This window comes from Muscardinus avellanarius, assembly GCF_963383645.1.
Source record: "Muscardinus avellanarius genome assembly, chromosome: 3".
Classification (NCBI taxonomy): domain Eukaryota; kingdom Metazoa; phylum Chordata; class Mammalia; order Rodentia; family Gliridae; genus Muscardinus; species Muscardinus avellanarius.
The window spans coordinates 156,038,241-156,110,329 of record NC_137788.1 but is presented as its reverse complement, the minus strand read 5'-3'; positions in this window follow the sequence as shown (position 1 = coordinate 156,110,329).

Below are 72,089 nucleotides of genomic sequence, written 5' to 3'. Positions count from 1 at the left end.
TTAGGAATTCAAGGGTATGAATCCTTGCTCAGACCCACAGCACCGCCTGCGAGGCATCATGAAGGGCCTTCTTGGTACCAGGTGATGGTTGCATTTGGGCTGGGTAGATGCTGGACCCAGGGCTACACTGCCTTCGAGCTCAGCATATGGTTCACTAGGTCTCAGAAGTTTCCTCAGTTCTTCAGGAGAAGTGGGAATGTTGGGCTGAGCTGGTTGCCAGTACAGATCTAGGGCTAGAACAAAGTACATGGACCCTTTGAGAAAGAGATCTGAGATATCAATGAGTCCTCATCTGACACAGGACATATCCAGAGTCATCATGCCAACCAGAGGTCCCCTTCCTGATTCTCTGAAGAGCAGGGGAACCTCCTCATTCATAGATGCTACCTCAGAGAGGAGCAAAGGTGGGCCCAGAAGTACTGAACTTGTATCTCAGGGAAGTTTTGTTACCAGAAAATGATGATATCTCTCTCACTCTGGAATTTGTCAAGCTCATGTATTTTTATCTTCCTACAAGACCTAGTCAGATGTATATGGGTAGGGTGGGTGACAAAAAAAAAAAAAGGCTCTGAAGGAGGCTTAGAAAAGTTGTCAAATAAAGAGGCCATTTGTTTCATGAAGCATATGAGTATTGTGTGTGTAAATGAGACATCTGCTATCTTGCAGGTATTCATAAAACAAAACTTGTGAAGATCCATCCTTTGCTTTTAAGTTCACCCTCAGAAGAGTGAAAAATGAGCCTCACTCAAATTCAAATTAGAGGTTTTAGATTTGGGAAGAAATTGGGAATTCAGTTCTATCATTAAAATTTGTTTGGGTTTAAGAAAAAATATTCTGTATCAGAAGTCCCACTAGGATTACTTTATAGACGCTACTTTTGAGCTAGGCCATTGACATACAAGTGATGCTCTTTTAAAGTTGTAACTAGGAAAAATAAAGCTGAACAGACAAGAGAATTAACCTTTCTTTCCAAGTTGGGTGGAACACGTACACAAATGCCACCAGATCTGCTTACGAAGTACCAGGTAAATAAGATGAGTTGGGGACATTAGACATTTCAGTCATACAGACATCCCCTTTTCAGCCAGGATATTCAAATATGCTTCAGATACGATGATTCTGAAGTTGACCCAAATAACTTGTTTTCTCTCAACACTAAGTAAAACCCAGACTCATTGACTCCAGACAGAGAGCAATTATCTGGGGATATTGTATTGCTATTGCCTGCAATTTAGATAAAATATGGGCATGTACATTTGCATGTACACACACACATACGCACAAACACATACACACACACATCATAAAACACTGTGTTAACATCTGCGGCTCCCCAAAAAACCAGTCTGACAACTTGCGTAAGCTTTTCACTAGCACAAAGTGAAAATATTTCCTTCTAAAACACTATTAGGACTTTAAAAAAAAAATGTTTGTTCATGTAGCAAAGAGTTGGGACCAACTTCTCCAGGGACTCGAAGAGTTTGGGTGGAGTAACTCAGACCTCTGTTGTATTTTAAATATTTAAAGCAGTTGTTGCCCAACTCCTGATACCATGTAGGAAAATAAACAGGAAAGGTTGTTTTTCTCTGTTTTGTTTGTTTCTTTTGACCTAAAAAATGTTTTTAAAGATATGATCTTTAATTAGATAAGGATTTATCTCCACTTGATTTCCTTCTGGCATCCAACCCCACTAACTGGGCCTGCTAGCCCACATGCCTGGTGTTGACACAGGTCAGCAGCATGAACCTTAAACTGCTGTAAACACTATAAAATGTGGCCTTCCTCACACTTGTAATCTGATAAGCGAGGGTCAGGAGGCATCCAGTTGCTTGGTCTCTTCTTTGGATGTCAAAGAGCCAACAGCTTTTAGTGTTTTGATAAAGTAAATAACCCAAACATATACCGTCCTGTTGCATATATTACATCACCAGAGGCCAAAGTAAACCAGGGAGGGTCCCCCTGAAAGGTGAGGGTCTCTTTGCCTGGTGTCTTATAACTGTGAGATCAAGTTTTGGAGAGAATTGTGCAAGGTTGGTGAGAACCTGAGACCAATTTTGGAGTGTTTATGTCACCTGGTGGTCTTATGAGCTAATAAGAGATCATACGTTGGCAATACCTATACTCAAGAGGAGAAATTTATCAGTAGGACTTTAATGAAGAAAGAATATGTTTTTTTCTTTCTTTTTTTTTTTGCAGTACTGGGGATTGAACACAGGAGCATCCTACTTCTGAGCTACACTCCCAGTTCAGGAGTGTATTTATTATTTTGAAACAGAGTCTCACTAAGTCGTGGAGGGCCTCTCTAAGTAGCTATGTCTGACTGTGAACCTGCAATCCCCTGTCTCAACCTTCCAAGTTGTACGATTACAAGTATGTGCCACCATGCTCAGCTAAGACTATGTTTCTTAAAGCCAAGTAAATTTCAATGATAGAACTAGTTTTGCAGCTCATCCACATGTATGTGTTATAATGATATGACATTTATGATAAGTCACACACCTGCACACACACATGCATGCATACACACATGCACATTCAATGAATGCCTGTTTTATGATGTTTTGGGGATGACTGAGGTGACCACATGTTCTTCGTGCCACTGTTTGGAATTAGGGGAGACCAGGTGGCAAGTCAAAAGCACAATAAATTATAACAAGCATTCCCTCTGTAGCTGCCATGTGGAAGATGGCTCATTCAGTGAGTAATCAACTCATGTACAGAAATGCCTTTGTAAAGGGAAATTTTATTGAAATTGATAAATTTAATTGTCTCCCAGCTCTTTTTTGTATCTTTGAGGATGGGATGGGGAAAGGGGTATGAAGCAAAGATTTCAACACTTTGGGTAAAGGGTAATAGGAGGGAGGGGGCCCTTGGATGTAGGAGATTTTCCTCTGTTCTTCTTCTCCAGGGTCTCCTCATGTTTCAATTAGTGTATGTGAGTAGGAGGAGGAAGGATCAGTCAGGAAATTTTTAGGGCTTTGGGAAATAGCTGTCTATTTCCAACCTCAAAATGCACTTAAGCCATGCGTGGTGGCTCATGCTTGTAATCCCAGCATTTGGGAGGCTGAGACAGGAGGATCGCAGTCCTCAGACAGCCTCAGCTGCTTAGTGAGGCCCTCTGCAGCTCAGTGAGAACATGTTTTAAAATAAAAATATAAAAGAAATAGGGCAGGGTTGTAGCTCAGAGGTAGAATGCCCCTGGGTTCTATCCCCAGTACTGAAAAAAAAAAATCTGCACTTATGTAAGTCATTTAAAATATGTAACCCTGGAAGATTTTAGATCACTTAATTTCACTGTCAATAGCATTTCTACCTCAAATCTGATCACACACTGAATTCCAAACTTGGTGCTGCAGGTGGTCAGAACAGTAGTGAGGACTCAGACCATGCAACTCAAAATCCAGGTTTCTCTTTCCAATCACAGATTCAAGTATAACAATGTGTAATCCATGGAGACTTTTAGGTTGAGCCTCATAGGACTTACAGAGATTTTTCACACAACATAAAAAGTGAGAAACAAACTAAAAATGTTGAGTAGTGACTCATCCAAGCAAGCCTGGTACTTCCAAATGAACTAAATATTTTGCATTCCCCCATTAACACTGTTTACTCTCTTCTGGGCTAAAACAATTTGTGACTAAGAAAAGTACAAAATTGATTTTTAGTCTAACATCTCCAGTTTGCCTTATCAATCAGAAGAGATGTGAATTTTATCTTTGTTCTAATTTTGAATAATTTCCCTTAATATTTCAGAGGTACCATGGTACAATGTCTAGCACTGACTTTCTCTTGAAACTGAGGTTTCTTTCATTATTTATAAAATTCTCTTTCATTCTTCCCCTCAACTCCAATCAATCTAGAATTTTCTTCATTGGAGCCATTTTCCCACTGGGTTTTGACAATGAAATCCCTCAAATATACAATGTGTATAATATGGGTATACTTAGCATATTTTATATCACATTCACATGCCTAGGGGATCAAATTATAATTTGCAACAATCCAGATATTCATTTCTACAAATAAATTCTTTTTTGCAGTACTGGGGATGGAACCCAGGGATATTCTACCTCCTAGCTACATCCCTATCCCTACTTTTTACTCTTTATTTTGAAACAGGGTCTCACTGAGTTGCAAAGGGCCTCACTAAGTAGCTGAGGCCAGCTTAGAACCTGTGTGATTCTCCTGTCTCAGTTTCCCAAATGCTGGGATTACAAGTGTGAGCCACCACGCCCAGTTCTACAAATAATTTAACCAACGAATGATTAGAGTCTTAGAACATGGGTAGTAATAAGGTTGGGCAGGAATTCTGAGACTTAATTAGGTCCCCTCTTCCCTGTGTGGCCTTCTGACATTGGCCCATTGCCTTTTCATACTGAAAAAGTATATTTTTGAACTATTTTCCCCCCCTAGACTTACTCATCAAATATATTTTCCCCACAGGGGAATATCCAGTACCATCTAAGTGAATAATTAACATTCAAGGTGCTAAGACCATGTCCATATGATGAAAAGTGTTTTGCAAAAGAATAAATGAGTGCATTATAATGAAAGATTTTTCCTTTACAAAAAGTCACTGAATTATACTATCTAAACAGCTCACTGTCTGATAACACATTGATAAATGGAGGAATAGACAATCACATTAAGAACATGGGAACATCATTTGCAATCTTCAAAGTCAGTATTCAGAATCAACAAGCAAGGGACTTTCTTTCAAAATTAGAAGTAATCACCCAACCGAGTGTCAGTGATGTTCTCAATTGCAACAGAAAAAGAAAAAAGAGAAAGGGATGACATGTTCTCTACTCTCAAGAGGCTTTAGTCCAAGGAAGTGTTTTTCAAATGATATTGACTGAAACCCACAGTAAGGAGCATATTTCACATTGGAATTCCAATGCTAATGCACATGTATATCTGAGAAAAAAGGTTTCAAAGAAATGTTCACAAGCTGGGTGGACTAAAGACCACCTTAGAATACAGAGCGACATTTAATAGGGGTGGAATACAAATTTGATATAATAATTAATAGAATATAGTAGAAAAGAAACCTCTAAGGAATAAGTTATAGCAGATGAACCGATAAGTTAGTTGAATGAGCCTCAGACAATTAGAAAAGAGCAAATAATTTGGACTGAATTTATAGTAAAATGCAATGGCCATGGCTATATGTGCTAAGTATTTTTTGTGTAAAAACAAAACAAAACAAAAAAAAAAAAAAAACAAAACAACGGACTGCTGAGGGGGAGTTTAGAACCATTTGTGATAGATACGGAGTTGAGTCTCACATTTTTCACTTACCAGCTTTGTGAACCAACACAAGCTTTCCAACAAATTGGAGTTACTGGTCTATATGTTGGGGAGAAGATAGCTGAGTAGCCAGGTTATGATACAAGTGTACACGTTTCTAATAATAATGCATAAAAATAACATTTCAGGGCTGGATGAGTAAAAGTGTTCAAGAAATAAATCCAGGAGCAGTAATTTGCAAGGACATATTGGTTAAATCTATGGGCCCGTAGTTTTTTGTTTTGTTTTTCTGCCCAACATCTGGCTTCAGTGTTCTATCATGATCTCTCCCACCCCCCCCTTTTTTTTTTTACCAAATTGTTAACTAGGAGGTAACCATGATGCCTCCACTTTCGTTCCTGACTGAGGAACTTAGCAAGCACTGTAGAAATGATGGTGTTAGAGGCAATGAAAACACCATGCAGAGGACTGAGCTCTTACAGCTGTGACAGGGAGCAGATAGACAAGAGCTTTGGTGTGAAGTCCTGGATTATCATTAATTCCACATAAAGAAAATGCCTCAGTGGTCATGATATACATACACAAAATTACCAAATTTTAACTATTATGTCCAAAGAAATGTTTTTCATTAAAATAGTAAGCTCAGCCAGGCGTGGTAGCGCACGCTTGTAATCCCTGTGCTTGGGAGGCTGAAACGGGAGGATCTCACAGGTTCGAAGCCAGCCTCAGCTACTTAGTGAGGTTATGAGCAACTTAATGAGACCCTGATTCAAAATAAAACATAAAATAGGGCTGGGAGTATAGCCCGGAGGTAGAAAAGCCTCTGGGTTCCACCTCCAGTACCATCCACACACACAAAAAAAATAGTAAGCTCATATGTATTGTCTTATTTGTGTTATTTACCCACATGTGGTCAGTGAAGATTATTAGAAAAATAAAGTGAACCAAGAGAAAATATGAACTAAAGAACTTTTAACATTTTAGAGAACATGCATAAAAATGTCCTAGATATATTTTAAAGAATGTTGAGTCATGTTGAAATATGGTAATATAATCTGCTTTTTAACTTCAACATAGCACAAAGGTCTTTATGGGTCATCTATGCTATACTATTTAGTGTGAGTATGCTGAGCATTTTATTGCTGATTTATTTAGCTAGTCTCCTATTTGATATTTAGACAATTATAATATTTTCACAACTCCATGCTCTTATATTCAATTGCTGTACTAAGGCACATTTATTTCTTGTGAATGTTAAGTTTGTTAGTGCTTAAATTGTTTGAGCAAGATTTAATTGAGCAAGTTTTCTAATTTTACTGGGTCAAGCACGTAGCCTGGAAAATTCAGATATGATTCTGGAACACCTGATTGATTCAGTCAACAGGAGGAAACAACTGGTCAATCCGGGGGCATGATGTTATCTTCTTTTTCGTTCTTACATGGAAAGATACATCAAATTCTTAGGATAACTTACAATCTCATAGCGTCTTATGTGACCCAGAAAGTGCTAACTGACAAAAGACCCAGGTCAACTGCAGGCTCTCATTTCTCAGATGCCACACAAGAAAGAATTTCTTGGATTAATTTTCTTACGGAAGTCTAGAGTTCTCCATTTCTCAATTAAGTCTAGTTAAGGGCTAAACCAACTGGTCCTTTTTTTTTTTTTTTTTTTCGGGTCTAAGGGATGGAACCCAGAGGCATTTGACCTCTAAGCTACACCCCCCTGCCCAATTTTTTATTCTTAATTTTGAAACAGGGTCTCACTGAGTTGCGGAGGGCCTCGCTAAGTAGCTGAGGCTGTCCACGAACCGCGATCCTCCATCTCAGCCTCCCGAATGCTGGAATTACAAGCGTATGCCACCACGCCCGGCTCCAACTGGTCCTTCTAATATCACCATTGATAAGTTATTAGATACAAATACAAAAGTCATCAAGAATAAACCAACATAATATTGCCTTTAGTAGATGAATAATGAAAATTCGCAGATGGCTTTAAAAATAAAGTCACATTTCCGAATCTTGATGGAATCATTCTTTAGCAAGAATAAACGAATAGAATTGCATGTCAGATCCACTGGTCATTGTCAACTCAACTAAATTAGTTTGCAAAGATGCTGAATTTCTTGACTCTTTTGCTGTCTGTGCCATCAGTTCTGAGATTGATTGATGGGATAAAAAGTAGTACGTGGGTATTAGGAAAGACGAAGTGAAAAGTTTTTATAATCTAGGACGGTAGATGAAAGTTTACAGATGCTCTAAAGGACAGCTCTGCATAGACCTTATCTGATTAGATGTGAATCAATACCTAGCACAGATCTGTTTATATTCACATTAAGGAAGAGAAAGGCAGGCACGGCACCAGCTGCTTAATTTGTAGCTATCATTATTTTCACATTAGCACCTGTTGAATTAGAGATATTAGCACCAGTTGATTTTTGCCTTTGTCCCGTTTCAGTGATGTGTTCTTAAATGTGAAATATGGTGATGTGCCATATTAGTGGATCGTGATGCCTGTAAATAATGAAAAGTTGTCTCTGCTGTAGGTTTTCACAAAACAATTTTTGGATCTCAGAACAACTTTAGGATGCATACACTGGGGTGAACCACTTTAAGATGAGGTGCTGATGAAAATAAGTGGTGGTGACTTACCACAGGGTGACTTATGAATCCCAGGGTCTGTCATTAGCCAGGCTGATCCTGAGTGATGCTCCTGGGTAGGACTTCACAGCCACATGAACTAATGCAAAAAGAAAGATTTTTATACAATTAATATGTGCTAATAATTATAATAAAAACATACATGAAAAAGCAAAACCCTGTGGCTATCTTAAACATTTAGAAGTTTCTTATTACATTCTTGTATTCAAATTAGAGAAAAATTTCAGAAAATTTAGCTTGGATTTTTGACTTTGATGGGGGTTTGGGGGAATTGTTTATTATTGAAATTTGAACCTAAAAATATAAAACAAGTTTAATTCATCACCAGTGATCCCAGCCAACAAATTTATTATTTGGGATGGTTATTTCTGGATAGTTTTATTTTAAATAAATAAAAATGTAAAATTTAGATAACTTTTGAGAAAAGAAACCGGGAATAATAAAGTTCACATCTTTTCTAAGTCAATTCCCTTAGCTTTGTTCCCTCATTGATAATATTAATACAACTTTAGCTCAACATGCTTCTGATCATCTCCGGCTTTGGTAGTAAGGAGAGAGGAGAAGGAGAAATTCCCTTTTCCAATAATTACATTTTCTTTCCCATTCAGGCACTATGTGAGACCGCATTAAATCTGAGACATAGAGTCAACAAAAGTCTTTTTGCTAATGAAAAATATTTTATTTTGGGTGCTATGTAAAATATTTTCAGGTAATTATAAAACCATTCCTGGTGTTAGGATGAGAAAATATGCCCTTCTCTTCCATCCATCCTTGGGTAGTTGGTGTCTCCCTGAGTTCAAGGGTTTTGCCTGCCTTGGTTCCTTTGTGTTCAATGTATCTTAGCAGCATCACAAAGCTCTGTAGCTGTGATGGAGTTGAGATAAACATCTAGGGACTTCTTAAAACCATGGGCCATCCTACATGCACTCACTTGTATGTGAAAGCTAATAGGTTTACAGAATAGTGATTACTGGAGGCCAGAATGGAAGACAGGGGAGAAGGGATGGAGACAGGATGAATGACAGGTGCCAAGTGCTGTTAGATCAAAGCAATATGTTTTAGTGCTTTACATCATCGTAGGATGACTGTACTTCACAATAACCTAGTATCTATTTAGGAATAAGCAAAGAAAGGGGTTCAAAGGCCCCAGACATAAAGAAATAATAAAGAGATAAAAATACCAATTACCCTGCATTGGTTTTTGCATATTGAATGCATGTATTAAATTATCACACTATGCCCTCTAAATATGTACAATGATTGTGTGTCAATCACAAATTAAAAGTGAGACATAAACTAAAACACTAGTGGCTGGGCCAGCCCCAGAATCCCTGACTGAGTAGGCTTGGGGATATCTGAGAGTCTGACTTTCTAAGAAGTGCTCAGGAGCTGCTGAGGTTGCAGACCCTGGAAGCACATTTTCAGAACCACACTCTGTTCCCAAGAGCCAGGTTGATTCTATTTTTCTTTCCCGTGCTTTCTTTCATCCAAATCGGTGTGTGTTAACCTTATAGTTTTAAGATTAAGCTCTAACCCAGTGAAGTTAGAGATTCCTAATCTGTATCACTTCTGATAAGGGATCTAATTGATACCAGCCATTCCTTTGAATGCCTGCATGGAAAATGCTGTATGTGATGATAAAGTACCATATTAAACCTGTTTAAGAGAAACAGGGCAGAGGCATAATAAACACTTCAAGTTTGCTGAGTGAAGGCAAAAAATCAGTTTTATCTTTTCAAGTTCCTGTATTATAGTGACTTCCACTACTCCTACCATATCTCTCTCTCTCTCTCTCTCTCTCTCTCTCTCTCTCTCTCTCTCTCTTAAATGCTTTCATTGGTGCATTGTAATCCAGTATTTGTTTTGTGAAGTAAGTTGGGGAAAGATCATATACTTCACAGGCTCTTCCCCTGGAACCATCATATCGACTTTCCATTTTTTCTAAGATGGTGATGGATTTTCTTATTCTCAAGAAGCATTCAAGGCCAGGAAGAACAGGAATCACTCTCCCAGTTAGAGAAAGAAACCATGCTCAGAGAAGGAGTTTTCTTAAGCTCAGTCAATGATGGGGTCAGAATGAACTAAGTCCTCTGCAATTCCTGAGTTGGTCCTCACTGAATGGTACCTTCACCAGGATGCTAAAGAAGTCAAATAGTTATACTCCCCTCTCTACTGACCTGGCTCAGTAATGAGCAGGAATCAGATGCCGGGGCTGTGAGAAGTCCCACAAGGACCCAGCTCTCCTTGCAGCTGCACCTGATAGTCTTAAATACTTATGGGCCCCACCTCATCCAAGGAGCCAGAACACTTTCAAACTTTCTGTCCACACTCAGATCCAGGCAGAAAACCAGAGTAGAGAAAGGAGAGAAGCTATTTTCAGAGTACCTTGTTCACCTAGGTGTCCAGCCCTTATTTCTTCTTTCTCGTTGTGTGACTACTTTTCTTGCCTGTGAGCTGAAGGTTCCCTCTTCTCTCTGGTCCTCTGTATCTTAAAGCTTAGCCTACGATCTTAAAGCCTGGGCCGCCTGATCAACAATAGAAGCTTAGAGATAGAGTGTGGCTGCTTTATTAGAAAGCAAGCCAAACCTGGCATGCTGAAGGCAACTTAATACATATTTTCAGAAGGAACAAATACTGTCCAGAAAGCAAAATTAGGTCTTTGGTTGTTTGACATCTGACAGTCCAACAGTATTTTGCGATGACCATTTGGTGAGTGCTATATAACGTATTAGGGATGTCCTGGTGAAGAGAAGAGATTTATAACTTGCTTTTATTGTAGTTTAGAAGAAAATACAGACTACTAACAAGTGTTTGCCATGCACGTGATCATATGACACTCGACAGATGAGAAGCTCTGAGCATCTTCATGCTCTGTCTTATACATCATCACAGTATATGCCCAAACTCTCTGGTCCAGCTGATTGCAATCGGGATTTTTTTGTCTTTAGTACCTAGCATTGGTTAAGAATTTACTGCTTTTCCCCACCTCCTGCTCCCTCTCACTGTCTCTCTGGTCTCCTTGGGTCCTGGGCGTGGAGTTCTCCATCCCATCTCTTGCCATATTGCCAATGCAGGGTAGTGACACCAGCCATTGCCGAATGGCTGTTGCAATAATGTAGACTTTGTGTGAGTCAGCTTTATGTAGTCGTAACAAAAATACCTGATAAGAACAACTTAGAATGCCCAGTGTGGTGGCGCACACTTGTAATCCCCGCACTTAGGAGGCTGAGACAGGAGGATCTCACAGGTTCAAAGCCAACCTCAGCTACTTAGTGAGGCCCTCAGCAACTTAATGAGACCCTGTTTCTAAATAAAATATAAAATAGGTCTGGGAGTATAGCCCAGAGATAGAAAGCCTCTGGGTTCCACCCACAGTACCACAAAAAAAAAAAAAAAAAAGAACTTAGAGGAAAAAAGATTCATTTAGTCCATGGTCAGCTGACTCCAGGGTGGAAACATCATGGCAGCAGGATGTAGCAGCAGAAAGCTGATCAGCTAATGGCAGCTGAGAAGCAGAGAGAGCCAGAGACCAGGAGAGCTAAGGGCAGGAATTGATGGCATGACCACACCCCCAGTGGCTCACCCCTTAGGTCATGTTCTCACTTCTGAGCCTTGCATCACTGGAGATCAGTCTTTCAAACATGAACTTTTGGGAGAACATTCCATTTCCAAACCATAACACCCTATCTGTAAACTAAAATTATAAATCGAAAGTTGGAAACCTGGAATGCACGGACTTCGCATTTCTGACACCTCCCAGCCATTCCTGTGAAAAAATGTGGATTTTCAGCCTTCCTCACAGTATTCTGGGACAGAGAGTGGGAGAGAGATGGAACTGTTTAAGGTCCAGTTAAAACTGTCCCTAAGTGGAGGTAAGAATTTCAAAGGCCAATTGTAGCTGTTGAGTGCTGAGGAATTGCAGGGTCTGCCTGTTCAAGTCACGGTTCTTCTCAATTTTTAAAGGAAATCTGTCAGTCTAAAAAGAGCAGTGGCAAAGAACATGCTAATTAACCTCGTCATGTTTGGTTAAGGGGCAATATTGTAGAACCTTTTTTTTCCTAAGTAAAGTCACACTCTTTGGAAATGGCTGAGTCACGAAAGTATCTAGAGGCACTTTTCTGGCGTGAATAAGAAGTCTGGCCTTCATGCAAGGTTAATTTACTCGGGATGAAACCACTGCTGGTTCAACTTCATATCACGCTGTCCAGAAAACCTTGCAGCCTGGGATCCTCCAGGCAAAGTTCATTTACATTTTTATCTGCCTATAGTCAGTTCTGAAATTCCGGTGGTCATGTTCAGACATAACTTACCAGTGGAGTTATTTCATTCAGAGTCATTTCATCTTAATTTTCAATGACATTTTGAGTCTCCGAATCTGGGCGAGGAAGACATCTCTATTTTGACACAATCATTCTGCTTGAGTAAATTTAGTGCTTAAGAAGCCAATGTGAATGTTAAAAACTATGTTTTTTTTTTTTATTTCTTCCATAGAGTTCCTCTGTGTAGACAAGAGGGCCCTTTCTCTCATTACTCTTTTTGGCAGGGTAGACTTTTATTTGCAACTTTCAATGTTTGTAAAACTGCAATGGAAAAATATGTCTTTTGCTGAGCCTGAGCTAGAAATAAAATTTTTAAGAACTTTTGGAGACATTGGTAAAGATTCCACTGAAGAGTATACCCCAAAGAAGCTACGACAACTCCAAGTGTTTACTTGTTTGGTTTGTTTTGTACTGGGGATTTATCTCAGGATCATTCTACCTCTGATCTACACCCCTCAGCCCTTTTTTAATTTTTTAGTTTGAGACAAGGTCTTGCTAAGTCGCTGAGGCAGAACTGGAACCTGCAACCCTCCTGACTCAGCCTCCTGGGATTACAGGCAGGTACCAATCTCTGTTAGGGCTGAGATGCATGGCGAAATGAGCCCCATTTGGGAAGATGACAGAACCAGGTTGAGAACCAAGCTCTGCCACTTCTTCATCATGTGGTTAACCTCTCCACTGAGAAAGGGTGATCGTAGAGTCTTCTTTCTTGCTGTGTGAGGATTAGCATCTGTGTCTGGGTCATCATCAAGGCTGGAAAAATGGCACCAATTGTTGTTGCTTCTTACTGTTGGCAAACTGGTCTGGAATTGATATGACCTGATCCACCTGGGGCTATTCTAATTTCTGTGTTATGAAAGGGGATGCCCCCTAAGACTCAGCCTTCAGGTGCTTACACAGTGCTGATTGTTCCCAGTACTGGATCACTGGGTGAAATGCATTTTCCACTTGGACAGTCAAGTGTTGCTTAGAATTCTAAACACTAGGTGATGGGCATGGTGGCCTTTAATCCAAGTACTTAGGAGGCTGAGATGGGAGGACTGCAGGTTCAAGGCCAGCTTCAGCAACTTCACGAGATCCTGTTTTAAAAAAGAGGGTGAGACTGAGGGTTTAGTGCAGGAGTAAGAATGCCCCTGGGTTAAATCCCCAGGACCACAAAGTATTCTAAATAGTGATGGTGAGAGGGAAGAAACAAACTAGAAAGCCAGACCTCACAAATCAGAAAATACTCCAGAAAGGTAAAGGCTGGATCTCTAAGACACACAATGTACTTGAACATATCGAAGTCAAACACTAAGGAGCAAGGGAGGGAGGGAAGGGGAGGGAATGGGGTGGGAATTGGGTAGGGGTTAAATCAGTGATGTGTGCATGTCTGTACACACAAGGTTTTTACTCCTGTATGATATATGAATATAATGCACCAATAAAAATTAAAAAAATTATAAAAACTAAAAAAAACCCCAAAGATGCATTTTTTTTCATTCAGTAAATATCTAATTACTTAACGTGTGCTGAATGCTGTGGGAGCTGGGTAGACAGTGGCTTTAATCCTTAGTCTCCAGCGGGCATTGTGGCGCACGCTTGTAATTCCAGCATTTGGGAGGCTGAGACCGGAAGATCGCGGTTCACGGACAGCCTTAGCTACTTGGCCCTCCGCAACTTAGTGAGACCCTGTTTCAAATAAAGAATTAAAAAACAGGTCAGGTGGTGTAGCTAGGAGGGCAAATGCCCCCGGGTTCCATCCTCAGACCCACAGTAAATAAATAAATAAATAAATAAATAAATAAATAAATAAATAAATAAATAACTTTAGTCTCCTTTTTAAAATTTCTTGTTCCCATCCTATAACTGACCTTGGTTGTCTTAGAAGCTCCCATTTCTTCTCCAGAGCTAAAAATGTGCAATATTTAATTTTTGAAATCAATTCAGTGTTCTAAAGCTAACTTTGCCCTAACACTCACTTAGCCAATTTTGTTGTGTTAAGTAACTTCCATTTCTCTCTGGCCGTGGGCAAGGAATGTTGTCCAGACTCTTGGGAACGAGTTCTGATCCTTGTAGACACCTCTACAGTCCTGTTCCACCTGATCTTCCAGGGAAGGTGTTGGCTTTTATTGCACATGTGAAAAGTGTCTCTGGTTAAGTAAAGAAATCTCCTTCCAGCACTGCTACTGCACAGCCATGAACCAGCCCCGAGATCTGGCTGTGAACATGTTCAATCCCCCACTTGGAATGAAAGGCATCTTTTTAAACTTTATAGGTAGGAATTAGCTGCTACCACTAATAAAAGTGAATGGGGGATAGTGAGAGATTTGATATGACTATTGGATATTTAGGTTTATATGCCTGCCAGTGTTCTATACACTGTGGGACTGAAACTCTAAAGAAAAGCTGGAGGGGGAAGGGGAGATTTTTAGTCAGCTTTCTGACACTCTAACAAAGACCTGACCTAAGCACCTTATAAAAAGCAGTATGGTGACACATGTTTATAAGGCTTGGGAGGCTGAAACAGGAGGACCCAGGTTCTCAGCCAGCCTCAGCTACTTAGCGAGGTCCTCTGCAACTTAGTGAGATCCTGTTTCAAAATAAAGAATTAAAAAATTGGGCTGTAGGTATAGCCCAGAGGTATAATGTCCCTGGGTTCATTTCCCAGCACCAAAAAAGAAAGAAAGGAAAAAAAAAAAAAAAAAGCAAAGTTTTATCTTGGTTCATAGTTTTGGCAGTTTTAGTCCATGATTGGTTGGTCTCCCTTGTTTGGGGACTATGGCGGGCCTTTTCCTGTGGCAAAACCATTCACTCAAAGCTGGGGTATGAGGAAGAGGAAGAGGAGATAATCGGGATCCCCAAAATCCTTTCAAGAGTCCCACAGTGACTGGAAGATCTTCTACTAGGCCTCATCTTTAAAGTTTCTACCACATCCTAGTATGAGATGGGCTGGGGACCAAGTCTTCAGCTTAGGGGCCCTTTAACACACTTATCCAAACCACAGCCAGAAGTGAGCTATTCAGGGATAGAATCTGAAGCTGAAGGCCAGGAGAGATGACAGAGGGTCGATGGTGGTGGTGATGACGATCTACCGGGCTTGGCAATGGAGGGAGCATTGTCCCTGCACAGGTTCAGTTCTCTTCTGATTCTGCTGTTCTAACCACTGTCAGGGGAAATGGGAACTCTCTCCCCATCCTCTTGTTCTTGGTGGGTTGGTTTACAAGAGTTCCAGTCATTCTTCCCAGTTCTTGTCTACTCCTGTCTGATGTTCTTCGCATATGGAGTTGGGGGTGGCTGAGAAGGTACACGGCAGGTCTAGCATCTAATGAAGCTTCTGAGTCCAACCTGGAGAAAGAAGTTCAAGTTCATAGAAGACGAGGTGGTAGAGGAGGAGCATAAGGCAAGCCGGGGAGAGAGATGGGACTGTGAGCCTGATGTGTACTTGAGAGGTTGATGGTGTGAGGAGTGAGCTCTGTGGAGGTGTTTCTTTATACGTTTTCTTTGATTGCTTGAAATCAAGCAGAGACACACAATCTTGCCTAAATCTTGGCTTAAGGCCTGGCGTATAGTTCAGTAATAGAGTAGCCTACAAAAGAAGTTTCAGGAGCTTGCTTAAGGTCATAGAATGAAAAGTGGCCGGTGCTAGGACGAGCTAATTGGTGGGTTTGATTCTCATTCTCTTTCTAGACCTATAGGTGGCTTCCAAGGAAGTAAGAGGAGGTTAAGAGAGGCAAAGATGATGGGTCTCAGAAAGAGGAGGCTAAGAGTTTCAGATCTTTACAGTGGCCAGTTGGTGAGTGATAAACTTCAAAAAAGAGGGCTTGCCAAGAAATGGGGTGGAGAAAAAGGTCACAGGTATGAAGGAAATCGAGAGACATTCTTGTTACAGTTTCAGAGATGCTGTGGCATGAAGCTGATCCTAATGGGGCCACTCTACTCTTCCAGGTTTAAAATCTGGATGCCATGTTTCCTCTGGAAGTGGGTGTTGGACAGGAATTATCCTGGACATGATGATAGCTGAAATGTCTAGACACGATGCTGGTATTTCCATACATGATGTGTATGTCTGTGGCACATTTGCCCACATGGTTCGGCCAGTATTTTTTACCACAACCTCCAGGAAGTATGAATTTAACATTTGTGTGAAAAGCACAAATGTTGCCTTTCTGGTTGGCTATAAATAGAAATGGCTACACTTCCCTCAGTGCTCCTGGTATAATGAATCTTAATCCAAACTACAGCACCCCCTCCTACCACGTACATGTAGAATTGCTAACATTCTTCCTTTTCCTCTTAGAAGGAGGATTAGTACCACCTGTCTCAGCTAACATTCATGGGATTCAGCAGGAAAAACAGTCTTAGGAGGGAAAAGCTCCTCTGAATGCAGCATTTCAGGATTATTTCTTTGGTTGCTAAACTGCTACCTTTGTATTCAGAGGTGATGAGACATTTTCTGGCAGAGAGACAGAGACATCCCAGAAAGGTGTCGAGTTCAAAGAGGGCTGATGAAAAGATTGGAGCCAAAGTCATTGGAGGAGGGTGAGCGATTGATTTCTGGGCTTGCTTACATTTTCTTCTCACTGTTACAGTAGAGGGAAGGATTGTGTTCATCACCTCTCTGCCCCACCCAGCCCCTTCTTTTATGGAAGGTATTAATCTGGGCCCTCCTTCCAACTGGATCTTGGCCAGCCAGCTGGGGCAGCTCAATGGCTTTCTCTGTAGGAGGAGAAGGGGGAACTTGCAATCCCGCCAGGTTCAAAGGGCTGTCTTTGAGCAGGGAGTCCTGGAACTTGCTCTTAGATTTGGCATTCAGAAGGGATGGCATCATGAGCTGGGCATTTAACCTTTTGCACATCTGCATTTCCCCCTTTTCTCAAATAGAGATAATGGGACCCCCTCGCAGGAGTGTTGGGAAGATTAATGAGTTAATGTTTGGTGAAGTGCTTTGAGATGCTCAGATGAAAGGTGCTACATAATAATTATAATAACACTTTGTTCTTACATAGTGCCTTTCTTCCAGGGAGCTCAAACTGCTTTACAAAAATTATTTCATTAATCCTCACAGCATCCATCTATGGCAGGCAGCAACTATTATTTCCAGTTCTCATATCAGGAATCTGGAACACAGATCCATATAATGACCTGGCCAAGGTCACACAGCAAGTCATTGAAAAAATCATCAGCTGAATTTGGATCTCATTCATTCATTTATTTGTGCACTCACCAAATATTTACCTATGATTGTATGCCAGACACTTGAGCTATCAAATTAGGGATGACATGATGGAAAATTGAATAAAATACATTCTTTGCCAATGAAGAGATGGCGTATCTTCACTCAATAAATGATTATAATAAAATATAACAATAATTCTCAAACAATGCAGCAACAGAAGCAAGCAGGCATCAAAGTAAGCAAAAAGAAGTAACTTTGGTTTTACCAAAGAGATGTCATATAAGAGAGTTCTTTTTCGTGTGTGTGTGTGTGTGTGTGTGTGTGTGTGTGTGCGTGTGTGTTTAGTTTCTGATAGCTTCATTAAATTGTTGATGCTGAATTTGAACCCACAATCTTCCCATCTCAGCCTTCCAAGTACTGAGTACCAGCATGCCCCACGATGCCTGGCTAGAGAGCTCTTTCTTGAGTGATGAGTTCACCATAGCTCAAGTAGAAAGAAAGAAAGAAGATGAGGGAACACGACTTAAATAATAGAATGAAGGGGCATGGATAATCTGAGGAGTGAGAGCCACTTGGCATGGTGGGAACAAAGAGATATTTTTTAAAAGAAAAATTTTATGCACAAGAAAACTGAGAAGCATTGGCAGTTGTTCAAGTATAAGGAATGAGGTCAGCTTTGCAGTAGCCCTTGCGTATCTGGTATTCCTTTCTGTTATCCGCAGTCAAACATGACTATGAGAAAAACAAAACAGTGAAAGGAAAACTCCAGAAAGAAGCGATTCATAAGTTAAGTTATATACCTTTCTGAGTAGTATGGTGCAACTATACATCATCCTGGCGGTCTCACAAGGTGCATAAATCATCCCTTTGCATGTAGTATCCATGCTGTGTGCCCTACCTTTAATAGCCGTCTTTGGTATTAGTTGTCATGATCTTGATATTCTTGTGTTCAAGAAATCTTTATTTTAATAAATAAGGGCGAAGTAGTGAGACTGGCAATTTGGATAGGTGAAGTATAAACCATAAGGTGCTTCCTTATATTATCTTATAAGTAGAACAAAATATTCTGAGAGAAACAGAGAAAGAGAGAGAGACTTGCTTAATTTTTAGTATAGTACATTAGCATATTGTTATATTTTTCTATTTTATTATTAGTTACTATTATTTTCTTACTGTGCCTAACTTATAAATTAACCTTTAACACAGGCATGTACAGAAAAAAGTATAGAATACACAGGGTCTAGTATTATCCTTGGTATTAGGTATGGTGGCTTGGTTTTAGTAGGTTTGGATGTAGAAGAGACCTGAATCCAGAAACCCAGGAGAAAGTCGTAGTATCACTCTTCTTCTCAGTAGTTTTATGAGCTAGAACTCCAGTGTTGTTTTGTAATTCTACACATGAAACTTCAAGAAAACAGCTCCCATAATGTGTTTTCATGGCTAGGACATTTTCTCATTTCAAGAGCATACAACTGCTTTTTTTCAAAAGAGCAAATGATCTATAACACAGCTTTTCAATGACAGTAGAGTAAGTGACTGTCACTCTTCTGCTTTGAAATCCATCAGGCAGAATGGTTAAGTCTACATCAATTACTTATTATAAGAGAAAGTCAGCTGTAGTTAGACTATTTGTTAAGTATCTCTTCAAATTAGATACAAAAGAATGATCTTCAATGCAAAAGAGTGTTCATTTCAACTTCACGTGATTAACTGTTCTGTGATTAGACATATTTATTTTTATTTCTACTCATGCTTTATGACTATCGCGTCCATTTTAAGAATGGTTCCTTGATCACTGGTATTTTTTTTTTTTGGTCAAAATCTCTTTTAAGTGTCTGACAGATAAAATAGAATAATCACTTCGCTGTATCAGAGGCTCTCAAAATGTTTTTCAGGTAAAAATGGATGTAGACCCACAGGCTACTCTTGAGATGGAAGGAGTGGGGGCATGTGGTGTCAGAATAACAGCTACGCTGTAACATACTCTCCTGTCTTGATTATTTATGGATAGCAGTCAGCTGGGAAAAGTTATGAATTCAAAATATTCTATGAAATTCAAATCCTGACACAAGGCTGGTTAAGTAATTTGGAACCCTTTTGATAGGCAATAAACATTACTTGATGTAATTACTCAGCAATTGACTCATTTAGCACAAATATATTTTTTCCTGAGAAACACTTGGTTTATAAAATGTTCCATTTGTCTTTAAAGATAATGAGTGCATCAGTCTGGGCAAGGCTATGCTGCAGTAACAAACATCTCTAGGTACTAGTGATTTTAACAGTAAAAAGTTTAATTCTGGCTTGTGCAGAGTTCACTGTAGATCTGAGTGACTCTGCAGAGCTCCATTTCTAGGGTATAGCTTTGAAATTTGCCTTCTTATCGACATATATTTTACTGATCATCGAAGCAGAGTAAGAAAGGATTTTAGTGTGGGAACTCAAAGCTTCCTAGGTCTTCCCCTCTTCTTATCTACTTACATTCCATTAGCCAAAGCCAGTCACATGGTTATGACTAATTTCAAGGTCACACAAGACAGGGAACTAGATATCAGCTTATAATACAATATCTGACACAGGCCTTTACGAACATTCATTGAAGATAATATTTCACTCCTTGGGAGAAAAATATTATATATTGCATATTACTATTTAGGAACCATGAACCCTCCTCTTCCTCCTCTTTCTCCTCCTCCTCTTTCTGTACTGGAGATGGAACCCAGGGGAATCCTACCTCTAAGCTACATTCCCAACTTTATTTTATGTTTTTATCTTGAAACAGAGTCTCACTAAGTTGCCGAGGTCCTCCTTAAGTTTCTGAGGCTGGCTTTAAATCTGCAGTCCTCCTATCTCAGCCTTTCAAGTACTGAGATTACAGACATGTGCCACCATGCCCAGTAACATGTATCTTAATATTGAATATCCAAGAAATTTGTTTTTATGGCATTCCTACAAATATCTACTGGTGCTTAAATATAAACTATATCATTGCTTAAATATAAACTATAATATAATACTGTTTATTAGCATCTCTCACCTAATATAAACATTTTAAGGGTGGAAATTGGGTCTTTTTTTTCTATATTCTTACTACGTAGAAAAAGGGCTGACACAGAACAAACATTAAAGAAATCTAGGGGAGAAATGGGTCACAGGAGGAACTCTAGATGAAGAAGGAGATTCAAATAAGGCAACCTGAGGGGATGAAAGGGGGGAAGAGGGGAATACTCTAATGCATATGATGTACTTTAACAAACATATCAAAGTCAATCACTAAGCCAAGCATGATAAGGAGAGAGGGGAAGGAAATTGGGGGGGAATTGGGTAAGGGCTAATTGGGCGGTATTGTGCATGTATGTCTCCCAGGTACTGGATTACAAGCAAATGCCACCACACCCAGTGTTTTAAAATTTCTTTTCCAAACACCTGGATAACTATAGGTGAGAAAGGTTGTTGGCATGGATGTAGAAGCAGAGGTTAAAGGGAAGAGAGAAAGGTCTCAAGATGTTATAAGCAATCAGGGGACTCCTACCCTAGCCTGAAAGGCTGTTAGATCTTGCCCAAAGAACATCTGACATTAGTAACAGCTTTGGAAGAGTCATATTTAGATTTTTTTCAATAGTTTTTTTTTTTTTTTTTTTAGAGGGTTGGGATAATGAGGCAAGTGGGAGAAGAGGAGATTAAAGAGTCAGGGTATTTAAATTGTTTTGCTGTTTAGAAAATAGAGCCTGGCATAGTGGCATATGCCTGTACTATCAGTACCTGGGAGGATGAGACAGGAGGAGCTCAGGCTTGAGGCTGGCCTCAACAATTTAGTGAGGCCTTCAGCAACTTAGTGAGACTCTGATTAAAATAATAATAATAATCCTAGGCAGGGTTGTAACTCAGAGGTTGAATGCCCCTGGATTCAATCCCTCCATGACAATAGACACATTTGTTTTTCCAAATTAGTATACATTTGAAAAGTGGTGTCTGGGTGGAAACCTCTGGATCTTGTTTAACGAACATACGTGTATTTTTTTTTTTTTTTTTTTTGGTGGGGGGCTCTGGGGATTGAACCCAGGGGCATTCTATACTCCGGCCCTACTTTATTTTAGTTTAGTTTTTTATTTTGAAAGAGTCTCACTAAGTTTCTGACAGCCTCACTAAGTTGCTGAGGCTGGCCTCAAACCTGCAAACATCCTGTCTCAGACCTCCCACATACTGGGATTATAGGTGTACCCTTGGTTGAAAATAACTGTTTTTGATGTGCTATGATCATGCACATAGCATATATTCTGCCTTTTGTTTTTCTCCATGTTAGTTCATACATTTTAAGTGTCGACATTTTTCACACACTAGCCATTCTTCATAGCTGGCTGTGATATGTTTGCCAGGGTACTACTTTAGAGGGTTGGCTTGTATGTAAATGTATAGAGTTATTGACCATTCTGATTTTAACCATTGTATACATTTATGTAATATTAAGTGTTTATGTTGGGACCCAAATTAGATATTGGCTGCAGTTTGCCCTCTTTTTCTTCCTCTTAGTTCCCAGGGGAACACAGCCCCCAAACCTTGAGATTTCTGACTCCCAGTGCTCATCTCCAAAATGATCAATCCCAAGAAGGTGATATTCATGTAATAATTTTCTGCTCATAGTTTTAACCTCTTTTGGTGCATTTCTATTATTTCCTTGTCCTTACTGGTGGTTACACCAGCTCCCAGTTTAATATCATTTGCACATTTCATTAATACGTGGCTTACTCCCTCTTCGAGATTCTTAATAAAGATGTTAAATTAGATTGTATCTGACACTGACTCCTGGGGCACGGGGATGCTTTAACGATATCCCACTCTCCTTCCGCAGTCTACAGAGCGCTTGCAGATTGCATGAGTTGCGGACTCAACCTGGGATAAAGCTTCAATTTTAATTCTGAAGCAGAAGTCAAGTCATGTGGTTTGGGATAACTTGACATTGCCAGAACATACTTGTAGTTGCTTGGAAGTCATATTTTAGCAATTAAGTGCAGGTTGCCCAGAATTATATGTCAGATTGCCAGTCTGCTGACAATTATGAGAGAGAGTCTTTCCGTCCTGCTTTATGCATCTCTGTCAAACTGAGATGGGTCTTGTTTTTTAAAATGAATCTGGGCTTTTTTCTTTCAAAGCTAGCAATCACCTTTCACCAGCTTTTAAACAGCATGCCTCTTCCGTGTTTGAAAGCGGATTTATTAAAGAAACAGTTGTACCAATACACCAAGGGAGGCAGACTTCAGAGAAACACACCAGCTGAGATCCGGACATGAAACCAACTTCAAATTTCAAGAATTTACAGCAAGCACTTCTTCCAAATTGGACCCATTTAATTTTTTTTAATAGAGAAGGTATAATACCATATGATATTCTTGGCTTGGAATTTAACTTCCATCGTATTTGGTTTAGTTAGAGAAATCTATATATTTATATCAGAGGCAAAATTTCTCCAAACAAGTTATAGAATATGTCTTAAAAATTAAGGTTTTACTACTAAGTAATCCAAAATTCCTATTAAATTAATTGACCATGGTTAGGGTCTGGGGATGGAACCCAGGGGCATTCGACCTCCGAGCTACACCCCCTGCCCTATTTTTTTAATTCTTTATTTTGAAACCAGGTCTCACTGAGTTGTGGAGGGCCTCACTAAGTAGCTGAGGCTGTCCGCGAACCATGATCCTCCAGTCTCAGCCTCCTGAATGCTGGGATTACAAGCGTGCACCACCGCGCCCGACTTTGGAGTACATTCTTTAATCATAAAACTGTGTAAGCTTCTCAATCACTCTAAAGGACCAAATATTTTTAAATCCTCACATTAGACACTTCCATTGACTTCTCTTGTTAAACCTTAAACTTCCTTAAGTTTGTAAAGTTTTCCAGCCCACTCTTGGGCATATCCATTGAAACAATTCTTTAGTTTCTAATGGCCAGAAAATGATTGGAAAAGTAAACATAAGTAGAACTTGAAAGTGGCTTCATAAATACAATATTTTTGGAATAAGAAAAATTACAAAGTGTATTTTCAGACTGGCCCTACCCAGCAACAGAGGTGGGTAATGCTCTGTACATGCGGTTGTTCATGGTCTCAAAGGACTGTTCAGACTTGTAACGATCCGTTGTGTCTTTGAGAGAGGAGTTTCCATTCAAATGACTCACTGCATTTGGGAACCTGGATTCTGAAACATGGGAGTAGAGGCATGAGAGGTCAGTGATCTCAGAATCTGCCTTCAGTTCTTGGTTTCTCCTCCTTTTCTACCTTTTGTGGGCCTCTACATCTGTATAGTTATCTAGACTTTTCCCCCTGGATCAATATAGTCTCTTATTCAACTGTCTACTAAACAATGCCATTCTTAAAACACAAGAAGCTGAAAAATATTGTTTTTTTTAATTTATTTTTATTTTTTGGTGGTACTGGGGTTCCTGGAAACCCTTCTCCGGACTACACTCCCAGACCTATTTTATATTTTTATTTGGTAACAGGGTCTCCTAAGCCAGCAAGGCTGGCATCGAACCAGCGCGATCCTCTTGTTTCCACCTCCCATGCGTGGGGATTACAAGTGTGCGCCACCACGCCCGGCTTATGGTTTGTTTTAAAAAATGTATATTTTGCCGTTGTTGGATATAATCTTGTGTAAATATGAATTAGGTTGCCAGTTATTGTGGGACACACCTGAAACCCCAGTGCTTGGGAGGCTAAAACAGGAGAACTGAAAGTTAGAATCCAGCCTCCACAGTTTAGTGAGACTCAGAAATTTAGTGAGAACTTCAAAAATTTAGCAAGACCTGTTTAAAAGATCCGGTTAGGAATATAGTTTAGAGGTAGAACGCACCTGAGTTCAATCCTCTCTACTACCCATATACCTATCTGTCTAGTTACAGTGGATGGTTATATGTTCTCTTTAGTTTTAGTTTTTTTCTTTTTGACAAGGTGTTTCATTAATTACTAAGCAGATATTGTTTAATTCTTAAATAGGATTATATCATATTAGTTTATTTAATCCTGTACATTTTTGTATCAGAAATTTAAAAATGCTCTTGGTAATTCAACATTTATGATTATCAAAGAGAACAGTGCACAAGAAGCCACAAGGGCAGACACTGGTGGCAGAGTTTGCTCCTTTGGTTTGTGCAGTGAGATAGGGCTTAACGTACGTCTGAAGCTAATTCAGCTTTGGGGATCCACACCAGCCAGTCTGTAAATGTGGCTATAGTTGCGCCAGCTTCTGTCTCCTACTGCTGTGTTTTTGGACAATTAATATACCCAAAGCCCTTTTGATTAAATTTCTAAGACAAGGCAGAAATTGCCAGCTGCATTAGAATCACCACAGAGGTCATGCGGCTCTATCACTCTTTTCAGTAATTTCATTTACGAAAACGAGAGGTACCCACTGTGCCAACTTCATTCTTTCTTTTGGAGGATCGAATGGGAGGTATCGATGTCTCCTTCTCATCTTTAGATGTGGAATCACATCTTGGGGAAAGAGTGGCCAGAGCTGGTCTCTTATCCAGTATATGAGCCAAAGGATGGGAAGAATCAAAGAAAAAGTAGCAGAGAAAGTCATTCCTCTACTTTAGTGTAAACTATGGTGGCCTTTCTTCTTTCAAGGGGTGTTTTCTTATCCAAACCAGGCAAAATCCTGTGAATGATACTTTCTTCAGATCTCATGAGCCGATGCTACTTTCATATTAGAAAACCTACTTATAATTATTATTTAGTGCATGATAAGAGGCTACTATATGCGGAGAGTATGATGTGGTTATAATAGTCTAATTTGTTTTCTAGAATAAATAGTATTGCTACTGCTCATGCTGTTCTGGTCTTTGAGCTAAAATACTTACAAAATTATGCCAACTTCCCCCCCCCAAAAAAAACCCAAATCAAACAACTTATCCAGTGAATTTCTTAGACAGACAACCAATAAGCATGCATTGAAGAGAAAGATATTTAAAAGAACTTTTAGACTTCTTTGACTCACAAACTACAACTTTCACTTTTCCACTAAAATAATATAAGAAGAGCTGCACTCATCTTGAGTTTGTACATGGTAGGTGAGGATCTACAATGGAGCTATGAACAACAGAAGTCTACATGTACATGCCTGTGAGCACCTGCATACACTAAGTATTTCTTGCCTGTCCTTTGCCTGGCAAGGAACTGCATTTGGAGAGCTACATGTATTCCTACATTTTCAATGAAGTTCATCCTATTTCTGAGGGGTTTTTTGTTTATTTTGGGGGAGTGGGGAATGAACCCAGAGTCATTCTACCTCTAAGCTATACCCTCAGCCCTTTTTTATTTTTTATTTTGAAACAGTCTTGCCAGGTTGCTGACGGTCTTGCTAAGTCGTTGAGGTCGGCCTTGGACCTGCAGTCCTCTTGCCTCTGCCTCCCAAGTACTGGGGTTCATGTGTGTGTGCCATTATGCCCAGCTGGATTTATTACACTTTGTGTGCCTCATAGGTTCTGTGTTGATCATCTACTCAGAGTACAAGGCAGGTCCCATCACTTTTCTTACGCTGGAGCTTTCCTTGAATCAATTTTTTAGTTTCCCATGTCCTTGAACAAAAAGCATATCATCTGATAGTTTCAGGGCTCTGCATGGTCTGCTCTGCTTCCCTCTTTGACCACCTCTCTTACAAGTCCTCTTGATAACTCCTTCCTTCCAGCTCCAATGTATTTCCTTAGGAAGCTTGAATTCACCTTGACATACTTTCCTAAATGAGACTCCCTGACAGCCCATGCTAGGGGACATCTTGTGTCCTCTGTTTTGTTGTACATCTGCTCCCAACCCATCCTGGGTCCCATCTCCCCTGAAGTGTATTAGAAGACCTCCTGCACACTTCCTTCGCAGGACCCAACTGCAGTTCTGACTTAGTTTTTTTTTTCTGACTTAGGTTAGATTATGATTGATATTTTCTGCAAACTGTGACCTCTGCCAGGCAGGACTGAGGTCTGACTTACTGACTACAGCCCTCCAGACCTCAGCAGAGTACACCAGACCTCCCTCATCCATGGAACATATGTTCAAGACCCCTAGTCGATTCCTGAAACTGTGGGTAATCTGAACCTTATCCACAATATGATTTTTTTTCTATTCATATATACTTATGAGAAAGTAAAACACTTTTGCCTTTTCACTTAGAGGAAACACTTTACAGGCTCTTTCTGGCATATTCTAATGGTGCTTTGGGGCCACCATTAAGTAAAATTAGCTTTACTTGGTTGTCTGTGTTGGTGCACACTTGTAATCCCAGTGCTTGGGAGACTGAGACAGGAGGATGGCAGATTCCAAGCCAGCTTCAGCAACTTAGTGAGTATCTCAGCAACTTAGCAAGGCTCTATTTATTTCTTACAAATAAGAAATAAATTAGTCTGGGGGTGTACCTAGAAGTAGAAAGCCTTTGGGTTCCATCCCCATTACCGCAAAAATAAAATAAAGTTTCTTAGACACAAACACTGTGATATTGTGACTGCCAGTCTGAAAACCATGACTGGTACTAAGTTATCAACAGGAGAGTAGCACATACAGCATAGATCTACTGAACAAGGGGTATGTGTCAAGTCCCAGGTAGGAGGGAGGGAACAGTGAAAGATTTTATGATTACTACTCAGAATGGTGTGCAACTAAAAACGTACAAATTGTTTATTTCTGAAATTTTCCATTTATTTTTTTGTGTGTGTGGTACTGGGGTTCCTGGAAGCCCTTCTACCTCAGGGCTACACTCCCAGACCTATTTTATATTTTTGAAACAGGGTCTCTTAATCCAGCTGAGTCTGGCTTTGAACCTGCGTGATCCTCCTGTCTCCACCTCCCAAGCGTGGGGATTACAAGCGTGCACCACCACGCCTGGCCTCCATTTAATATTTTTGAACCACAGTTGACTGTGGAAAACTGAAACCACAGAAAAAGGAAATGCAGATAAGGGTCGGTTACTGTGCCTGACACAAAACTGTTTCTTAAGTGCATGAAAGAAGAGAATAAGATGATGCTTACGATACCCAGCTTGACACTGTGAGAAGCATCACTAACACATAAGGAGTTAATTTCCCTGTGGGAACTGACCACAAAAGCAAAAGTACAGATATCATTATTGAAAACATCATTAGAGGTGAAGTTAGACTCATGCAGACTACCTAGAAGATCCTTCCAGGGTATAAGTTGATGCACAGTCCTCTACAGTTTTGCGATTTGTTGTCTTTTTGATGTAAGTACCACAGTGTTCTATGACCAAGAACACGCACCAAAGTGCTAGACATGAGAGATTTATTAATGAAACTTAAACTCAAGTAATATGTGTGCTTGCTATCTCAGGAGTTACCTTCCTTATTTCAACTCTGTATTAAACATGTAAGCGTAATACTCATTTAATTTTACTAGCAATTAGCATCTGAAAGATTAGATAAGAATTATTTTGGCCTCTAAGTTGACTGCAACTCAGACAAACATTTTCTATTTGATGAACCATCCTCCTGGAGCGTGTTCAGATGTTAGGGCAAATAAAATCTTCAAAGTAATATCTAGAGAGGTAAGAAGACATGGATTTTTAACTCTATAATAATTTTTGAACTTTAAAGACTTATTTAAAACTTATTTGGTGTAAATCAGTTTAAAACTCTGTGTTAAAGTTTTCTTTAAAAGTAAATATTCAGTAAGCCATTATGATTCTAAAGCAGAATAAGAATCGACAAAATCATGGATAAAGGTTGGTTTTATGAAACTGAAGTTTTCCTACTGAAGGCTTTTATTATAAAGCTATCTCCTTGGAAAACTGATCTAAAAATAACCTTTTCCATCATAAATATACACACGCATGAAGTTGCTTGTTTGCATAGCATGCCAATGGAAAAATAAAATAAAGCAGCCTCGACTAAGTTTGAAGATGTTATCAGTCTTGGAGAATTTATATCTAAGGTTTAGGGCTGTTAAAGAAGAAAGCCATGTATTTTATAATTTTTTTTTCTGTAATAGATGGTCAGTTTGGCTAATAAGTAAACTAAAATGAGTCTAGAAGTAAACGGGGAAGATAAGAAAGAGGGGGTCCACAATTTTTTTTTTTTTTTTTTACTTTCTGTAAAGTTCAGATCATGCATCATCTCTAATGAGCTTGATAAAGCATAGCAAGGCAAATGTGCCATAATTCATCATGCTTCCCATTTCAAATGTGACAGGCAACCTATGGGAAAAAAAAAGCTTTTTTATAGGGAAAAAAAAGGCGAGGTGATCACAATTTCATATTTAAAAAGATATCTGCAAAGGCAACCTTAAAATCCACATCAAATATAAAAAATTGTCTTATATTTGGGTTATGATTGGCTAATGCTGTATTCAAAGTTTCCATTAGTGCCTGTAAAGAAACATTAGCTTCTTTTATATTTTGTTGAAATCTGGAAGGAAAATTAAAAAAATATATTTTTTTTCAAAATTTGATGGGTAATGTGATTTTGCTGTGAGACAGAGCAATGTTTGTGATTGCTAGAAAGGCACCATTAGCTTTCCTGTTAAATACTATGACACAAAATGTTGAAAGGTCTAAATGAAATTCACCCTCTAAAGAACCATAATGCACTTATAGTAATTTTCTGAGGATGCTTGCCTATTTCTAGAATTAGTTCAACAAAATAACATCTCCCCCCCAAAAAATATATCTCTTTTTCCTGCAACTATTCCCTTTGAAAAGCAATCACATTTTTTTTTTTATAATATGGACGTGAGCATCCTAGAGCTCATATGGAGAGAGGAGGTGAGAAATAAGTGGGTATATGAGGCATAATCACATCACAAGGAAGCCTGGGAGAATGAGACATGACTTGGTTACTCTAAGAAAAATGCAGGCCACTGTCAAAAAGAAATGTTGTATTTTACCATGTCTTGGAACTGCAAACCCCCGTGTAATCACAAAATATGTTGCTTTTTATAATGGCCGAAGAAGGCCATTTGTCTTTATTAAGAAGCTTCAGGATCATGTTTACTTAAAGTTATAATCTGCACAGAAATGAATGAGTAACAGGAATGCTAGGCAGGGGTGGTAGCTTTTTTGCTGCTGTTGTTGTTTAGAATATAAGAAGTGTACTTACACAAAGACGGCAAAGATAGAAAGTGATTTGATTCTGAAACCTTGTGGTTTATGGAGAACTAGAATCTTCACACTGAGGTGCTTGGGGGTGAAGGGGCTTCAGTGTTGGGATGGAAACTGTTCTCTACAGCTTTCTCTACACATTAGGACACATTATATCTGGTAGGTTTAGGGAAAAAGTCCAGCGGGACTTATAGTAATTGATTTTATATGGTGTGAATAGAGGCATACTCCCCATGCAAATGCTATCATTGTTATGTCCTTATCACTGACCTTCTGTTTAGTGGCATTCCAGGGGCAAACAGCCCAATCTCTTGCTTCTGAATGAATTATTGATATGCCAAGGAACATTTTAAGTCAACTTTGCTTCTTTGGGCACTTAAGAAGACCTCCTTTCTAGCATCTTTGAGCTTTGTAACAGAAGTGAAAAAAAAAATACGATTCTTTAAGTCCATCTAGTCAACTTAAATTTATTCTGTGTAACGAACCGAGTTATCCACACAACAGCGATATTCCTCTGTGCAATTTTCCAAAGTAGCATTACCTTAACGACAGTGACTCTGGTTTTCCTTGTCCTGCTCTGTCAAATAGAAGTGGCTAAAACTCCTTCAGTGGTTTGCTTCTCTGTGTCTTCTATTATAGTAAGAGCAGTTCAGGGAATGAAGGTAGAAAAACTTGGCTAAAACATGGGCTCATGGTTGAAAATGATAGGTTTTACCCAAGGGGACCAATCAGTAATGCAGCATCCGTATCACAGGGACTTGGGAGATTTTTTATTATTGTTAGTCCCAACCTGACAAATGTGTCAGTACTCAATGCACACGTAAGCACTGACTCAAATGTGTTATTTTTCATGGAATTTTCTGCTTTTGTTTTCTGTCTAGCGACGATTGTATTCTTTCTCTGAGGAAAAATATTAAAAAAATATTTTTAACCCAGTGGCTGGGCATGATGGTCCATACCTATAATCTCATTACTTAGCCAGACTCTCAGCCACCTAGCAAGACTGTTTCAGAACAAAAACAAAACAAAACAAAAAAGTTTGGAGGTGTAGCTCTGAGTAGAATACCTCTGGGTTCAATCCTCAGTAACACACACACACACACACACACACACACACACACACACACACACAAATTTAATAACTTACATTACTAATTTTTCTTGTATTACCCTAAATAATTACTTACATTCTTGGCATTCTTTTCACAAATCTTGTTAACCCTTCCAAATTATTCTTCAGTGAAAAAGTCTGATGGGCGTGTCTTTTACCATTCTTAAGAAATCTGCGATTTCAACCATTACTTATTCTTACCTTTCTATTTTTTTCTCTCAAAGGTCTATAAATGCAAAATGGCTTTTGATGTGAGCCTCCAGACCCTCATACAACTTGAACTGCAATTTACAATTCAGAGTTTTAAACAGAAGAGGAAAAGCAATAATTTGAGTGTTCAGAATCCATTATAATAAACAAGATAGAGGTTACAATCCACTGAAGCAATATCTCAGGGGTTGGGTACAGGGTGAAAATTTTCCTGGAGATGGTAGGTTAAAGGGAGTCAGTACTTTGTACACATCTTTGTCCATGGAGCTGAATCCATGAGGAAACAGGCCCTCCACGATTTTCATAAAGACAAATTAGTACTGGAAAAAGAGAAAGGAAGGCTTTGGAGGAACTCTTCAAAATGATACAGTCTATTAGTTGAAGATTTTAATATCTGACCTCTCTCTAATCCTGGACACTAGGCTTTTATTCAGTTCTCTCTCTCTCTCTCTCTCTCTCTCTCTCTCTCTCTCTCTCTCTCTCTCTCAATCTCTGCCAGACCTGCTAAAGTGTTATTGTCAGCCAACTAAAGAAAGCTGTATCAGCTGGGCGTGGTGGCACAGGCTTGTAATCCCTAGGCTTGGGAGGCGGAGACAGGAGGATCACGCTGGTTCGAAGCCAGCCTTGCTGGCTGAAAAGACCCTGTTTCCAAAAATATATATATAAAATGGGTCTGGGAGTGTAGCCCAGAGGTAGAAGGGTTTCCAGGAACCCCAGTACCATCACCAAAAATAAATAAATAAATAAATAAATAAATAAATAAATAAAAGGAGAGAAAGCTGTGTCACACACAGTAAGGCCCAATAAGAAAGTCACCAGTTATTCATATTGTAGTCAACCTCTAAGCCAAGCATGGGAGGTGGGATGGGGAGGGAATGGGGTAGGGACTGGGTGGAGGCTGGTTGGGTCATGTGTGCATTTATGTCTACACAAGTTTTTTACCCCATTATGATGTATAAATACAATGCACCAATAAAAATTAAAAAAAAAAGAATGTCACCAGTGAGGGGTGTAGACCCTGCCTCTCTCCACCATGCTGTTAATTAACTTCATTACTCTCTGAGGTGGGGGGGGGGCTGAATGGAGAACCAATAGTCTAATAGTTGCTGGAGGGCATGCTTTTAAAACTCAAAGTCAGAAAAGCCTTTGGCTGAGACAGCCATGCTTGGAAACATCAACTGGGGTTCAGTTAGGAAGCAGCCTGAGCGGACCACGAGTCTCCTGGCCACTAATCTCTGCACTGTCCTTGAGCTAAGCCTTTGAAGATCCCCACCTGTTCTCTTTCCCTGCTTTGATATTGTGGTAAAAAAAAAAAAAAATGAGAGTGCACATCATCATAGTTTAGTCTACAAAGTCAATCCAAGAAAAGGTGGAATGGGACCAAGCTGTATTTCTGGCCTTAGAACCTGGGGAATGACCAAATATTTGAGCTTCTACTAATTCAGCCCGTGAAACCAATAATCTAGCAAGCATTTCTCTTACTTAACAGAAGACAAACGTTCTGACTGTGATGGCCAGTCAAGAATGTATCATTCCCAGGCCAGGCAATAAACATCTTTTAAATGATTGTGGGAAGAAATGGAGGCCAACCCCAAGTGTTGTAAAGCAAACATATTTCAAATGTTCTTTTCTTGTTAAAAAATTATGTTAACGTGAAATGTATTTAATGCTCCTAGAGGAGACTGCAGGGAAGCCAAATGTGTGGGCCTTCAGGGGTGGAGTGAAACTGTGTGTGTTTGGGGGGCGGGGAGGTTAGTCTAGTAATTTAGTTTAAAGAAGATTGCAAGAGGTATTTATTTCAACCCGGACATAAACTTTCCCGAAAGAGTTTTCTTTCTTGCTCTTAGCCCTGAAGATTCTCTTACCCAGATGGATCATAATAAGTGGACTCAGGTTTGGACCTGCTGACTGCGAAGAATACTTGGTCTATCCATTTAAAACAACAACTGGAGGTTTTTTTTTTTTTTTTTTTTTTGCTATTAGAATGTAGGAAACCTAATTCCAGCAGCCTGGCAAATTCTCTTCAGTCTACCAAACACAGGAAAAAAAAAAAAAAAAAAAAAAACAGTGACAGAAACTGAAAGGCCAAAAAAGAGAAAAGAGTCTCTAAGACCTAATGAATCCAAACTAAACACCTCTCCACAGAAATGTCAAACATTTCTCTTAGCACAAAACAAGGCTTAAAGAATTCCCTGCTTTTGTCTCTGGCCTAATTCCTTAAGCAGAGAGAGGGATTTTGCTCTGGGAGTGTTATTTCACAAAGAACCAAACAGCAAATAAACAAAAGACTCTCAAAGAGGGAGAGAGTATAAATAAAATTCATGACTCCTTAAAGAGTTTACACTGAAAGAATGTGGAGGATTATTTACAATTAAAGTATAGCACGTAGAAGAGTTATTATAGAGAGAGATAGATATCAAAAGACTGTAAGTTATTTCATGGCATTCACAAGAAAAGTGCACCTAGAGTCTCCCCACTTGCCGCAAACAAAAAATTATAAAATTTCATTTTTTGGTAAACTTTCGGTTTTTGTTTTTGTTGCCAATGTATTTTAAATGTACACTTAGAATCGTATTTTAATTAATGTATACATTTTTATGAAAAATCCAGAAGTAATGTGTTGCTGTTGGATTAAAATTAATAAAAGGGATAAACTCTAAAAGGTAAAGTTTCAAGAAAAAAATTTCCTGCGTGTGTGTGTGTGTGTGTGTGGGGTGTGTGTGTGTGTGTGTGTGTGTGTGTGTGTAAAAGTGATTTACACATCTAACAAATCTTTAAAAATGAACGTTTTCACTGGTGCAGATATTCTTTGGGTTGAACAAAAGAAAAGTTGCTGCAATCTATTAAGAAACGACGTCCGAGTTAACAGAAGAGGAGGAGAAAGGGAGAATTTAGAACTACCTAGTTTCCTGGCAAAATGTACAGGGGGCTCCAATGGGGGTAGTTAATACACATGAGGTTAGAGGAGGGTGAGATGAATCTGAAAGCAATGCAAAATCTTGCTGTTAATGCAATAGGCAGGCAGAAATAAATGGTTATTAAGATAAAGAAACAGTCTAAGGAAACCACTTGATTATAAATTATAGAGCAATTAGTCCTCTTTTGAAGAGTGCGATCTGTGTTTACCAGCCATCCGAGTTCTACTTTGAGTGTGACTTAACACAATGTCGATAACGACGTTAAAAGCAGCCTTTCAAGGGCCACGTAGACCAGCAGAGTTAAAGGTGAAGTCCTAGTGACAAGCTTGGCCTTAGAGGAGGCTTAAATCGTGCGACTGGGCGACGGGATGAGGATTTAAGGGCGCACAGAGTTTACAGCAAAGTTTAGATTGAGTCTTATATCCTGACGTGCCTATCCCAGTGAAATATCTGAAACATGTGGCCCCACGAGATTAAAAGAACAGTGCTTATATTTAGCATCTGCTGCCCCTAACTCCAACTTTGCTACTAATAAAATTCAGCTCTATGGAAAAGAATTTGAATTCCAGCTGGGCAGTTTTCAAAATAAGATGAAAAGTTAAGCAGGCAATTGGTGTGTATTTAGGGCTCAAAACACCTTGCCCCCTAAGAAGACTTGAAGGAGTTAATCCCTTCTCAAGATAATCCACTAAAGAGCATCCTTCATTATGATGTTAAAAGCAAGGCTCAGTGCCGGGGAGTCTAACAATAGGACAGGGGGCTTTTCAGTTCCAACCACATTCTTCCCAGGTTAGAAACAGAAACTGCTGGGATTCCAGTGGAAAAATAGAGCAGGACTTTTCTCTTAAGTTAAATATTCAGATAGAAGGAAGGGAAAGGGGTCCTATCATAGCCACGAAACACCACTTTTGGATAGGGTCTTCTGTTGTTGTTGATTAAATCTTTTTTTTTAAATGATTGTACTGTTAAGAGATACATCATTCTGTAACTTAAGAGCTGCATAATTTGGAATCACTTTCGATGTTACAGAAAAGTGAGCTTTTGATTAAAGTGCATTCAATTATCCCTCCCTGAGAATATAGTCAACGAACACAAAACTCACCATATATTTTTACCAAAGCTAAAGTTATCTGTTTGAAATTGTACCTTTATGGCGAACCTTATTTCCCAAATATCAATGATCGTTTCCCACCAGTAACACAATAAATTATTTTATTTGTAAATTATTCTGAATCACCTGATTTTTAGAATCTCACTTTTATTATATCTTAAGACATTTTATTGTATTGGTCATCCAATTTACTATTTGAGAAGAATGCTGCTGTTGCAAAAATATTTTTATAAGAAGATAGCTTTAAAAATAAAAAGAATGCGGATAAAAAACTCAAAGCCTAGATCTTAAGTAAATCAGGATGGTAAATGTTGGAAATTTCTTTTCTCCTTTTCATTTCCCCTTTTTATTCGAAATGTAAATGCATTTTTTTTTTCTCTGAAAGTCATGTTTGTTTTTAAGGAACTTTGTCCTTACCAAGATTGAATCAGGACAGGGGAATTTTTTTTTTTTTTCAGAAGTGTTTTTCAAGTGGAATCACTGAGATTCTTAACCGCCTGCTTATCCTCTCTGCCGCACATGAATTCCTTGTGTGCCTCTGAGGTTCTAGGTAGCTGGGCTTTGATGTACCCTGAGCTGTGGGTCTAGCCCTTGAGGGGCTGCAGGTGGACAAGCAGAGTTCTAGCCCAGGGTGAAAGTAGGGCTACTGGAACTGGAGGGAATATTTAGAAGAGAGAGAATCAGGGGTTTTGTGACTTGAAATTGGGTGGGATAAGAGAGCCATCCACCATCCAGGAACACCAGTATGACAAAGAATCCGAAAGGAAAAATGTATATAATACATAAATAGAAGAAGTTCTTGGAACTTGGCCAAAACCCCCAAATCATATGGAAAAATATTGAAGGAAATATTGAAATATTGAAAAATATTGAAGGAAATATGTATATAATACATAAATAGAAGTCGTCCTTGGAACTTGGCCAAAAGCCCCAAATCATATGGAAAAATATTGAAGCCTATATTTTAAGCACTTTTTTTTCAGTACTGGAGTGGAACCCAGGGACATTTGATCTCCAAGCTACACCCCCAACCCGATTTTTTATTCTTTATTTTGAAATAGGGTCTCACTGAGTTGCAAAGGGCCTAAGTAGCTGAGGCTGGCCATAAACCACAATCCCCCTGTCTCAGCCTCCCAAATGCTGGGATTACAAGTGTGCACCGCCACACCCAGCTTTAAACACTATTTTAATATTAATATTTTCATAAGATGCTTTATCTCGATGAGATGTATCATGGACTATTTCATTATTAATATGAATAATATTTTAGATCCATGGCATGTATTTATCACGGAGAAGGATCTAACCCAGTACTTGGTCTGTATAAGTCTTCAGTTTATTTTAGCCAAAAATCAAAAGTAGAAAAAGGTATGTCATAAGATGTCAGACTTGTAGCAAAAGTTCAAGAAAAATTGGATTATTTTCTTTATTAATTTATTTGTGTGTGTGTGTGTGTGTGTGTGTGTGTGTGTGTGTGTGTTATTGGAAACTGAGCCCAGGGGCTTTCTACCTCCAAACTACACCCCCTCCCCTTTTTATTTTAATTTTTAAATTTTGAAACAGGGTCTCACTAAATTGCTGAGGGTGATGCTAAGTTGCTGAGGCTGGCCTCAGACCTCTGATCCTCCTGTTTCAGCTTTCCAAGTATTAGGATTATAGGCATTGTCTACCATACCCAGCTATACCTCTTTATTTTAAGGGAAAGTACTGTGTATAAGGTGAATCAAGGAATATAATCATTACTAAAGATTTTGATCTGATAGGTCAAAACAAATTTGTTTTCCAAGTCTAATGACAGCTGTATTTTACTGATAAAATAAAAAAAAATGATCTATTCACATGAATACATTGTTTCCTCTTCTTGACTCCAAACATATACTAATGGGGAAGAAAGCATTTTTGAGAAATTTTGATCCTGAGAAGTGTGGATGTTACAGGAAAGAAGCTCATAGGCAGAATGTGACCTCCGTATCTGTTCATTCTGGAATATTTACATAAAATCAGAAAGAAGTCTTCTATTAACTCAGGGATAGGGTGGTAGTGAACTTGGGATTAGTTCACTCACCACCCTTTTGTATTTTTTTTCCCCATGGTACTAGGGATTAAATCCAGGGGAATTCTACCTCTGAGCTACTCCCCCATCCCTATTTTACTGTTTATTTTAAAACAGCTTTTACTAAGTTGCTGAAGGCCTTGCAAAATTGCTGAGGCTGGCCTTGAACTTGCCATCCTCCTATCTCTGCCTACTAAGTATTGGGATGACAGGCATGTGCTACTTTACCTGGTACATTTCTGGTGTGTTTCTTATGCTGTTATTTAATCATTAAAGCAAAGCAGTGTTTATGGACAATTTGGTGTTTACTGATTAATTATCTCATTTAATCCTTTTGGTATTCATGTAAAATATTATCCTCAGGTTTCATCTTCATAGATGAAGAAACAGATTAAAATGGTATCCCGGGACACTGAGATGCTGAACAAGAGCAGGAGTTGAAACCTGGCAGTTCCTACCCTGAAGTCTTGCCCGTGCTCCCTGAGATAGCAGCGGGAGTCCGTCCATTTGATTCTCCCAGGCCGGGAGCCTAGAAACTCTAGGAGTTCTTGTGGGCTGGGCTCTTCTGCTGTTAGTGTCTTTATGGACGGAAACTCCTGGCTCCCACTACGTTTCTATTACAAGCCAGAGAACTATTCTTACTACTCGAGAAAAACCTGCAGAAGACCTGTATATATTATATGTGCATGTGCCATAAGGCAGAAAGTTCTAGAAGTGAAGGACCTTGATTTCTGTCGTGAGGAGAGAGTGTGATGGGGTTGGAAGGGTGTCTTGATTTTGCTCTGGGAAATGCCGTCCTCTGTCCTGCAGACCAAAGATTGAATCTGAATCATTTTTTTTTTTTCTTCCTAGAATACTCTGCATGGGAGAAGTGTTCAATAACTACTAATTGAATTGAATTCATTTGACAAAATAGAATTTGAAAAAAGTATGGGTCATGAAATTTTCTTAGGTTAAGAAGCAATCTTGAATTCATAGCTTAATCAATAATGATTTGCAGATTCATTATTCCCCAACTCTCAGCCTGTACTCCTGCAGGCTTCGTTATTTTTTTAACCTTTACTGGGTGCATAAATACTTTCCTCTTTAATGAGAATGAAGCTGGGCAGTCTGTACTTTATCATTAAGTTCCATTTTACTCACAAATGTTTGTTTCTAGATAGTCCTTTTTAGAATCATTCATTTATCATGCTCTCTTTTTCTTATCTTCTTTAAAAAAAATAAAAGAGAAGGAAAATGGCAAGAAGAAGCTCTTATTGGTCAGAAGGAAGAAAACATTTCTCTCAGTGGGACTATAATTTAATATTTTGATTATGTCAATTCCAAGTCAATTTGGAGAGAGTTGGGCAGCCCCGGGTTCCACTTAGCATCCTTCCACAGATCGTGTCTTTGTTCAAAGGAGTTTGTACCATGTGAATGTGGAATCATTGCTAAAATACAGAAAATACTTTACAGAGACTATACAAATGGGGCATTTGCCACTGGATATGTCTTTTGTCACCAGTCCCTAGGCTGTACAATTGCGTGTTTGTGTACATGAATTTTAAATGTGTTCTTGAAAAGGTAATAGAGATACTTTCCCCCAAAGTGCCTCTCATCGTCAATAATGGAATATTTTTAGACATAATTACTATCACTCACCTCTATGTTGTGAGGCAAAATTAGAGTTAAAATGCAGAAAGACCCATATTTTATTAATAGACAATTTTTATTTTTTAAAAACACACTTAAGTCACGTCATTTGCGAAAGTGTGTCCACACGGGCCTATTGGCTAATTAAATTGTTCTGAATTCAGTGAAATAATAAATAATAAAAGCCACAGGGACAGTCTGATGAATTTTGGGACATTTAACAAATTTTAATGATTTTTGATAATTTATAGCAATAGCCAAATCAGATCAATTTATATGACAAAGAATATGAAATGATTCTCTAACTGAGGTGTTATAAATGGAATCAAACTGTTTATTCCACAACTTTGCACTCCTGAAGAAAGTATCTTTTATCGGATTCAGAAACACCTTTTTATGCAAACACACCTTGGTCAGCATATCTCAGAGGATTATCCACCTCCTACCACAGTGTCACTCAAACTGTAAATGGCCCCCAGTGACCCCAGCCTCCTGCCATTCACATGCATGGGTGGTCCCCTCTCCTTGAGTGTGGGCCTGAAACCCATTTCTAACCAATGAGATTGCACCAGAGGTGATAGAATGCTACTCTTGAGACTACACTGCATACCCAACCATAAAGAAGAACAAAACTATGTCATCTGAGGGAAAATGGAACTAGAGAATATTATGCTAAGTGAGATCAGCCGGTTGGTTCTCATGTGTGGAAGCTAGAACAAAAAATAAGAAGCAAAAGGAACTTAAGTCAAGTGAGAGGAAACTAGAACGATGAAAGAGGATTGGGGAAGGAAGGGGAAATGAGGATTGAGGAAAGGAACCATTCAAGTAAGCTTGCATCTAGGTAAGGTTTCACTGGCAATCTCACTAACATGGATTGGGAGGAAGGAAGGGGAGGTGGAGGTGGTGAGGATGGAGGGTACACAGAGGAAAATGGCCCAAGTGCCGCATGCATGTATGTTTGTATCATTTAGAATTTTGAACCTTACTGTGGTGTATAATTACAATTTTTATCTTACAAACCAACTTAGTTCCTCTCTGGGTGTGAAGAGACAAGGCACCACACTGAAGAGTTCTGTGTAGCCAAGAGTTGTGACCTGTAGAAACCGAGTCCAGCAGCCAGCTAAAAATGAAATCCTTCGGTCCAATAACCCAAAAGAAACTGAATCCTGACCAGTGATAACCATGTGAGTCTGAAAGCGACTCCTCCCCTAGTTCTTATGGGATTTCGATTCTGACCAGCTTGTGGATTGCAGGCTCTGGGGAGACTCCACTTCATATGGGCTGCACAGCAGGTAAATCACGTTCCTTTCTCTGTCCATGAACCACCCTGAGGGTTCTCTTTTGGGTCTTTGGTCTGCTTATGGGAAGAGGAGTCAAAGCGACGTCATGCTATATGAATATTATTCATCTCTGTGTCACGTGACTCAAAAGTCATTCTAGAATTCATCCTGAGGAAGTAATTTAACAAGATGAAAGAATCTTCCAGGTGGTGCATGCCTATAATCTCAGGACATGAGAGGCTGAGACAGGAGGATCACTGGTTCAAGGCCAGCTTCAAGAATTTAGCAAGACCTTCAGCAACCTCGGGAGACCCTGTTTCAAGATAAAAATCTAAAATGGGCTGGTGCATAGCTCAGAGGTACATTGTTTCTAAGTTCAATTCCTAATACAAGAAGAAAAAAAAGGTGAGAATTTTCTTTACAATGGCTGCAAAAATTGGAACAACCTCAAAGCCATTCTTTTCAAATGGTAATCTTTTGTTGTTGTTGGTGGTGGTGGTACTGATGATTGAAGCCAAGGGTATTCTACTTTTGAGCTACACCCCCAGCCCTATTTAATTTTTATTTTGAAACAGGGTCTTTCTAGGTTGTTGAGAGTCTCACTAAGTAGCTGAGGCTCGCTGCAAACCCGCGATCCTCCTGTCCCAGCCTTCCAAGTACTGGGATTACAAGCATGTGCCAGCATGCCTGGCTCTCCAAATAGTAATCTTAAAATATTGGGATTCTTGCCCAATAATGAAGCCACTAAATAAAAGAAAACAAGATCCTTTATTCATATGGAAAGATGTTTAATGTCTATTAGCGAATTTTAAATAGATTCTAAAAACCTGTTAAGAACAAGTACCTAAGTAAATACTCATTCTGTATTCATTATATGTATGCAGATTTTATTTTCCTAAGTAGAAAAATTTCCTTAAGAATACTTAATAAAATGATATTTGTTTGGTATGGATGGAGTAAAATCAGATAATTGAAAATAAAGTATCTCTGATTTCTATGTTTTCTATAATGAACATGCCCTTGGATAAATGTTTCAAGGTTTTTGAAATACCCACATGATCTTCATAGCTTGAAGTGAATAGGAACTCTCTCAGAGGACTTCAAATGTATCCCCATACCACCTTCTAGCTGTATCCCTGTAGGGATAAGATACATCTTGATGAAGCCAAATCATCTATTTTCATTGTTGATAATAAGTAGTTCCAGTTCTGTTTTCTCACTTTCCTTTTTTCAACCATACAAGGAGTAGATATAAGTATCATATCATATTCTCACACTTTATTTATTTATTTTTTTTTTGCGGGTCTGGGGATGGAACCCAGGGGCATTCGACCCCTGAGCTACACCCCCTGCCCTATTTTTTTATTCTTTATTTTGAAACAGGGTCTCACTGAGTTGCAGAGGGCCTCACTAAGTAGCTGAGGCAGTCCTCGAACCGTGATCCTCCGGTCTCAGCCTCCCAAATGCTGGGATTACAAGCGTGCGCCACCATGCCTGGTTTATATTCTCACACTTTAGATGAAGGGTCTCCCCTAGACTTCTGAAGGATCTCCTTTAATTGACTTAAAACTTATACATACCCCAGCTTAAATTTGCATTTTCTCCTATGCTGTATGTTGCTGGCCATGCAGCTATCTAGAAGAATTAAACTAATGATCGTTTAGAATTCAACCAGAAGAATTAATCTTGTGGCCAAATCTTAATATTTTTCTGGAAGTAAATTCTCAACTGCTCTGTGGGGGAAAATCCAAAGGTGTATGATTCTTTGATATAAATTAAACTCTGTTCACATATGATTAATCCATTAATTCACTTAGGACCTATTTTCAGTAATGACAGTGCCATCCTAATCATGCTACTTATCTAGAAGGTGACATGGGCTTATTAAGAAGGCCGGCTACTACATCCAAGAGAAAAAAATATGTACAAGCCGGGTGTGGGGCACACGCTTATAATCCCAGCATTCGAGAGGCTGAAACAGAGGAGGATGGCAGTTCAAAGACAGCCTCAGCTACTTAGTAAGGCCCTTTGCGACTCAGTGAGACCCAGTTTCAAAATAAAGAATAAAAAAATAGGGCTGGGGGTGTAGGTTAGAGGTAGAATGTCCCTGGCTCCATCCCCAGTAACACACACACACACACACACACACACACACACACACACACACGATATATATATATTATATACATATATATTGACACATACAGACATATAGCCTTTATAAATATAATTATATAACTTCATAAGTATAAATGTATACATTTATAAATTCATATACCTTCAGAATGCCATTGCACAACTCAACGAGTCTTTCCAAATATTGTGTGAAATGACCACTTTCTCCCCAGTCCCCAAATCCACAGTGCTTGTTAACCAACAACTTTCAAAGCATCTCACTTTATACCAATTATCTCCAAGTTGTAGTGGTGTCTCTTTGGTATCTAACATATATATCTTTTCAAGTCTTATGAAACTAATATATATAAACATATATAAATGTAAAATACATGCCATCAAACAAACTGCATGCAGTGTCCTTTGGAAGCTACTATCTGGCAGTCATTACTTTTTTATTTTAAAATCACATTTCAAGCCGGGCGTGGTGGCACATGATTGTATTCCCCGCGCATGGGAGGCAGAGACAGGAGGATCGCGCTGGTTTGAAGCCAGCCTCGCTGGCTTAAGAGACCCTATTTCCAAATAAAAATATAAAATAGGTCTGGGAGTGTAGCCCGGTGGTAGAAGAGTTTCCAGGAACCCCAGTACCACCAACAAATAAATAAATAAATAAATAAAATCACATTTCAAAAATGTCCAGGCAACACACACACACACCCTAACAAAACAAAACAACTTTATGACCTTTCCTCCAACCTTAATTTTTACTTTATTGTTTAAGAGAGTTGCATGTGACCTATGCCAGCTTTAGGCTAATCCTTAAACTGCTTTTACTTTTTATTTTGTTTCTTTTCTTTTCTTTCTATTTTTGTGGTATGGGGATTGAACCAAGGGAATTCTACCTCTGAGGCACACCCAACCCTCATTTTTATTCTTTATTTTGAAACAAAATCTCCCTAAGTTGTGGAGGGCCTCCCTAACTAGCTGAGGCTAACCTCAAACCTGTGATCCTCCCCAGAACTCGGATTAAAAGAGTGTGCCACCATGCCCTGCCCTGCTCTTGTTTTTCTTTTTGGCAGAAAGGAACATGCTGCTAAGACCCTAGCAGGTCCACTCCTTTACAGAGCTAAAAGACTCAAAAGAAGCAGACAGGGTTGGGAATGGAGACATAAGGATCGGCCTGAACACACGGCTCCCGGTGTCCTTATTTCTATGAAAGCAAATGTTTTGCCCATTTCACAATCTCACGGAGAAGGCCTGAGCTCCTTCCCTTGACTGTGATCACAGTTGTCTCCAGCCCTTCAGGCCTGTCCCTTGGCCCTACAGAGCTCAGACACTTCAGCACCCACCCTCCCACCTTGTGCCTCTTAAGGGAGTAACCTGGTCAGAACAGCATCATTTTCCTCCCCATGCACTGACTGTTTCCCCAAAGAACACTGTCCAGAACACTGTGTCTGTAGCATGCAGCCTTCCCCTCCCATCTCGGAAATTGTGTCAAGAATTGTATCAGGCCAGAAGATATTTGCTACACAAATGCAGCAGGGGCTTTATTGCTGCCCAAATGGGAAGCTTTATTCTTTATGAATTTGCTTGGCTTTATTCATTTGTGGTACATAGGTGGATAGTAGAAAAAAATGTAAAGATAAATTTATCTAGAAAGGTTCAGATGACTATTTTAAAATATTTCTCACAAAATGACAAAAACAAGTTTATTGTTTATATACGTGGCCTATCTTGAAAAGCTTAGGGATAATATGGGAGATTTTTCTCATTAATTATTAATACTGATCATTACTCATTATATCCTTTAATCTGGAAGGGAAAACAAAACATCTGATGTTCATCATCAACAATCAACTTCGTTCACTTGAGTTTTTATAGAGGAGCTGCGTCAGGAATCCTGAAAGATGTCTTGTTCTTTTTGAATCTGTCTCATAAGTGCATTGTGAAAATCAAAGAAAGTCAGAGTCACTTCTTGTCTTCAGGATGCCATTGCTCAACTCGACCAGTCTTTCCAAATATTGTGTGAAATGACCGCTTTCTTCCCCACCCCCTACAATGCTTGTTAATCAACAACTTCCAAGGCATCTCACTTTATACCAATTATCTCCAAGTTGTCTTGGTGTCTCTTTGGTACCCAGCATACGTATCATTTCAAGTTTCAGTTCTCGAGTCTGATAAAACTAATAAACCCACACTGCCAGAGGTGGCACATTAAGCTGGTAAAATGGTTTTCATCTTAATTGGATATGAGCACTGTTATCGCTAATAACCCCAGGATACTTCTAATTGGAGTCTCTCTCCCATTCTCTTTTTTATTTTTGAAACACTAATCTCATTGACCAGCCTTAATTCCTCTATCTTCCACTCCCCCAATCCAGACCTTGAAATGCAATATAGAGATATTCTAATTTCAGGGGTTATTGCAGTATTATTTTCTTACACTATGCCCCCAAAGGTAAATGGTTTTGTCAAACCTCATGCTTCTTTTATAAGTTGTCAGAAAACAAGAAATTGTAGTTAAGACTGTTACTGACATTGAAATAATATCTCAAAGATAGTTTAGTTGCCTGCCAGGTTCATGTCAGGATACTAAATTCTCGATTTTTATGTCATTTAAAAAAGACAGTGTTCTAAGTTAAATTACTTACTGTGATTTTAGTGCAAGTTAAATATTAGAACGCAATTTTAAAAGTTATCACATAGTATATTTTTGCTTTATCTTCAACCCACAAATGTTGTTGGATGCATATGAAATTATTGAAGCCTGGCTGTTGACATTTTAAGTAAGAAATGAAAAGATGTGATGGACTTTGTTCATAAGTAGCTGAAATTTGGCTGCTAGTGAACGTACACTGAGAAACATATGAGGAGATTAACACTGAATTAGCCATTCTACAATATTATTTTTAAACAAAATTTGGACATGAAAAATCAACTCCAAATTTTCTTTATACTTGTCTTTTAAAATTAGCAGGCATATAAGTTAATAAGTAAACGTCTTGGATTTAAAAAATGAAAAGGCAGGGGAAAAAAAAAAACCTTTCTGAGTCAAGAAACCAGCAATTTTCCCCCAGTAGGTGTAAAAATTGAGAACTGCATATGTTTTACTTGTTGAAAAATGTCATTTGAGCCATTCACTGGCAGAGATAATTCAATGTTTAATAGGCTTTTTTTTCAGGAACCATATATATTTTATCAGCTGAGTGTGGGCCTTTATAATTATCATCACTATTTCCATATAATTAAAAGCCTTTATGTAGATAACGTTAAATAATTACAAATGTGCAAAATAAATGCTATACCATTTCTACAATCCATATAATGACACTTTGAAAAAAACTCTACTCGTTAATTTATATTTACATTATGACAATAAAATTAGCAATACCTGGAGCACAGATGAAGGTAGACCAAGGACTTTTGTAAAAAGAGCCTTCTGCATTATCAAAGCACTAGGGATATCAAGTAGGACGTTCATTCTGACTTAGAAACTTTTGTGTTGGGACTAAAATAGAACCACGCTGTGTGTGTATAATATAGGAGTTCTTTCTTTCTTTCTTTCTTTCTTTCTTTCTTTCTTTCTTTCTTTCTTTCTTCATCATATCCATTCATCCATCCATCCACACACATATTCATATGTGTACATATATGTACATATATATGATATATAGATCATATACAGAAACAATGAGATATAATACATACATATATACATGCACTCACACATACACATATAATAGTGCTGAAGACGATAATGACTATGACAACAATAATAATAATAATAATAATAATAATAATAATAACTTTTTTTCAGAACTGGAAGTTGAACCCAGGGGCTTTCTACCTCTGAGCTATACTCCCAGATCTATTTTTATTCTTAATTTTGAAACAGGGTCTCACTAAGTTGCGGAGGGTTTCACTAAGTAGCTGAGGCTGCCCGCAACCTGTGACCCTCCTGTCTCAGCCTCCCAAGTACTGGGATTACAAGTGTGCACCACCACGCTTGGAGCTCATGATAATTATTTAACAGCTTGCACAAAGTTTAATTCTTTTGGGACTCATTCTTGTTATCCTTTAACTTGAAAGACCCCAAAATTACATGATTTCCTCACCAGATTTTGGAAAGAGAGGAACATTTCCAAATCTGAACTTAGGAGAGGGCACTCCTCTTCCCCCTGTTTTTTGGGGGCATATTAAAGAGTGCACACCCTCCAGTCTTTCTCTCCCTCTCACAGTGTGGGTGTATTGGACTGGCTTGTTCTCCATCGTCAGGCCTGGGCTAAGCTCATGAAGGGACTGGCAGTAGATACAAATCCTGGACTTACCTTTTTATTCTTTTTTTCTTTCTTTTTAAACCCAGGGACATTCTAATTCCAAGCTACACTCCTAGCACCATTTTATATTTTATTCTTAAACAGGTTTTGCTAAGTTGTTGACAGTCTCACTAAGTTGCTGAGGCAGGCCTCAAACCTGTTATCTGCTTGTCTCAGCCTTCTAAGTGCTGGAATCACAGGCATGCACCATCACTCCTGGCCACATTTCCTCTCCTAAAGTTCACATATATTCCACTTTTGGTTAAATATATCCAGACAATCTGTGGTGTTTACCAGGTGGGTAATGTTAATTCTTGAGAGCTTCTCTCAAGGAGTTTGGCTAAAGCAAATAAATGTATACTATCATTTATTGCACACCTACTATGTTCAGGGAAAATTTTTAAATTACTTCCATATAAGATTTAATTTAATCATCACAAAAGAAACTGGTGTAACTGCCTTGTTGGGGCAAAGTTGAGATCTCACTTCAAAGAGTAATCCTGCCTCAACCTATGGTTTCTGTATGAAAAGAAGGGCCTTGACTGGGTAGGTCTTCTGTAATTTTATTTTATTATTTTATTTTTTATTTTTGTTTTAGTGGTACTGGGGTTCCTGGAAACCTTTCTACTTCTGGGCTACACTCCCAGACCTATTTTTGTACTTTTTATTTAGAAACAAGGTCTCTTAAGTCAGCGCGGCTGGCTTTGAACCTGCGCGATCCTCCTGTCTCTGCCTCCCAAGCATGGGGATTACAAGCTTGCGCCACCATGCCCGGCTATTCTGTAATTTTAAAATATAAAGACTTTGGATTTTTAGAAATGTAGGGTATATGTATATGTGTGTATATATGTCTGTTTATATATACACTATAAAATATTATTTTATGCACATCTATTATGTTGTATTATGTTATGAATATATTATACATTCTGAAAGTCAAACAAAAGACATTAGTGGGTTGATTGCTACCTCTGGACTCTGTGAACAATTTCTGATGCATATAGTCTACTCAAGGTATATAGGAAGTGCCTAGAGTTTGAGGAACTGTATGTATATATATATATGTGTGTGTGTGTGTTTTATATATACAGAGTTTGAGGAAATATATATAAAATGTTGTTGTTGGGATTGAACTCATGATCTTGTGCATGCTAAGTACATGCTCTACCACTGAGCTACTCCCCTGGCCCCAGTTGATGCTGTGAAACCAAACAGCAAGCTGGACCTACTGTCTGGGATATGGAGACCACTTGATTCTCTCCCTCCTCCTTCTATCCACTGGAGCACCGAGCCTGCTCAAGGACTAATTACTTATGGAATAATCGTAAACTTCCTTACCTATATCTTTATTCTCACTGGACACAGATGTTGGATAAAAATGTAAGTGGGTATCTTTGCAAGAATCTTTTCATTTTCACAAACATTGGTGGCTTTCAGTAGCTTTTAAAACATTCTTCTGAGCCCCAGCATGCAATGGAGGGAGTCATAACCCCCACATAGTAGCTCAACAAGTCTCTCCAGCTGTTTGTCTATACCTGTCTATACCTCCCCCCCCCAAACAGGGGTTCAGTGGTTTCACAATCAAGTTTTAAGCATCAATAATTTTTTCTCAATTTTATCAATAAGTTGTGCCTTTTTTAAATTCATGAATAAATTAAAAAAACAATTTGAAGATGGGAAGAGTTGGAATAGATATATTTTCTTTTCCAGACATAGGACTATCTGATCCAAACATCTCAGCAGGAACCCTAGGACCTTAAGCCACCCCCTGACTACCAACATGCTGCACACGCTGGTTTCCTGGCAGTATGGCTTTGGCCCATCTGCTGGGGAGCATCATGCCAATTGAATGGGGTCTCTCCAGAAAGCCAGAGCTCTGCAGGTCCGCACTAAGACCCTCCTGTGCCAGCAACTTCTGTGTCGGAGCTTGCTGATGACAGAGATCACATGTTTTGGTACTGTAGGTTCAGAACAATCATCCAGGTCACGGGGGGGGGGGGGGGGGGGCTATTTCAAAGTCCACGCCCCCGATTCCGGGAATCAACAATCTAATCCTACAGACCTGCCTTACTAGAAGATGCCGGGTCTTCACTTTGGGCTTATATCCTATTTTGAAAAGGAACAACTAGTTTCTTTTTCTGACCATTTGCAAGGTAGAGAATCTATTCCCTCTAGCCTCATACCAAGTCTCCTTACTTTGCAATCAAATCTTGGCACCCTATTTGACTAGGAGATGAGAGAGGGGTTGACATCGTAAACAGAATCAAATGAGAGTTTGAATAATTCTTAGCCTTTTGTTCTTTTCCTCTCTGTCTCTTTTCTCCCCAGCTCTTCTTTTCACTTTTGACTTCTGTTGAGGTCATTTAATGGGAGACTGAGAACCGTGGCTTCAGCCAAATACCTGCATTCTCTCAAAGGGAGTGGCTGCAGCCAGACAGACCTGCAGGCTGAATGGTTACTGATGTGCCATGAAGCTGCACACCCACACATGCGTCCGTCCGCCAGTGTGAATATCAGATATGTGCCTGGAAGCAGGAGGCTTCTCCCGCTGCTCTTCAGAGTGGGTTGTATACGATGGTGCATGTGTTTCCAACTTCTATTTTTTAAATCAAGGGCCCCTTTAATTATTTGCCTCCACACCCCACGGATATCATTAATTGAAGAATACCCCACTGCACCCAAGTACACTGCGTGCCTTAATTGATGTGCAGTGTGGGCTTTTTCAGGCTTTGCGAAATGTGGGAATTAATCACCGTGTTTCCATCGCTTCCTTTGGGAATCTGGTGGAGCTAGGAGGACCTGAGTTGCTGGCTGCTGTTGTGAGTGGTGATGTGCAGGGAAAGAAACCGGGGGTCTGGACTCTGCTGGAGCCACAGCTGGAGGCCTGTGCCCCAAGCCCCTGTTTTCTCATAAAGTGAAGTACAAGAAGCAATTTTTAGTCAAGCCCTGCTTCTGGACTCCTGATTTCATGTATTTGAGCCCCTGGGGCTGGTGGGAGCAGATACCTATTTTGTGGACTTGCTGAGAGTGAATGTATCATTTTTTCCCTCTGATATGAATATATAATTTTTCCCCATCTTCCCTATCCTACATGTAGAGACCAGAAGAGTCCTAGAAAATTCTTAAAGAGATCCCAGAAGTATGTAGGAGGGAACCCAGAGCAGAAATAAAATTTGTGTGGCAAAATTAATTCCTTTTATCTTAAGTCGAGTAGGCTGAGCAGGCTTTGCCAACATGGAGAATGGGTAAGGAGCATTGGGTAAGGAACATTCACATTTCTCTGAACTCCCATTTCTACCTACTAGAGCTCCTAATGATTAAATGGCTTTGAAAGCAAGTACATCAAAGGCAAACAAATCAGGGTGTGGGGCTGTGTTGTAGGTCTATGATACCTGTTATCATGACTTAAGTATTTCTTAAAATGTGGTATTGAGTCCAAGAGTCTACTCGATCATCATTAAACTAAAAACCGGTTACATTCCACAGATGTTTTGGAAACAATAGATTTTGACATTCACTGGCGGCTGCTATCATTTCAACCAACTTGTATTTAGCAAGCAGGTGGGGTCTGCGAGCCTAGACTCCAAAGCGGTGTTTAGTGGTGAAGCTGATAATTCTCCCACTTGTTTACAAGATTGGACTGAGCAAAGAGATTTCATGTGAACATGTCTCCTGCCAGAAGCCAGGGGAATGTACAAACTTGGGAAATTTGTGATATGAATATAATATGTCTAGGATATACTGCCTTTTTTTCCCCTTGGGTAGAAATATACAACCATCAAATGTATTATGTAGATGGAGAAAAATTGATCACAGGTGGTAATTCACATGCACTTTAACAAAAATATTTGTTTTATAGATTATAACAAATATATCCCAATTTAAATCTAATGTAAACATGCCTGGTAAAGGGTATAGTAAAGGGTATAGTAAAACTTAACCTACTGTTTTACTTCCATAAAAATCAACAGTATGAATCTAATATCTTGTTTTTCTTCTTCCTAAAAATCCTCTCAACTCTGTGATTCTGCATAGACCAAATTAAGAGAAGGTTAAATTGGATATGGATGAGTGGTGTAGTTCTTGTTAGGAGTGAATCAGTTTTGGCCTTAAGACACAGCATTTCATGTTCAATTCATGTCTCAGAAAAGAAGTTCTAATTCTAACTACTAGAAATAAAATAATGAGTATATTTGTACTGCTATTACAGGTATTATCTAGTAGATAAAGAAAAATTAACAGGAATAGCAACACATTTTCCTCCTCTCTCCTCTACCCTCTTCTCTCTCTCTCTCTCTCTCTCTCTCTCTCTCTCTCTCTCTCTCTCTCTCTCTCTCTCTCTCTTCTCTCTCTCTTCTCTCTCTCTCTCTTTTTCTCTCTCTCTCACCTGGGCAGGGTGGGTTATGGTCTGTTGGAGCTTATCCTTTGATGGAGTGAGGTTGGGTGGAAAGGGAGCCTGAGGCTCACTGCAGCAGGCTGGTTCTCCAGCCCCATCACAAGCCCTTTTGGCATAATTAGCAAAGCATTAGGTTACAGGAACACACCCAGTGAACACTGTCACCTTAACACGTTTCTCCATTTCTCTCAATCTTCTTTTCCAAGTGGTTGATTTAAGTAGTTGTTCTGGGAGAAGTAAATAAGATGCTATGTAAAAATATCTGACACATAGTGATTGAGAAACAATTCCCATCACTATTGCCTTCCATTTATTTTGTTTGCTCATCTCAAAACGAAAGAAAATTTCATTTGAGCTCCTTATAAAAAATACTGTGAATTCAAAGTATTGCTGGTGTTAGAGATATTTTTTCTTTCCCAAATTAAAACTTTTTTTTTTTTCAGAACATCAGCAGGAAGATAGACAATCTCTAAGGCTTGAAATGTGCATTTTTTATTTTTGAGCTATCTTTGGCATGTTTCTCTTCTCTCTCTCTCTCTCTCTCTCTCTCTCTCTCTCTCTCTCTCTCTCTCTCTTTAAATACATGTGACTATCAGAGAGTTGGAAAAGGGATTAGACTGCCTAAAAATAATGTAGGCTTTATAAATCTACTTTGCTTCAGAATTACTTTCTGAGGCAACTGGCCTTTCCAAAATAAATTTGCAAACTGTATCCTTTAAAAAAAAGTTAGAACTTGGTGAGGAAAAAGAATTTGGGCCATATCAACTCTGTCATTCTAAATTTAAAAATATTTAGTCTTACTTCAAGATAAATAGGAACATTTGAATTTAAGTAACCAAGAAAAATAAGCATACAACTTCTTGAAAATATACAAATAACTAGATGATTTGAAAATATGGCATCAAAAATGTCTTTATTACTAAGTTCTAAAGTAGACAGTGGCTGCAGAGCATATTTATTTCCAGTGTTATGGCTGCAATGCCAGGGGACTGTCCAATCTGGGTACAGACGAGGGTTAGCATTCACAGGAACTTTAGAAGCTGCAAATGGAGGCGTACCAGCTATCTGCTACTGAGAACCAAGCAGGCATTTGGAAAGGAGACCAAGAACATACGCTTTGGGATCATCAAGCTTAGGGAAAAGGTGAGATTTGAGCAGAGCCTTAAAGGATGACAGGACAATGTATTAGTCAGGGTTCTCCAGAGGAAAAGAGCCAGTAGAATGTACACGTAATTATAAGAGATTTATTAGACTGGCTTGCACAATCAGAGGCTGTGTTGTCCCACAGTGCTTGTCTGTAGGCCGGAGAGCCCAGGAAACCAGTAGCTTCTTAGACCCAGACGTTGAAGCCTCAGAACAAGAAGGACCAAACATGCAGCTCCAGTCTGAGGTTGAAAGAATAGAAGTTTAATGGGGGAGCCACTGGTGCAAGTCTGTGTGCGAGGCTGAAGAATTTGGAATTAAGTGTCTGTGGGGAAATGGCAGCAGCCAAAAAAACACACCTGCTTAAGAAGAGTTGAGCCTACGGGCATATATGAGCGTTCCCCCTTTTCTCCAGCCTATTGGGCAGCACCACCCACATTCAGAGTGGCTCTACCCCATTCAGTTTGCTGACCCAAGTGCCATTCATCTCTGGAGTCACCCTCTAGACACACTCGGAAGTGTGCTTTCCCAGTTTTCTAGTTGTCTTTCCATCCAGTCAAATTGACGGTCAAGGTTAACCACAGCAGATAAGATTGGACTACCCTTTCCGGGTCCACCAACTTCTTTCCTTCCTTCCTCCTCTCCCCCTCTCCTAAGGGCACCAGTTTTTTAAAAATTTAGAGGTGTGAAGTTAGGAAAGCATGGGAAATCATGGGAGACCAGAGGTCTCGGGAAAATTCCATTGGACGGATGAATGGCATTCATGGGAGTAAGTAGTGCAGAGCCAGTACTGAGCGGGGGCTGACCAGTGAGGACTCTGTGGTTGACCTTGCTTCTCTAGGGCATCTGACGTGTTGTTGAGTGATCGCAGATCACACATACAGCTCTGATGTGAGACTGGAGTTCAGGGCTCTCAGTGATGCCACACCCCCTGTGGCCCCCCGGGCCATGTGCACCCTGCTCTTTGATGGGCATTTTTGCATTAAAAAAAATTAGATTTGCATTTTAAAGAATAATTAAATCTTCCTTATGCTAATGAGATACTTAAAACTTATTATATGTTAGTCTGCAATGTGCCAAGAACCTGACCCCAACAGGGGTTTTCTTTTTATACTTGTATTTATTTCACATCTGATTTCTCAGTAAATTTGGCCAGAATCACATGAGCCAGAGGCCCATGTCCTGTGATACCTCCTTAAATCTAGGACATTTTTTCCCAAGTCAGGAATATATGTTTTGTTTTGTTTTTAATCTCAGGAGTCGCCAATGGTATCAAGAATTTAACTGGATAATCACGTCAAGGAATATCTAGGATTGTTTTGTTTATAGGAAATGGGTGTAAGGAATGTTTTCAAGATTATATTTCTTCTTGGTTTAATATGACTTTATAACATTTAGCTTTTTGCCTATTAAGATTTATTCTCTGTGAAAGCATTAGTAAATGCAGAAGGAATTGTCGTGTAATAAATACACATGGTTAAATAAACAACTGTTCATAAATGACATTCAAGATAACAAGTACTTAAAAATATTTATTTTGAATAGTTTCTTGTTGTCTGGTTCATATTCTTGAATCATAATAATAAAACTAGAATGCAATGACATCTCAAGGAGAAATCATTACACAAAATAAAAATTTTCAAACTTAATCTGGGATATATTTAAAGTGGTAAAAATTACTATTGTTGTTGTTAGTATTATTATTATTGTTACTGAAGTACTGGGGACTGTACCCATGGCCTCATAAATAATAGGCAAGGGCTCTACCACTGAGCTACATTTTCAGCCTTTTTTAAAAAAAAAGAAAAATTATTTTGAGATAAATTCTTGCTAAATTAACCAGGCTAGGCTTAAATGTGCTATTCTTCCTCAGCTTCCTGAGTAGCTGGGATTGTAGGCATTTGCTACCATGCATGACTGAAAAACTATTAAAAAATAAAAGTCTCTTTTATGTTAATTACAGTACTATTTCAGCATTCTAGCCAAGAAATGGAACCAACCTAATTGCCTATCAAATGATAAGGAGACAAAGACAAGGTCATAAAGGTCTCTAGGTCTCCCCATGCCATGCAAATAACAGGACTTCACTGTTCTTTATGGCCCAGTAGTATTCCAATGCTCTGAATACTATTTAGCCATAAAGAAGAGTGAAGTGCTGCCATTTGCACTACATGGAAAGACCTGGTGATCTTCATGTTAAACGAAACAGGCCAGGCACAAATAGACCAAGAGTAAATAATCTCACTCATATGTGGAATCCTAAGTCATTGGTCTTATAGAAGTTGACAATAGAATGCTGGTTTTGAGAGATCAGGGAAAACGGGTGAGAAGGATGGGAGAAGTTAAACAATTAGCACTAAGTTATAGTCAGAGAGCAGCAAGACGCTCTGGTGTGTTATGGCACAGTAGCATGACCATGGGTAACAATCATGCACTCTGTATTCCAAAGAGCTAGCAGAAAGGAGTTTGAATATTTTTACCATAAAAAATTAAAAAAAGTTTCAGGAGACAGATAACTTTGATCTGAACATTACGTAAAGTATAGACATACTGTAACATCAGATGGCATCTCAATATCTAAAATTTCATGTTTCTTTGTATCAGTTAATATAATTTTAAAATCCTCAAAAGAAAAAATAAATTCAAAATCTCACTCAATTGGCTGCTTTACGTTCTCTTTTCCTTGGGGACTTAATAAACATGAAAAAACTGATTTCTATTATCGTATAGACATAATCAGTTATCTAAAATATCTCCTTCCTTAGATCTATAGATACCCCAATCTAAAATGAAATAATACTTTAAAGGGAAAAGAGCAAGATAATTTTATTGTCTTGTGTTCTTTTAAGCACCTAAAATTATAGTGGTAACAGTAACGGTACTAGTAGTTGTTTTTATTCACAAACCTGAGATTTTTGTAGTAACTGGACCATTCTCAGACCTTGAGGCTGAGCCCATGACCTCTGTTGAGCTAAACATTATTTTCTGAGAAATAGTGGTTGGTGTGGCCCCAGCTGGGCCAATCAGAATTCTTCCTTTAGACTTTGTTTTATTGCAACTGGCAGGGAATACAATTCTTCTTTCCTAGTTGGTAGAAATGTGATCCCAGTAGTCCAGGTATGCAGTAAGGGATTAACTTGGCCATTTTCTTACAGCTATAGGTCTTAATCTCTTAAGGCCTTTGGATATCCTGCCTGATAGGAGTGTCTTTGTTTACTTGAAGGCCTTGACCCATGCCTCAGAGTCTATATTAACCATATAATTTTTGGTCGGAGCTTGGTCCATGTGGTACCACTCAAGGGGTAGGGGTTTGGACACCAAGATAAGTCACCTGAGTGATGAGTGTGTCTACATGGCCAACTCCCAATAAAACATCTGGATAAAAAAGTGTAGGTGAGCCTTCTCAGCTGACAATATTCTGAGAGTATTACTGCATCACTGCTGGGGAGGAGGATGCATTATCCACGCAATTCCACTGGAAGCCTCACTTCTGGTCTTTCCTGGAGTCTTACTAGTGAATTATTAAAACAAGGTGGGCTTGGGAAACTCGAGCATCTGTTTCTGCACTTCTGCAGAAAGGCTCAAGAGAGTACAGAAAAGGTGAGAGGTAGGATTGGCTTGATGAATAAAAGAGGGAGGGAGGGAGGGAGGGAGGGAGGGAGGAAGGAAGAGAGAGAGAGAGAGAGAGAGAGAGAGAGAGAGAGAGAGAGAGAGAGAGAAAGGGAGAAGAGATCATGTATTTAATTCTAATCCCTGAGACCCCTAAAGATGCATTATTTCCTTAGTAATTGTTTTGAATCTGCAAATTACTCCAGTATATTTTCATTAATTATCTTTGTTTTCCTTTTCTCTCCTTCAAAAAGTTTGTTTCATTTATTAAAGACGTTCAACTATCATATCTCTTTTCAATTTCAATTATATTTATGTAAAAAAAAAACAAAATTTCTCAGTCTTAGAGAAGTGTGATTAGGATAACACCCCCCAAATTTACTTTTGTAAATATGTTTGTATCTTTTAACAAAATTGTTGAAAATATATTCATTTTAAGCAAATTGATCTAGAAATGTTGATGTCACCCTGAAAGGCCACTTTAATCCCCAAGTTATTTCTGAAATGCTGTTAGAATGAGTGATTTAAAACCTGAACTTACTATAGGTCTACTAGTTTTATATGTTTTTTAAGAATTTGCTAATATATAATTTTCTACATTTTGAGCTTTCATCCTAATTTTTCTTTCGTGAGGCAAGAGATAGAATCCTGTCACTCTAGGGAACTAAAGCTAAACCCTTTCCATGCTGCTCAAGAGACTACTTTAAAACCAAAGAAACTATTTGTATAGAAGATGCTGCATCCTTCTACCACTACATTACAAATTTTAGCCCCCAGAAGAGCAATCAGCAAGTACATTCTCTGTAAACTCCAAGAACATTGATTTCATATGATATTTATATTTTAAGCCTTTATCATTCTATTGATGGAAAATGGACCACATGCATTACATAACCGATGCAAGTCCAGTAAAAGTGATCAAATTTCCAAAAGTGCATCAGAATTCTTTGGATGTTATGGGTTGGGTCTGGAATATCCTCCTAAGTCTCATGTATGGAAGGCCGGGTCACCAGTGCATCTGTATTCAGAGATGAGGCTTTTGAAAAGTGATGGGATGCTGAGGGTTCTGACCTCATCAGTGGGATAATCCACTGATAACTGACTGGACCACTGCAAGGTGGTGGAAACTGTAGGTAGATGGGGCATGGTTGGAGCAAGAGGGTCACTGAGCAAGTGCCGTGGAAAGGTATTTCTTGTCTTTGGCCTGCCCCCCCCCCCTCTCTGTCTCCTTTCTGGCAGTGATAAGCTGAAGAGCTTTCCTCTGTGCACTCTCCCACCATGATATTTAATTTTATTTTTCCTCATATTTAAAGCAATGGGTCCACTCAACCATGAGCTGAATCTTCTGAAACCATGAGCCAAAAATCAATCTTTTCCCCTTTAAGTTGTGGATGTGGATGTCAAGTGTTTTGGTCACAGCAACGAAAGCTGACTAATATATTGGCTTGTTGGAAACAACAGGGGATGTTCTTAATTGATAAAGGATTCATGAACACTTAATATAAAAACTTATATTTGATGTTCGAATGTCAGAAACATTCTCTGTAAACTGAAAAACAAAAAAGTTCCCTATTACCATATCTAGGTCTTAGACCGGATGAAATTGAAAAAAAGGAAAGAAAGAAAGAAAGAAAGAAAGAAAGAAAGAAAGAAAGAAAGAAAGAAAGAAAGGAAATAATATAAGTTTTGGTGAAAAATTTAAAAGAATTTCAAAAATTTTATAGGTATAAAGTTAGCATATAAATCTCAATACATGTAATTAATTGTATTAAGTGTCAGCAATGAACAATGAGAAATATACTCTTTAAGGAACTGCATGTCAAAATTCATCAGGTATCCAAGAATAAATCTAAAAATTGGATGACCTGTATGGGGAATATTGTATAATAGTATTAAAAGAACACACAAAAGACTTACATAAATGGAAATATCTCATATATGGGAAGATTTATTTTTCTAAAGAGATCAATTTTCCCAAAACTAATCTAAATTTTTAATTAAAACCTCAACAAAGTATTTTTTTTTCCACAGAACTTGAACTTTGATTCATCTAGAAGAGTAAAGGACCCAAAATAGCTTAGGTAATTTTGCAAAGGAAGGGCAAAGATGCACATGCTTAGCTAAAGTTAGTTATATTAAAGTTATCATATTCAAAATAGTGTGCTCAAGGTATATTTCTGGTAAAATAAAGATCCTAGAAATAGACCCACATAGATATGGGGACTAGAAAAGAGGTAGTCTTACAAGCCAGTATGAGAAGTTGTGCTCTCTCTCTCTCTCTCTGTGTATGTATATATATGAATAAGCATATGATATAGGTACCTTAATACACATGTAAAATATGAAAATAAGATTGTTACTAAAATATGAAGGAAAACTTTAAAACTCTTAGGCAAAAATGAATATGTTAATGACATGATATTTTTTGATATGTTTTATTTTTAAATCAAATTTAAACACTTCTATTAAAATTTCTTTGGTTTAAAGATACTTCAAGCTAGGCGTGGTGGTGGACGCTTGTAATCCTAACGCTTAGGAGGCTGAGACAGGAGGATCACACAGGTTCAAAGCCAGCCTCAGCTACTCAGTGAGGCTCTCAGCAACTCAGTGAGACCGTTTCCAAATGAAATATAAAATAGGTCTGGAAGTGTAGCCTAGAGGTAGAAAAGCCCCTGGGTTCTGCCTCCAGTACCACCAAAAATAAATAAATAAATAAATAAATAAATAAATAAATAAACCTCAAGATATTTTTTAAATCCTATATTCCAAAATAACATATTTTGATGCTTATATCAGAGCTCTTATAAAGAATAAATAAAGAGGTCCTAAAGGATTAAAGATAAATAGCCCGACAGAAAATGAACAAATGTTTTAAAAGACTGTCATAGCTATATATAAAACGTCCCCTAAAGAGTTCATTTATTCATATTTAGAGTGATCCGGTTGAGTCATGAGGTTTGCAGTCTCAGAAGTGGATAGCTCCATTATAATAGATTTACCTGAGCGGTACCTGGTAGGCTGGTAGGGTGTAACTGGCGGAGGTGGTCCCTGGGGTGCATCTTAGGAGATTACAAATTGTTCCTCCTACTCTTGCTGGATCCCTTGCTTCTAGTCTCCATGATGTAAAGAGGACAGCACATGTGCTCTCCCTCTGCCTCCTACCGCCATGCCCTGGGATCTGTGGTCCCCGGCCTCCCATGTACTGAGCCCCAAACCATAAGAAAACAAGCCCTTCATTCCTCTAAGTTGCATCATCAGACTTTAGATTATAGCTGCAAGAATGCTGATGGATACAGAGTGCAATCATGAAAGAAGAGACTCGGACCAATAATAAATGTCTGAAAAAACATGTACCCTCCTCCTTGCTTTGTAATCAGGGAAATATAAACCAACATTATGAAGAGAGCATTTTTTTTCCCTGGCTCATCAGACTGACAACAAAAAATTGGGTAACACCAAATATTGAATAAAATATGAGGAAAAGAAAATTAGTATGTCATTATAGGTACTATAAATTAGAACTCTGAATAATAATTTGAAAATAAGTAACAAAGCTGAAGTTGTTCATGCACTATGACCAGCAATTCTACTTCCTCATGTATACAATAGAAAAATTTTACAAAGTGCATTATAGCTTAGGACACTAAATAACTGGAACCAACGCAACTGTACATCAATAGAGATATTAATGGATATGATATAGTCTGTAAAGAAGACTGAAGAGCAGCTAAACTTAATGAAATAGATCTCTGCTGTATCTCTGCTTCATTCATCCGCTGTATTCTCCACACTGTCCTTCATTGAATGACTCATTTACTGTCATTCATGACAATACTGGCCTCCTTTGGAAAGTTTTCACTAGAGGTTCACTCTCCCTGTAGCCAGAGGTCCTTGATGCCCATTTTAAGCTTTATTTGGTTCTCTCTTTTCATGTCACCTTCTTGGAAGGACCAGAACTGATGAAAGAAACAGTTGAAAGAATACTACGTCTATAAATGAAGGGATCTCTACCAATCTCACTAATATGTATGGAAAGGAGTGGGTGGTGGGCTGGGATCTGAAGGGAAACACCCCAAGACCTGTGTGCATATATGTCTATGTCACTTTGAACCTCACTATGTTATAATAACAGTGCACCAATAAGTATTTAAAAAACACTATAGAACATCACGCCTCCCAGTTCTCATCATCCCCTGATCTTCTATTTTTGCTCTTTGGTATTCTCTTTGGCCAACCAGGATACAAGCTACCCATGGAAAGCACTTTCTTTTGTTCATGACTCCTAGAAGCATAGCTGACACTTAGGTGGTGCTGGATTGGTATTGGTTAAAGCCATGAATAGGTACCTGCACACATTTGGAAGTTTCGAAGGCTCCTTTTGCCTAGTACTTGTGTTCCCTCACACTGGTTTTTTTTTTTTTTTTTTTAATAGAAGCAAGATCCAGTGGACCATCCCTCCTACTGCAAATCTCTTAGTGCTAGAGGATCAAGAGAAAGAAGGAGTACCAGGGCAGCCTGTGGACCATCCAGCTTCGTGGCTGATTCATGGCTTGCTTTACTGGTCCTTCCAGAGACTGCATGGGCGTGGCCAGTGGTCTACCCATTGCCTAGCTGGAAAAAAATGGCGGCCCCCTTTTCTGGGAGGCCTATCTTATAACACTGTTGCATGAGCCAGAGAGAAAGTCTATGCTCAGAACCCAGCTTCTCCTTGAACTTTTTTCAATATCATCTATGCAGGAAAAGATCATTTAAAGCCACAGTCTAGCGTAATGTTCACATCCTGAGGGTTGGAAACAGAGGGTCATTAAGTCTTGCAGACAACAAGGTAATGTGTAACTGCTGCTCTTCTAGGAGGGGAAGACACTTAGGACGCCGCAGGATGCTGATGCAAACCACATCTCAGGAGTCAGAAAACCTTCAGTACCACTCTTCTGACCTAGGGTTCACCTTGTCCTCTCCGGGGTAGGTTGGAAATGTGATCTCATTTCCATAAGTTAAATAGCTATTTTTTTTTTTATTGGATTACTTGTGCTAGTGGAAAAACTATAGAATTTGGGATCAGGTAGACCTGGGATTGAACAATGGCCTCATTACTCTCCAGCCACATGACTTTGGTGAAATTGTTTAATTCTCTTGCCCAACCCCCTTTCTTCTCTTAAGACAAAAGGGCTATTGTATACATCTTCTACTTCTGGGTTCTAGGACTGACACAATGGAACAGCAGATGAAAATGGCACGCTACACCACTGTGCGCAAAAAGAATAGACAGAAAGTGTGCTTTGGGGTCTAGGTTAGTCCTAACTCTTGCTGGATGTATTTGTAACTCTAATATGAATGACATATAACCACAGAGAAATGATGTTTTTCCTTTCATGCTTGGAGCTGTAAGAGCTTTGTCTTTCTGAAGCTGCCTGATGGGGTAGGAGACAAAGAAAAGTGACAAGTGATGGTAATACAGAGATCCTCTTGTAACCGGATAAGTTCCTTCCGGCCACATGTGTGAGCTAAATATACTGAGTTAAAGAAGAACTCAGAATGAAACAAGATGAGAAGGCAGCCTGCCTCTGGATATTAAATATCCTTACCTGAGAGAGAGTCTTAAGGAAGATTAAGAATTTAAGTCTTCATCTTGAGGCATTTGACCACAGCTGGTGTTCAGAATCATATTGCTATCCTTCTAAGAAATGTTCAGCCAGTCAGTCTAGAAAAACCTAATTCCATATGATCACCTAACAGTTAAATGAAAAAAAAAAACACCCAAAGTTTACTTTGTTTTGATATATAAGGATTCCAGCCATAATTAAAGGTTAACTTAAAGTAATAAAGAATAAGATTACTCCTATTCTCTCCATTTTTTTTAGATTCTCTCTATAAATAATGACTATGTTTACCATGTTCTTAAGCAGGCTCTGTTTACTTTTCCATGAGTTTTTCTCTGCCAGCCACTGCAGCTGAGTTAGAAGAATGAACATGGTTTGACATAACAGGATAGGGAATGAAGATAGGGCCTTGACACTTAATTGGTGCATGACACCACCTACCTCCACCCACATCACAGTTTAGAAAACTGAGTCCCAGGGAAGTTAATTCTGGCCTTGAGACTATCTTGAGGGGATTAAGCCAGAAAATGTCTGCAAAAGATCTGGGATATTGGAGGTATCTAACATATAGCAAGCAGCTGTTGTTATATTACTGTTACCATGTTCTTAACTACTCTTGCTCTTGCAGAAAAAGATTGAAGGGAGCCATCACCCTTCACCCCACTGTTTATATTAAAGAGCCTCAGGAATGCAACTAGTCTAATTCTGATGCACTAGGCCAAGGACCCTGGCCCCAGAGAAATTAGGGGTTTAGTAACAACAACCTTTATACGATCTAGAGGAGTCAAGAGAGCTTTAGCTTGGTGAACAGGTTGGTTAACTTGCTTAAGGCTTCAGTCTTTATGAGTACTGCCTTTCCTTGTAATCCCCACATTGGACTTTGAACTTGTTCTTTTCCAGTAGCATCTTTTCATAGGCACAACATCCTTTGTCTTCCTCAACTAACCCAGGTTCCTTGTCTATAGACGCTGAGATCCAGCATCCTCGAGGTAGTTTTCCGTGCCTTAATCGTTCTTGTGCAGGGGTCCCCAAATGACTTTTATTTTGCTGCCAGGGGACACTTAGCAATGTCTAGAGACATTTTTTTTTTTTTTTTTTTACTTTTGGTTTTTACCACGGGATGGGGGAATTGCTAATGGCATACAGTGAGCAGAGGCCAGGGATAAGGCCAAACATCCTGCAAACATTTAAAAGCATGCAAAACAAAGACTCTTCCAGCTTAAACAGTTAATATTGTCAAAGGCGGGAAGTCACAACCCGGGCGACCCCAGACTTCCAGCCAAGCCTGGACATTATGGAGCATGAATGCAAGCAAGCTTGAGAATTTACCGGAGACAGTCGGCAATGAATGGGGCCATGATTGTCATCAGACATCTCTATTTTTCTCTTCTGGGTTTGATTTCTTCTGGGCGCTGACACACTGCCTGTAAGTGTCATTTAAATTTGCCTCTTGACTTGCTTATAGCTTTTCCCACCAATTATCCTGTTAACCAGCCAAAGACTCCTGGTGTGGTTTCCCTCCTTTTTCTAATGCTCTGTGAGCAAACCTACTTGATAAACCTCTTTGACAGATAACTCTTCTTGACTGATTATCTCTCTGTTCACAGTTGGATCCTTGATAAAAACCACTTTTTTCTCTCCCTTTCTCTCTCTCTCTCTCTCTCTCTCTCTTTTTTTTTTTTTTTTTTTTTTTGTACTGGCGATTGAAACCAGAGTCATTCTACCTCTGAGCAATGCCCTGAGATCTATTTTTAATTTTATTTTTTCTTACTTTTTCTTGTTTTTTGATCAGGATCTCACTAAGTTATGGAGGACCTTGCTAAGTTGCTGAGGTTGACCTCAAACCTACTATCCTCCTGTCTCAGCCTTCCAAATACTGGGATTACAAGTGTGGGCACTCCTGGCTTGAACTTTCTGGCCATTAGTTATAATACGCATAAAAAATGTCGGTGAAATGGTGAATTCAACAGGTGCAATTGTGCATCATCTGAAGAAGATTCTGCCTCCCAAGCTCTGGGATTTGATGAAATGTGCTAAGCAGGCTATAGTCCTCTTAGTTGGTACTCGTTTAAAGCACTCATGTGTATGGTAAATGATCTTACTACTCCACATGTGCTTCTATTGAATTAGAGAAAAGTTTATTGTTGAGAGAGTGATTTGTACCTGTAAACTGAGCTAAATATATAAGCTTTCCCAAATTCCATCCAGGACACAGATCTATCATATATATTCGTTCCTCGTTTTCTCATTACCGTGAACACGTTAAAAATGATTGAAGCCGCCGGGTGTGGTGGCGCACGCTTGTAATCCCCGTGCTTGGGAGGCGGAGACAGGAGGATTGCACTGGTTTGGATCCAGCCTTGCTGGCTTAAGAGACCCTGTTTCTAAATTAAAAAAACAGCTATGAAATAACTTTCCTAAGGATATCGCATGGATCCGAACACATGAATATCTCTTCTGAGCAACTTCAAATCTTTTGGTGGTCTTTAATTTTTCCCCCTTCTTAAAATTTCTTGAAATAAATATGGAACATGTTTCTGGTGACAAAAGTGAGGTAAAAAGGGAACAAGAATATTTGTTTTTACATCATCTATGCTTTCTAAAAAACAGAACTAAATTTGTTCTCTGTTCTGCTCCCTGAATCAATCCTCCCTGGACGAGCTAGGGACAGAAAGAGACGATGGGATTCCAGGTGTGTCGATCTTTAAAGAGACTGTGTTCAGGAATGAATCAGGGAAGAGGTGGGTCTTGAGAGAAGCCCAAGGGTCTACCAGGCTGGGACTGCACCCAGGGAAGGCTTTGCCTTCCTCTCCAGCCTGGAAGAGACTACAGAGCTGCTGTCTGCTCACTGCATCAGGATGGGAGGGAGAAATTTAAAGACAGAATCTGTCTGTTTATGAAGAATGTTCAATAAACAGCTAGGTTTCAGGCCCCATTCTGCCCCTAGCCTGGCTAAATGAATTCAGGCAATTTCCTTACCCTGCTGGGGCCCTGCTTTTTCAGCCTACAGTCATGGGATGAGCCTGGGTGCCTGGCCAGGCCCCCTGTGACATTAAACTCTTGTGAGGGAGATGGTTGAGAGTGTTAAAAGTGATTTTCTTGTGGTTAACACTCATGAGGAGTTGGCCTTTGGCGAACTTGTGATTCTGAAACCTACTCTGGACATATTAGTTGCCTCTGGAAAAGAGAGAGTGTTGGGGGCAGGGAAGTGTCAGTGTTTTTAAAGCCAGAGGAAGAGTTCTTCAAGATGCCTAGGGCTGACCTTCTGACCTGGCCCAGCAAGCTGCCCTTTCTCTTTTCCCCACCCCCTTCAGGCTCCACTGCTGGAATTGTTATCAGTTTCCCCGCATCGGGCTGCTCCAGGCTTTGATACCTCCAATTCAAAAGTTTGGGGAGCAAAAAATGACTGCCCAAGCTTTGCCTCTTCAGAGCTATTTCACTAATTCTCCTATGAAGGAAAGTTGCAAAGAACGGGCTGGAAGCCTGAGGATTTAAACAGAGGCCTCTCTATCTATTTCACCCCCTACCGCAGGGCAGTCTCTCGGCAAGTTATCAGAGTATCATTTAGCGAGGGCAGCTGCCGGTAAACAAGAAAGATGTCAACACCAGCTCCTCAATCAATAGGAATTTAACTTTAATCTGTCCCTTATTTGAAGAAAAAAACCACACTCACTCCCACCCCCACCTCCTCCGAGCATCATTTATTTATCTCGGCCACCTTTCAGTTAGAAGGCTGGCACTGGACACAGGAAAGCCCATTGAGACAGAAAATTAATAAGGTGCTAGGGACATTCACCTTGGGTCAATTCGAGGGGACACAGGGAGATAAAGGGAGCTCACCCAGGAGTTCCCTCCTTCCCTGGAAACCAAGCCTACATATTTACAAAGGTGAGGCTGGAGGGCTGCCAAGCGCCTGCATTTAAGCGATTAACAACTGTTTCTCTTTAAGTGGACACCTCTTGTTCTAAATATATTTGACATGAATGCAAAGAGTCATCTGGTGGGCAGCAAGGGTGCAGCTCGGCCTTCTGCAAGGCTGGCAGGCGGGCCGCTCTGGGCTCCGGCCCTTGCTGCCTGCTAGGTCGCTCTGTGCCAGCTGAGTTCATGTCGCTGGTGGGCAGGCTGCCAGCGCCAGCAGCTCCCTGCTGTTTAATGACAATGGATTTACTGCTTCTCTGAATATTGGTGTTATTCTGTATAAACAAGGTTAACACTCCTTTTAAATTAAACGTACCACCTGGTGACTGAATGGGTGACCTTCCCAGCTCTCTTCACCTGGCTGCGGAAAGTCCGGGTTCTCACTTTGACTTCAACCTGTAGTTCACCTTCGCATCTTATTTAAAAAGGGCTTCTGGGAGTGGTGGCGCACGCTGGTGATCCCAGCATTTGGGAGGCCCAGACAGGAAGATCACAGCTCCGGCACAGCCTCAGGTACTTAGTGAGGCCTTTTGCAACTCAGTGAGACCCTATTTCAAAATAAAGAATAAAAAAACGGGGCTGGGGGTGTGGCTCGGAGGTAGAATGCTCCTGGGTTTCATCCTCAGTGCTGCAAAAATAAATAAATAAAAATAAAGAGAGCTTCCGGAAGGAACTGGCTTGCCCCGTACCCTGTGGCTCTGCTGTGTGAGACAAGAATGGATGGAGACAGTAGGAGCGGCCTGCAGGTGAGCCGGGGGTCCTACCATCTTTCAGGTAGTATGGATCAGCATGAGGCTGTGCCCAGGGACGCCAGGCCTGCTGCCAGCTCAGGAGCTGGGGACTGCCCCACAGAGTGACAGCTGGTCTAGTGTGCCCTGCCAAGGGTGTCCCAAAATAGAGATCTCTGAAGGAGGCCACACCCTACAAAAGGTTCCTTGGGTTTTGCTCCAGTATGCTACTGCTCTAATACAGGGTTCAGCGCCCACCCCCCTTTTTCAGCAGGAATGTGAACACCTGGAAAAATTCCTGGCTTTCCATTTGAAAGAATTTAATGGTGTAAACAAACTCAGCAGGAAGTCCCCTTTGATATGAAGAGGCAGTGGTCTGTGGTGCTGAGCCCAGGGGCTTGGAAAGGACTTTGCCTGGGAATATCTATTCTGAAAACACTTTGATGGCTCCAAGTTATTTAGGGAAATGTAGGTAGCCAGCACTGCCTTGGAAGCACCTAGAAACTTCTAGCAACTTCAAGCAGAATGAACTTTAGTTACTTTTTTAATTGGTGGCAGGGCTTCTCACCTTCTGCTTGCAATTTGCCAACTTTTACAATTTCCTGACTTCTTCAGCAGTCTTTGTTGCATCATGACAGCTTCACTGTGTCGCCATATCTGTGTCATTCTGGACTGGCTTGTCAGTTCTCTAGCTAAGCAAATAAGGAAGTCAGACCTGGAGAGGTGAAGTGACCTCATCAGGGCTACCTGGTCCAGAACCTAGCCCTTAATCCAGTGTTGTGGATGTCATGATTGGTGTTTTCTTAGTAAGTCTGGCTCTATCTACCCAGAAAGTACAACATCGGCACTAGGTGAAAGAAATTTGTTTTTATTCTTAGCAGTGTGGAAATGACTGGCTAACTAGCTTCTGCTCAAGGTTTTCCTTGGTAGCTCAAATTGAAATAATGGGGATATCTCTATAAATACGCAAAGTAATTCCAGTAGGTGATACAGTTTTAATTGCTAGAATTCTAACAATTTTATATACAATTTATTAAAATAAGTTTGAATGTGTATGTATTAATACTTTTCAATGTTGGAGGCAAAACATGTCATTTCTTGTAAAATCCAATCAGACATTATGTCCTGTGCGGGGGACTCCAACAACTTAAGTAGAATCTATTGTCCATATGTATCAAATACTATATCCTGTTTCTGAAGACAGGGGCTATTTAGTGTGGACTTCCAGAGCACTATATTTTAAAAATATGAAGATGACAGAAGATTGCAGGTTTGAGGCCAGCCTCAGCAATTTAGTGAGATCCTCATAAACGTAGACTGTTTCAAAATAAAAAACTAAAATAGGGCTGGGAGTATAGCTTGGAGGTAGAATGACCCTGGGTTCAATCCTTAGTATCGCCAAAGGAAAGAGGAAGATAAAAGAAAGGGAAGGGAGGGAGGGAGGGAGGGAGAGAGAGAGAGAGAGAGAGAGAGAGAGAGAGAGAGTGTTGAACAAGACAAAATCAGGAAAGATGATACACTGTGGGTAAAAGGAGATTGAAGTAGGAAGCAGGGAGGGCAGCCAAGCCAACTTCGGAGGGAACAGGTAGTACTGCACCAGAGGCAAATTCATTCATATTATGGTGAAATAACTCAGGATGGAAAAACATTAACTTTGCTTATATAGTGATCACTATTTACCATTTACTATTTAGTGATCACTATTTCGTTTTTGTCCTAAATGATGGGCATAACTGCTTTACCAACCTTCTGAGGCAAGATCGACCATCACCCCCACTTTACATGTGGAGAAGATGAGTCCAGACAAAATTAAGTTGGCCAAGATTTCACAAGGAAGGGCTTTACCCAGGCAGTCTTGCTGAAGCCCATGCCATTATTTTCCTGTGTAGTTCTGCAGGCACTGGGTGGGTATTACCACAGATTACTTTCTTCCCTTCAACTACCCTTTTTTCTAAGTAGTAAATAACCCTGTAGAATATAAACTTGTAGACTTAAAAATTATTCATTGCTAGACATTGTTAATGGGTTTCTACACAATCACCTTATTATTCTTCGACCCCATGACCCTGAGAAATAGATACTATTGCCTTACTTTATGGATACTCAAACTGGACCATTTGTTGTCATTGTCAGAGGCACCATCAACTTTCTCTTTGTTTTATTTGATAAACTTATATGAAGTAAATCCTTAGAGATATCTGATTTTCTAGGATGCTACACAATTTCATATACTTCTTTTTAACATCAGACTAAATTCCCAGGAGTTTTGTTTGGAAGTAGAAGGCACAGAGGTCATGGTGGGAAACACAAACCCAAGAAGGCAGGTCCACCCTTAGAGAAGTGGACCTCTTTTCAGCACACTGAAGTTTGACCGAGATTGAAACGGAACAGCCATTGAGAACCGAGAGTGTCAGGCATGTAAGATGTCATTTCTAGCTGGTCCTAAAGTAGTCCTTCTTTAGAGCCAATAGGTTTCTCTTACCTTTTGGAAGCTGCTCTTGGAATAAGAGGTAAATTACTCTACAATAAAAGATTTTCTTTCTTAGTCTAGTGTCCACCATGCAAGCCCAACCTCCACCCTGTCCTGCTGTTATAAGCAGAACCCTCTCCCTCCCCAGGAGACAGACTTGGAGATCAGAAAATCAAGCCACTTCCCTGAACTGGAACCAAGTCAGGAAATTAGAGGTGCTGTTTGTTTAGTGCTGGACTTTTTTTTAAATTTGTTAATTATATCTACTAATTTTTCTCATTATATAATGAGAATATTACATGCCAGATGTTTGATATTATATAATAATAATCTATATTTTATATAATTTTATAAATATGATAACTTGTTAGTATATAATTATTCTATCCTCTGTAGAATATATATTATTAAAGAATAATAAAGAAATTGAGAAAATTATGAAGAAACTAAAGAGACACTGAAAATTCTACGTTGCATTATTTTTCCAAGTCTTTTTAATCGGCACATACATTTTAGAAAAAAATACATAAATAACTACATGATTTAGGTTCACCAATAAGCAATTGTGAATGGTACTCTTCATAAACACTATCAAATATTTCTTAGTATTTTCATTTTGAATGATTATATAATCTATGCAAGTGTTGTTTTATAGTTTTGCATAGTACAGATGAATAATTTTCCTACTCCTGGACATGGAGGTAGTTTCTACAGGTTATTTCTGTTTCTGAGTCATGTGTTTATTTCTAATTGTTGGTATTGTGAACCTTCTCATGTATATATTTCTAATGTCTTCATGTGCTTTTCCTCTGGTGCAGTCTTTAGAAGTAGAGTCATTTAATCAAATATTTAGCTTTGTTGTTTCATCAGGATAATGAACATCTATAGAATGAGGGGATAGGATAAGATCATAAAGTTGAACTTTTGAAATTTGCTGTTACCCTATAATTTATGTAACAATTATAGATGTAATAATACTTGTTTATATAGAGAGACTAGTCTTATTATATAATATCTAAAACTTTTATAATTATATATATGTATTTACCTTTGAAAAACTGAAGATTATATAGAATCATCTTTACATTTCACTCTGAAACTTCCATTGTATCTTATGCTATTGCCACTAGAGCTAGAATATCCCTGCTTTTTGGGAAAAAAAGATGTAAGAGATGCTGGAACTTAATGCTTTTATGGTAGTTTAAAATTACTGTAAAGCAATTTAGAAATTTTTGTTTTTAAAGTATCCAATGCTGTTTTACAAGAATACAGGCTAGGAAGAGCAACAGGTTGCTATACAAAGCTTTCCTAAGAATTTGTAAACTTTATAAAGATGCATTCTGCAGTAAAATGGGTATACACTATAAAAAGATAAAAACGAGTGTTTAAGGCATCTAACACTCTCTTGCTTTATGCCTGAATGAATTTTAGATTAAGGTTACATATGACAGTATTCAATGTAGCGCCTTCTGGAATGGGAGGGAAGGACCCAGTTTCTACTGTCAGAACTTTTGCATCCGTCAGTACTACCTGCTTACCTGTATTGGACTAAGTCTCTCTCTCTGACATGCCCACCTGCTACCTCAACTACCTGTCAGTCCAGGGACTGCTGGCTGCTCCCCATGGATCCTGATAGGCTGTGCTGCCTGGCTAGACCTCTTTGCATCAGCCTTGATTGGGTGAGTTCAGATTTCTACTTGGACTTGCTCAAGGACCCCACACACTTCACCTCTTCAGTGCTGGACTTAATCCTGTGCTGCTAGATAAAAGTAAAATTTGAATGGAAAGCTTTTCTACTTAATGATGAAATATTTGAACACATTTTGCTTTCATGAGATGAAATGGAACCTAAATTTATTTGGAAATAAGTGGAATCAGTAGGGACAGGTAAACACAGCTCTGCAGAAGTGTCAATTCAAGTGTGTGTGTGTGTGTGTGTGTGTGTGTGCGTGTGCGTGTGTGTGTGTGTGTGTGTGTGTGTGTGTGTTGACTCCTGGGGATAAAGAGGCATTAATGTAAAGAATAATGTTGCCAGGCTTGACAAGAAAAGATCTGTATTCATCATAGACCAATTTCCCATTGAGCAAGTTGAGCCTGTAAGCTAAAATAAAATTTTCACCTTATTAAATTGATTGCCTTGGGTATTTGGTTACAGTCACACAAACCTGACTAACACATATCTCCCCCTAGAGAAACAGCAGCAAAGAAAGGGGGAATATATGAATTCCCTCTATTTGTCTTTCTTGTGTGTATGGGTTAGGGTTATAAGCTACAAACAGGAGACTCTGCTCTGTCCAGTTTAGGCAGAAAAAAGAATTCAATACATGAAATTAAGCAGCTCATATAATTATTAAAGGACTGGAGCAGCTGACCTGAATCTAAGCTTCTGGAAACATATCCCAAGATACACCACAAAACTGTGCATAAGCAGTCAGATGCCACTGCTACTTTACTGAGCAGGCGACACAGGACTTTTCTGCAGCTGCTATAGAGGCTGATAGAGGCTGAGCTTGCATGGCAAACTCAGCTGCTAAAGGCTTATGTGGCCATGAAGAATGATTAAATGGTATCTCTACCAGAAGTCTAAATATACTTCTCACCTAAGTGTGTAACATGCAAATGAGACCTTGGGAGATGCAAGGGAGGCTGGGAATTTGAGTGCAGATTACCCCGTGCTGCTGTCTCACAGAAGCTTTCATTCAGCAGGACGGTGTCTTCCCAACTCTAACCATGAACCTAGGAAAGTGGTTAAGTGTGTGGGCTGCAGAATCCACCAGGCATGGATTCCTGTCAGGTATGTATGAGCAAATTACCTCCCTTCTTTTTCTTTCTTGCCTGTACTTTCTTTTTCTTATCCATAATACCCAGATAATACTATGTACTACAGAGATATTCAATGAAAATTGAAACAAGCATGTATATAAAAGTCTTCAGGGCACTTTTTAATTTGTTTTTCTGAAACCATGTTATTTTATTTTTATTGGTGCACTGTAGTCATACATCTTAATGAGGTACATCTTAATGAGGTACAAGATGGTAGAGGCATCCATGCACATATCACTCATTTAGCCCTTCCCCAATTCCTACTCAATTCCCTCTCCCCTCTCTCCTTCTCATGTTTGGCTTAGTGATTGGCTTTGATATGTTCATGAATGTACTTCACGTACATTAGGAAATTTTCCTCTTCTGTCCTCCTTTCCCCGCAAGGTTGCCTTATTTGCTCATCTATGGTTTTTCTTTCTTTGTCTAGAGTTCCTCCTATGGCCCTAGCTTCCACATATAGGGAAAGCATCCAATTTTTACTTTTTGTGACTGACTAATCTCATTTAGCATAATGTTCTCTAGTTCCATCCACTTCCATGTGAATGATATAATTTTGTTCTTTATGGCTGAGGAAAATTCCATTGTGTACATATCCCATAGTTTTGTAATCCATTCATCTGTTGATGGACATCTTGGCTGGTTTCATAGTTTGGCAATTGTGAATTATGCAGCTATGAATATAGATATGCATGCATTAGTTGGATAGCTTGGTTTCAATTCTTTTGGGTAGATATGCCAGAAGTCGCATTGCTGAATCCAATGGTAGGTTCATTTCCATTCTTCTGAGGATCCTCCATACTATTTTCCAAAGTGGTTGCACTAATATGCAATATCACCTACGATGTATTAGAATCCCCACAACTCTATTTCCTTGCCAGCATTTGTTGTTGTTTGTATTTTTAATGATTACCATTCTAATTGGAGTTAGGAAATCTCAGGGTAGTTTTGATTTGCATCTCTCTGATTGCTAATGATACTGAACATTTATTTTTTCAAACATTGATTGGCTGTTTGAATTTCTTCTTTGGTGAAGTGCTTAATTAGTTCATTTGCCCATTTTCTGATTGAGTTATTTGTTATCTTATGCAGAAAAATGGAAATAAACCTCACTTTCTCACCCTGCACAAGAGTTAATTCAAGATGAATCAAAGACTTGGAAATCAGACTCAAGACCTT